The 61959-nt window shown below is 36.3% G+C and overlaps 1 protein-coding gene across 5 annotated transcripts; it reads left to right on the top strand.

Annotated features, from left to right (window-relative positions):
* The first annotated feature begins 5973 nt into the window (after positions 1–5973).
* OPA1 (OPA1 mitochondrial dynamin like GTPase) lies at positions 5974–60886 on the top strand. Of its 5 annotated transcripts, none has more exons than XM_031054927.2 (31): positions 5974–6083; positions 9850–10168; positions 10503–10599; positions 11730–11837; positions 12923–12976; positions 13589–13656; positions 18524–18634; positions 23256–23309; positions 24821–24925; positions 25871–25957; positions 26844–26957; positions 27287–27367; positions 27774–27848; positions 28150–28221; positions 28352–28451; positions 28959–29089; positions 29631–29703; positions 29795–29867; positions 30630–30745; positions 31300–31364; positions 32177–32253; positions 34968–35133; positions 35663–35815; positions 36434–36542; positions 37090–37169; positions 38296–38436; positions 39331–39447; positions 40783–40876; positions 42006–42116; positions 58291–58368; positions 58888–60886. In XM_031054927.2, the coding sequence occupies exons 3-30, from the start codon at positions 10524–10526 to the stop codon at positions 58353–58355; spliced, it is 2676 nt and encodes an 891-aa protein (XP_030910787.1). In that variant the 5' UTR covers positions 5974–6083; positions 9850–10168; positions 10503–10523; the 3' UTR covers positions 58356–58368; positions 58888–60886. The 5 variants fall into 5 exon arrangements, with proteins under 5 accessions (XP_030910787.1, XP_005141199.2, XP_005141201.2 ...); XM_005141142.3 differs by having other exon boundaries at positions 5974–6162; XM_005141144.3 differs by lacking the exon at positions 12923–12976 and having other exon boundaries at positions 5979–6162.
* The last annotated feature ends 1073 nt before the right edge of the window (positions 60887–61959 follow it).

The following is a 61959-nucleotide window of genomic DNA, read 5'->3' as shown; positions in this document are numbered from 1 at the left end:
GGACACTGGGGCAGTAATAGTCAAGCCAAGAGCAGCATCAGAAAGAACCAATATTACTCCTTACGAACCTTTCCTATTTTGTTCAGCCATGGTGCAAGGCCTCAACTCTATGTTGCAGATTCAAATTAGAGTGAGAGTTAGCTTTCAGAGATCCTCAAATGCTTCAGCTCCAAGGACAGTAGGGCTTTAAGAGGCATGCCAAGAGGAGCGTATCAAAGCACCAATATTACTCCTTTCACAACTTTATATTTGGGCCAGCCATGGTGTTGCGGATATAGGTCTCATCTCTAGGGAGCTGGATAAAATAAGGGTTAGGGTTCGGTTTAGCACTCAGAGATCCAAAAGAACTTTAGCTCCAGGGACCCTCGGGCTCTAAAAGTCACGCCAAGAGGAGTGTGGGAAAACACCAATATTACTCCTTACAAAGCATTCGTATATGGGCCAGCCATGGTGCAAGGGATGTAGGCCCCACGTCTATGTTGCCAATGCAAATTGGAGTTAGGCTTAGCATTCTGAGATCCAAAAACCCTATAGCTCCAGGGAACCTTGAGCTGTTTAAGGCATACCAAGAAGTGAGTGGCACAGGACCAGTATTACTCTTTCCACACCTTTCTCTTTTGGGGGAGCTTTGATGCTGGAGATGTAAGCCTCATCTCTAGGGAGCCGGCTAAAATTAGGGTTAAGGTTAGGGTTAGCATTCAGAGATCTGAAATGAATATAGCTGCAGGGGCACTAGTACTGTAAAAGGCATGCCAAGAGGAATGTGGCACAGCAATATTGATCCTTCCACACCTTTCTCTTTTGGTTGAGCCTTAGTGCTGGTGATGTAGGCCTCTTCTCTAGAGAGATGGCTAAAATTAGGTTTAGGGTTAGTATTCAGAGAATTGAAGTGACTATAGCTCCAGGGGCACTAGTGCTGTAAAAGGCATGAAAAGAGGAAAGTGGCACAGCACCATATAAATCCTTCCACACGTTTCTCATTTGGGCGAGCCTTGGTGCAGGTGACGTAGGCCTCATCTCTAGAGAGACAGCTAAAATTAGGGTTAGGATTGTTGTCTAATCTTGTGTCTTCAGAGAGCTTTGCGAACTCATACAGTTATATCCACATAGCAACACCTATGATTTGCAAAAGCCAAAACACTTTTATGTGTTTACCACAATTCCCCCCTTTTTCTTTTTCTCAATCTATTTGGCTTGAGCCATAATTTTCATTTCTGGCTTTTCTCATTCGTTCATTTCTTTCAAAGGTTAGTTTTGCCTCCTCAAATGGATCATCACTAGACCGAATTTTTAACATTCTAATTTTTGATTCTGTTCCCTCAGGAGTAATTATTTCAAATCACAATTGCTCTATGGTCCTACGGACCATTCTACTCATCAGGGGAACATCACAAGGTACAATGAGTGTCATGGTTTGAGCATGTTTTGAGGGTGTTTTTTGTTCAAGGTTTTTTCCAGCCAGGTGGAGGAGGGGAGTCCGGGAGGAAGGAGAGACAGGACACCTGACCCAGGCTAGTCAATGAGGTATTCCATACCATAGCACGTGATGCCCAGGATGCATACTGGGAGAGAGAAAGCTGGAGGGGTAGAGCTCTGGAGGAAAATGGAGGAGGGAACACATGGTGCTCTGCCGGGCAGGGTGGAGTGAGTTATGGGTCGGTGGCTGGTGGGGTGTTGTATTCTTTTCACTTGCTGTTTGCTGTATCATTATTTGTAGTAGTAAATGGCAGTAGGGGGTTTGTGTTATGCCTTAGCAATTAAACCGTTCTTATCTCAATCCGTGGGGGCTACATTCTTTGGATTCTCCTTCCTAACTCTCCGGGAGTTGGGGGACTTGGTTTAAACCACGACAAACGAGTAAAACAATTATTAACAAAACAAAACCCAGCAAGATTCCTCTTAATCCACCAAAGTACCACCAGTTATCATTCCACCATTTTTCCATACGCAAGTTAAACCCTTTCCAGGTTTGAACAGGAACATGTGTGACCTTTTTCATTTCAGTAATTATCTTTTCAATAGCTTTTCCTTCTTCATCTATCTGTAAACAACAGTTGGATAGATTGAATTTCCCACACACACCCCTTTCTGGGGCTAAAACATAATCCAGGGCTAAGTGATTTTGATATACCATTGTGGGAATTTTGCTATTCTGTTTGGCTAACATGGTTAATGCATCACCAGCTTCGTTAGTCACAATTTCCAGGGCTGCTTGCAACCTAATTATGTGATTTAACATACATATAGGATTCTGGGATCCCCAGGATCCATCCTCAGCTCAGGAGGCAGGATCATAATATGCAATAATTCGCTCTGGGGGCCACTGATCATCTTTCAAGTTTCCAATCTGTAGGTCCCTTTTTTGCCTGGGATATTTCAGATATATCAGAATAGACTGGCACCCCTAATCATTCCACCCCTACCTATTGGTAATAAAAAGAAACTTGGCCAGGTGGTTCCCAAAACACATGTTCCAGTTCAATTCCTGGGTAATTCAGAGTATGCATATTTACCACAGACCCAATATAGTCACTTCATACAAATAAAAATGTTTGTCCAGTGAGGGTTCAGCAAGCCCTCAGTCCCATCTGTCAACATGTCTGTTCCCACTTGTCTGCCTGCCCCAGCACCCATCCCATGCTCAAACACAGGAGCTGTGGGAGCTCCCCTCCTTTCCCCCTTGGTTCTCCCTTTTTTTTTTCTCTCACAGCTGCTTACCCTGCCCTGCAGGGGCTGCAGATGCCTACCTCTGCAACAGCACTTCTGTTTCAACCCTTTCTTAACTGTGAATGTGGATCTGCTGCTTGTTGCCAGTGACAGCAATCTCTTCCTCCTTATCAATATCAGACAGGACAGATGCAGAGGGTGCTTCTCTCAGAGGTACCTGTGATAGATAATTTTCCAACCTATCTTACTGATTACTCTGAGTTTGTTTTTTGTTTTCTTTTTTTTTGTTGTTGTTGTTTTTTCTTAACTTTAAACACCTTTCCCCAGTATCACAGGCTGAAAAACATCTCTCCAGCTTAGCTTTCTTTTTTTCCCTGTCCTTTTCCAAAGCCAAAATTAAGGGATCTAGCAGAGCTATATTTATTTCATATTCCATCTGTCATGCTGGGTGGTTTCTTAAAGTGGAAAACATATCTGCATACACCACTTCATCCCATTTTCCTTGTTAAGAACAACATCAATCGTAACAGTGTATTATAGTTCAAAAGTTTGACTAAAGGGCCATTTTTCCCCATCTTCCAATTTATATAAAGGCCACCATCAACTACAATATTTGATCAGGTTTTTCTTACTCACACTTTCTCCCGGTGGCACCCATATATCTTTCCAATGAGCTAAAATGCAACCTAACGGACTCTTTCTGAGAATTCCCCCACTCTGTTATCCTCCCATTGTAATCCTTTAAAGATATATGATATGGTTAGCCCTACAACAATAACATTTTACCCGGTGTGAAATGTACAAGAGAGTGCTGCACCCACAACGGATACACCTAAATTCCAATCAGTTCTGTAAATAACCCTGTCTCCCACCGAAACAGATAATATATTTTGAACAAACAGAACACCTAGCTTGGATATACAAACTACAGTGATGACAGATAGGGCAAGGGCTAGCTAGAGCCCCACGCCAGGGAGCTTGAAGGCTGCTTTGACATCCCCTATATTGCTCTACTGGTTCTTTAGTTCTCACAGATTTCCAGAAATTACTAATTCACCCAAACTTTCAATTTGATCCCAATTGGAGCAGTTTCCCAGGCAATTAACACACCAAAAATCCCAGTCAAATTCTCCCACACTTTAGCCTCACAAACAAAACATTCAAAGACAAAATTTGGTTTACACAGAACACTATGGTGGACAGGACACCAAAACTCTACAATAGGTTCAATTTCAAAGGACATACATGCTTCATCCATCTCCGGCAGCTCTCCTCACGGAGAACACAGAACCGCGGATCAGGACTCCACATTCGCTTCGTAGCTATGCCATGTCTTACTTACACAAAGCACTCATTCACACAAGGGCCTGTCTCTCAATCACCCACTTCACACAGAATGCTGTCTAAGCCAATAATTGGTAACACAAAAATCTCAAGCCATTGTTTACCTGCCAAAGGTTCATAAAGCCATTAGTAGAGTTACCCTTGTACCAAACCAACCCTTGGGGTGAGCACCCATGCTTTTTAACTCGCGTAGGACATCTCCTTGCGACTTATAGGTATCCTCTTTACCTGATATTCCCCAGGAGGTAGAGCCCCTGACACCCCTAGTCATGTATCTCCTCCTGTTGAATTTCTTTATCTTGTCCTTTCCTTTTGTACCTGAACCATATTCCCTGTTAGCTAACATAACCCCCAGTGGACTGTCTGGGGGTATTTCGGCTGGCATTTCCTGCTCCCTTTCTTTCCTGGGACTCTGCTTACCTGCCCCTTGTCCCATACTTATACCCTTGGGGGTCTTCCAGTCTTTCTTCAGTTACTTTTTCACTTCATCTCTTCACCGGCCAATTCCCTCGTGGGAGATTGGAACCCCAGTTAGAAAAACTCCGCACTCGCTTCACACATCTCAGCTACCCCATCCATGTCTTCACAGATCCAGGTTACCTGGTCCGTGTCTCATTCACACACCGATCACCCCCATATTCCTGCCTAACTGAAAAAAAACAGTTCGTTTTCTTGTCTGGGTCTTCGTGCACGTGAATTACAGGTGACCATGATTTCCCTGGGAGTCCTTCCCCACTTTTGCTTTATGAGTCCCCTTCTTTACTAGAATATAACCTGCAAGCACTGATGAGACCAGAAGAAACCAAGCAAACTGCCAAAACTGTCAGGGTGAGCCTTTCGCTCAAATTCCCCTAGGCCCATGGAAGCAAGGCAGGCTCTCTCCCGGATGAGACCCCAATTCTGAAATATGAGCTCACTCCTCTAACAGAGATAACAAGGTTTTATTGAGGTACAAAGTCAATAAAGCAAAAGCAACAGTGCTAGGTGCATGACCATAGCCAGAGGCACACTGATTAGCATTTGTTACAGGTTTATATACTTTCACTACTGCATTAGTCAGATACATATTCATAATTCACGCGTATAGGCGGGGAATATTATGACTAGCTCCAGGAACTTATTATCATAAGTCTCCTCCCTTTTGGCATTTGTGCACTGCTCTCTGGTGGTCGTGGGCCAGTCTTGAGGATGAAGTAAGCAGTCTTCTTCGTGTGAGTAGAGGTCGTGAAGATGTAGTAAGCAGTCTTCCTTGTGGTGTACTTTTCACCTTTGGCATAGTTGGATGCCCCAGTAATCACAAAACTAGCTGAACATACATATCTGTATTTTTTCTGGTAGCTGGCAAAGGTTTGGAACAGTGTGACCTTCCTGCAAAATTTTATTGCAGGATGGGCAGACAAGGCGTATCCAGAGCTAGCAGATGTTTGGGAGGCACTGTCTCTCAACTAACTGATAAGTAGAAGGATGGTGTGAAATCATTCATCCGTGTTTAGTGGCCCCACTAAATTCCATAGACTTACAACACAAACATTGTTATCTTCGACCAAAGTTAGGCTAGAAGTACTTTAACCTTATTTTTTTCCAGGCACTAGCTTTTCTTGTATCAAGCTCCTCCCCTTTTTCTTTTACTTTTACAAATTCTTTTGCTGTGTGACTCCACTTTGCTCAAGAGTTCTGTCCATTTTCAACTTGTTGTCTAATCTGTGTCTTTAGCGAGCTTTGCGAACTCATACAGTTATATCCACATAGCAACACCTATGATTTGCGAAAGCCAATACATTTATGTGCTTATCAATAAGAGAACACACGACCTGGATGTGAAGAAACCACAACCCTTCGGCTCCTCCGCTCCTTCTGATCAGGCAACCTCCCCGTGGTACAGCCTCAAAACCCTCCCTCGCTCCCGTCGCACCCGGAACCTTTGCGCCGGGAGGACCGATTTCCAGCCGGAGCTGTCGCCAAGGACCCTTATGCCCGGAAGCGGCGGCAGTTCTGTCAGCCTGCAGCCGCGGCGGTTTCACCTGCCCTTGGCCGGGGCAGCCCGGGGCCTCAGGCGTGGCGGCTGAGTCCCGGTAGGCGGCCGCGGAGCTTCCGGCTCCTCCTGACCCCTCCGGCCGTTAGAATGTGGCGGACGCGGGCGGCAGTGGCTTGGTGAGCGAGACGGGACGTAGCAGGGCTCGGAGCGGGCGCGGCGGGCCTCCCTGGTCCTTGGGGCGTGGCGGTCACGCCAGAGCCGTGACCCTCTTCCGACCACGGGGCCTCTGCCCCAGGTGCTTTTTCTGTTGAGACACCCGTCCCGATTAAGCGGGCCCTGGGCACCCGTGAGAAAGGGGCTGCCCGCGGGGAAGCCCGGAGCCGCACAGCGGGTCGGGGTGCGAGGTGGTGGTGGTGGTGGGGTGTGTGTGTTTGTCGTAGGGGTGAGCCGGAGGCGTGCTGCTCCCGGGCGGGGAAATTCCTCATCCTTCAGCTCCAGGGGAACCGGGGAGTGCGATATGGAAGGGAGCTGTGTTTCCTACATTCTTGCCCTAGAGAGTTCGGGTCACCCGCAGATCCAGATGTTGGTCCTCGCCGGCAGCTACTCTTCATTATTCCTGTTTCTCTTCATTCTTCCACACAGTTCTAGACAGGAGCAGTGGAACTGAGTGGCTGGTAATCTCACCATGTTCTGACAGATTTAAAAGCAGCAGTACAAAAATAAGTGTTGTCTAGTACTGAATGAGAAGGAAAATACCGCAGTGCTTTTTGTGGGGTTACATTTGAAAGGCTGCTTTGCAGTCATAATTAATAGCCATAACTTTTTAAAGTGTATATATCCTGTCTTTAAAAAAAAAAAAGTTCCAGCTGAGTGGGGATTTCTTGGGCAATATGTGTAAAATACTAAGTATGACCTACAGGTGGAACATTTGGATATCAGTAGTAAAAGGCTACTTTTTCTTGTTTTACAAGATACCTGTAATCTTAGTGCAATAAAGAGTAGTCAGGTTGCAGGCCTGGAAAATTAGGCAGATTCTGACAGCAGAACTACTCATGTCTGGAAGGCTCAGTTTTGTTATGGTTGTTACAAACAGCTTTCCAGATGCTTTATATTTGGAACTCATTAAATATTTAATAGCATTTGACACCTTCTTCAATGTAGGTGCGCTTTTCAGTGAAGATCTGAATGTGATTTTTTTTGGTCGGTATTCATGAGAAACTTTTAGCAGCAGAAGTTTTGGGTTAATGGTGTAGTGGGTTTTCTTAATTAATTATGTGGTCTTACATGTGCAATAAAAGCAGCTAGGGTTTGAAATATGTGATAGCACTCAAAAGACGTTTGTGGATGTTCTGGGTTCAGCAGTTCAGCAGGGTTCAAATTCTTGCAATAATAATTTGTGATGGAACTCAATTTTTTGAACTTGATGGAAATCAAGTTTTCCTTCAGTTTAAATTTGGAGAATGAATGTTGTAAAACACAGTTTATTTGAAAGGAATAACTATAGAGGAGAAACCTACACCACAGTCCAAATGCTTTTAACCTAAATAAGACTAGCAATAGGAAGTGGCTGCCATAGAATGTGCTACTACTTAGTCTCTGCTGTAAATGGTTAAATATCTATGTAATGGTGGTGACTGCAAAAGAAAAGAAATAATGTCCTGGTCATCAGCTTTCTTCTTACAGGCTTACCATCCCCTGATTTTAAAAACATTTTTTAAAAGTGGGAAACAAAACAGTGTGGAAGCACTGTTACATTTTATTGTTATGTAGCCACTTTGGTATTGGTACTACCTGTGGTTAATTTCTCAGGCTCTTGTTGTTCCATGTCAAAAAAAGAGGACTTTGTTACCACTTTAGGGATTAGTCTGTTCCTGCTTATTATCCTCTTTCTAGATACTGATTTTGCTATTGCAAGAGCACAGCTTTCTAGATTGTTTAATATAGCACCAAGAGGATACCCTTCAAAATTAGAGTGACTTTTATGAACATGGACTTCCATAACAGTCAGAGGAGTTCCCTTTTTTAAGCTTTCAGTTACACTAAGGGAATCTTCTAAACATAGATCATTGGCAGAATTGGTCTTTTAAGAGAGGAAAGTATCTCAATTCACAAAATTCTGTTTTTTAACTTACCTTCCAAAAGCTCAATTTCTGGCTTAAAATTGCTTTTGTAACAGTCTTCTGCTTCTTTGGACATTAAGAACGTGCCTGTCACAGGCAATGTCATCTCTAGAAAATCTCAGAGCAAAGAATTTTGTAGGTTATAGAGCATGTTATTAGAAAATTCTGTAATATTTTTCATTTCATATGATTCTCTTACTCTCTTTAAGATCTATTAATTTTAAATTATTTAGGATTCCTGAATAAATAATGTGCCTTCTCAATGGTGTGAAGCACTTTCTTCTTTTATATTTGTAAGTAAATGCACTTGATAATATTGAAAACCCTGAGAAAAACATTAAGGGACAAACATTGTTTTCAGGAACTGTAACTTCACTGATATTTTGCATCCAGTAGCCTTCCACTAGACCAGGTTGCTCAAAGCCACATCAAACATGTCCTGGAAGACTTCCAGAGTTGGTGCATCCATGTCTCTGGGCAACAGTGAAAGGAACTGAAAGATGTCATTAAATAAATGTTTCAACTCCAAAGGAGAATCTACTTTGTCAAAAAGAGCAAATGTACTTTGCAAAGGAATTTTGTCTGTGTATTGTTTTTTTTTTTAAGCTTGAAAATTCTGTACAAAATTAACGTTCTCTAGAAGCTTGTTTGAATAACAAGATAGGCCAAACTCTCAAGTTTTGTTTTATGTCTCAAGTTGGTCATAGTCTTCTGTGGACTCTTAGCTGCTGTTTTCCTAAACTGTGTTTTATCAAAGACATGTTAATAACCTTAGTGCTGTGTGGAAGTTAAATTCAATTTATAACAGACTTTATAAGTGATATTTCGGGTTTTGTTTCTGTAATCGCTAGAAATTCTATAGTCGTTAATGATGTTCATGATGAGGTGCTGGTGCTGGGTGGCTGGAGCTGTCGGCAGCCTCCTGGGAGAGGCTGAGGAGGGTTTGTGTCAACAGTTAGGAGTGCGTGGAGTACACACCAAGTGTTGTGACTCTCATGGTGCTGCTTGGAAGCAGAAGGGCCTTCAGAAAGACTTCAGAATGGCAATTTGAAAACTTAGTTTTTCTTCCTTGTGTAATTCAGTAATCATAAGATAGCAGGTTGCTGCTTTGAAGTTCTGAGTATGTCATGCTCCCAGACTTTTTTGCACCTCCCCTATGAAGACAGGCTGAGAAAGTTGGGGCTATTCAGCTGGAAGAAGAGAAGGCTGCGTGGAAACCTCATAGCAGCCTTCCAGTACCTGAAGGGGGGCTGTAAGGGTGCTGGGGAGGGACTCTTCATTAGGGGCTGTAGTGACAGGATAAGGGGTAGTGGGTTAAAACTTGAACTGGGGAAGTTTAGATTTGATATAAGGAGGAAGTTTTTTACTCTAAGGGTGGTGAGGCACTGTAATGGGCTGCCCAAGGAAGTTGTGAATCCCTGGCGATGTTCCAAGGGCAAGTTAGACAGAGCCTCGGGTGGCAAGGTTTTGTGTGAGGTGTCCCTGCCCATGGCAGGGGGCTTGGAACTAGACGATCTTAAGATCTTTTCCCACCCTAACTACTCTATGATTCTGTGGTGTAAGCATCAGCTTTTTGTTTTCCTGGTAGCATACCAGTAGTAGCTGGAAGTTGTACATTCATAATGATGCTCTAATGTATCTGTAACCAGCTAAAATGTAATATGAATTGCTTCTAAAGAGGTTATTGTGTTAAGGGTGTTTTGAGGAAATCTGTTACTTAGAATTTTTGTTTCTTTCTTGTAGTGTCATCTGCCGAAGTCTTGCAAATAGCAGCTATGGAATAAAAAGAAAATCACCACTTCAAAACTTGCATGTTGTTTCCCGAAGTATACACCATCCCTACTATCCAAGTTCAAAATTTCAAAGACCTCCATTAAGGATATCCATTAAGCTGTTCTCTTCTCTTAATCGTCTTCCCCTACGAAAAACAAAACTTTTAAATGTAAAACATGGATACCAGTTCCACAGGAACTTTTGGCTAGCTAGACTAGCGTCAAGGCTTCTCAAAGTCCGCTATCTTATATTAGGATCTGCTGTAGGTGGTGGCTACACAGCTAAGAAGGTATTTACCTGTTACACTATTTTATGTGTTTTGTCTTTGTTCTTATTATATGCTTCGAAGCAATAGCTCTTGGTATATACCCAAAAATACAAAATCTCGTTTGGTTAACTATTGACAGTAAAGATGAGTGAATTTGGGGAGTAGTAAAAATATTAAAGGTTGTATAGAGAACTAGTATAGATTTTAAAAGATCCAAGTAGCAGTATTCATAGCTGAAAGATGGTGGGTTAGTATGTTCTATATGTAGGTATTACGTTTCAATAGACTTCTTATATGCTTCTCTATACATTTATTTTTCTGTTTCTTCTATGTTCTCTTTTCTTTCTTGTATTAGACATATGATCAGTGGAAGGACATGATGCCAGATCTCAACGAATATAAGTGGATTGTTCCTGACTTCGTTTGGGAGCTTGATGAACATGTTGACTTTGGTATCAGAAAACTAAAATGTTACTCTATATAAAGACTAGCACATACAAACTTAAGGGTGAAGTTCTTCAGTGCCTCTCTCCAGTAGCTATCTTTATAGCTCTGAGTGAACTTGGTAAAATACACACCAAACTCTAACAAGGTATTTGTGTCAGTGTGTTTGTAGGAAGAAATTAAGTGTTTTTTTAGCACTGATAATCCATAATTCACCCTTTTATTTGAGAATGTTCTTGGTCCTCTCATAGGGCCATATAATCCCATTATTGAAAGAAGAGATGCAGCACAATCAAGGGGACTTGCACAGGTTTTAGTAGTATGCGTAAAGTTTGTTCTTCCTATACCTATGGCACAAGTATTAAATATAAATAGATAAGTAAAAGATATGTGTGAGTAAAAGATCAATTAAAAATGCACAATAGTGAACCTACCTATCTACAAAATTATCTTGAGATGCAGGAGAAAAAAACCCTGTAAATATAGACTTTTTCTGAACCTTCTGGTTGCAGTGGGTTTATTGGTATTTTGGAGTCAAAGATAGAAATCTGAAAAACAAGGACTGACTTACTTATATATGCAGGGTTGTAAGGTGGTGGTCTTCAAAAAAAAAAGCATAAGATTTTACTTCATGTATGACCATTGTATAGATAAATGCAGAGATTGAATAACTGACAAGTATTTTCTTTTTTTTATTGCTAGGGAACACTACATTTTTACAGTACTTTTAAGCTAATAAGTTTTGGGGCTTTTTTAAGGATTACAAAATAGGCTTATTTATGAAATTGAAAAATAAGCTTTTGTTAAAATATATAAGAGGTGAGCTTAATTACAGTTTTGTGTAATTTTAAAACATCCTCTACAAAATGTGTGAGAGAGTAACATGGAATGTGGTGGTGAAATGCAGCAGTAAGTTTTAGGCAGTTTTAAACTACCTGAGGCAACCAACTTATCAGGAAGTTCAAAGTCTAAAAAAAGCAGTTTTTTTGATCTGATAATCTTTCCCAACACTTAGGGGGGGAGGTGCATTACTTAAAAAATAAATTAAAAATCAGCTAGGTTTTATAGCATAAACCATTTTTCTTCACAGTAGTATGGGAAAAAACCTTACTCATTAACTGTTTTACTGTTTTCCTAGAAAAACTTATCAAAGCCCTTCCTGATGCAGATGACCTTGCCAAACTTCTGCCTGACTTTGACAAGATTGGAGAGAGCTTCACTTCCCTGAAAGGATTTTTTTCTCCTGGTGAGAACATTTTTTTCCGCTTAGTTTTAATTTTGGAAACATAAGCTGTTACAAGATGAGGTTACAGATATGTCCTTAGACACTAAAAGCGGATCCTGAAAGTGCATGACTTTTCATTGAATATCTCTTGTGAAAGTGTTGTGGACACAGGTAAGTGTAATGTATTTTTAAAAGAAGAATTCTAGTAGCAAAGAGAACAAAAATGCGAAAATTGAATAGAAAATTAAAATTCTTGTACAACTCTAAACAAACAGATTGAAATCTAGATTGCTTTAGTGAGTCATAAAAATGAGCTGGGCACATCCAGTTGGAAATTGGAGAAGGTAAGAGTGGCACTGATGGTAACATTACCACAGCTGTTACAGAAGAAAAGAGCTAGATTATTAAGAATGATGGTTCTTAAGGTTACAAGCATGTAAAATAAGAGATTTGTAACAGGGGTGTTCTTTTGGATTGAATGATATTTTCCATCAGGCTTAATGGCTGCTAGGTTTTGGAGGACTTCAGTAGGACATTTCTGATTGATGGGGCATTTAGGAATGTCTATACCTGTGTCTAACATACCTTAGAAATGTAATCATCATCTCTATCTTCCTAATGGCCCCAACTCAAAACTTCACCCAGCCATCTTGTAATAAAAAACAAGATTATTCCTTAGTATATATTTTTACAACCTTGATTATTAAGAATTACTGTATTTGTGAAAGATTATATCTGTGAGGTGTTACAGTCACTGCTCTTAGTGTCTTCCCTATCAGTGTGCATTAGAAGTATATTTTCATTTTCTTAAAATACTGTCAATGGTGGAACTAGTTTATTAATTTTACAAACTCAGCAAGCGCCTAAGTAGGGATCAAATTCAACAAGTACGTTACAAACTTCTATGTATTTTGGTTGTTTAAAATCATGGTGTTACTGACTGGTGTTGTGAGATGTCACCTATTATTTGTTACTGTTCTCCCACAGGCATAGTTGCCATTTATGATTGTGTGGTCCTCCAAATAAAACAAAGATCCCTCATCTTTATTTGCATTTTGTTTTGTATTTATAATTTTTATTTCCCCTCTTCTGCTGATTTTTCACAGGTTACAATTTGGTTAGTGAAGTCATAGGAGCTTCTGATCTACTTCTGTTGTTAGGTGTGTAAAAGCCCTTTTTACTGCCCTTAACCTGCCTCTCTAAAGCAAACTTAAAACCCTACTATACTAAGAGGAGTGAATATAAACAGAAATATTTACATCAGTTCAATATTGATTTACAAATACTTTCCAGCTGTTCTAGAAATACTTAGATCCTTCTCTGTGAGAATAAATAAATTAATAGTTATTACTTCTCTGTCACAGTCATTAGCAGGGGCTTTTTATTTCAGGCATTTTCCAGAAGCTTGTTTCGAAAATCTCTGTCACTACAATAAAAAGAATATTACTTTTTTTCTTGTTACAGTAATGCCAAGAGAATTTGTATTATCCTTTCATGTTTATCGGAACTAATTAATTTTGAAATTATTTCAGAACTTAGAGTCTAACTGAAGCTGCCTTGTGATGTAACTAATCTGAGTCACAAACATGATATAATACTTTCACGAGTTTTAAACAGAATTTCTTTTGCAGTTTTTTAAGATGAATTTTTTTTAATAGGAACTTCGAACATTATTGAATTAATAATACGTAGGGGTTGAGACTTCAATATTATCATAGGTGTAGTTTGAGAATTTTTAAGTATTATAATGAGTTTCTGTAATTATGTCCTAGGTTCTCCAGGGGAAACAGCATTCAGAGCTACTGACCAGGGATATGACAATGACAAACAGTTCAAGAAGGTAATTACTCTCTTTCAAAACTAAAAATGTCTTGACTAAGAGTAATTTTTTTTTAAAGTGCTTCAGTAGCTAGTTGTGGATGTTTATTTGAAGCAGCTTAAATAGCATTTATCATTCAAAATTACTTGAGTATGCATTGTTGGTTTTAGTATATAGAGAGTACAATGATTATGAATGTTTTGGTGTAAGTAAAATAAAAAGCAGTCATAAAAATCTGTAGAAATTACATTCTTAAGAAAAATAGTTTGTAGTAAGAATGGTATTTTGTGTATTTTGTGTGCATCTGCAATTTTTCAGGGCATGTTCTCAGTGGCACTTGATATTATAGCTTATTACTGAAGTTGGTGTAGGCTTCTATAGTTATTTTCAAGCATCTCTGCTTGCAGCCTTGTTGACATTTTCACAGTTGTGGTTCTTGAGGATTTCTGCCTTTATAAGGAATTTCGATTTCTTAAAGCAGTTTGTCTTTTTACTTTCTTTAGTTAGGTAGAGCATACATCACATTTTTGTTACTATATTTTGGAAAAATATGCTACTGTATTTTGATAAGAAGATGAAGTTTAATTTTTTTTAATTGATCCTATTTCTGTTAAATTCCTAAATTGTAATGTTGCTCTTTGCTTAATGGCCTTTAGTTTTTCCTGTGTATATTTTTAAAATTTCTATTTACAAACTGAAGAAAATATATACTGAGGAATTTGTAATTATTTTTGCAACCAAAATGTCTCAACTATAACTCAGGCTCTTAGGTAAAAGACATTTTTGTATATGCAGGCATGTATACATTTATTCTACATTAATTCTGCATGGCATTATATAGTGAAACCTCTATAATGCTCACTTGTAACTGCTTTTTTCCTTTTAGAACAGTGATGAGAATTAACTTGACTTTTTTTTCCCCTTTGTCAGTAAACTGTCTATATATATTATTTTATTGTCCCCTGAGTGATTGCTTAGTACAGGTTTCAGAGTTTAAAACATAAAAAAATGCTTTACTGTTGATTTGTGAAGAATTGGCCATCTTAGTTTATTGTCTTTGAAAACTAAATTAAATGAGATTTTTACTGAATACCAGTAATATCACTATTACTTATTATGGGCTGGTTTTGATGCAGTGACAGCTGCATTTGAATGTTGCCAACAAAACTTTGGCTGTGGTATGGAAAATATCAGCACAATAAGGCAGTATGATTTAGAAAATTTTGTCTGATGTATTAATTTTTGCTATTCCAATTATATCCCGTATGTTATGGTTGGAAGTGCTGATTTGCTAATTGATATGATCGATTTTGGTCATAACATTTCACATAAGACACATATGAGTACCTAACAAAGCATAATCACTCAGTTTATTGGCAAGCAAAATTATTATTTTCAAGACAATGGGTTAGATGGCCTTTTTTCATTCAATGCTTTCCACTGCCAACTAATGCTAGTTTAAGAGTTGTGACTGTATGGATATATAAAGTGCTGTAGCAGGGTATTAAATGTGTCTGATGAGCTGGTTTTCTTTGTTCAGTTGTGGAGAAGTTGAGTAACTGGTAAAGGAATCTAGGAATTCCTCTTTGGAGGAACGTTCTATAGAACCGTTATTTGGTGTGGCCCTCAGATGGGACTCTAAAAACTTCCTGTAGAATGAGTGAGAAACCAGTAAGTTGGGAAGATAACTTTGAGAGAGTGAATGTTGTCCCAGACACCAAATCAGGCTGTACTGCTTCTTGCCAGCTAATGTATTTATCTTATAATCTCTTCTTGAATTAAAAAGGCACAATTTTTAGAAAATAATTAAATTTAAATGGCTAATTATAAAAGCTATAGTGTTGTATTTTGTTGTATGGGTTGGACTACTTCAGGCTTGCACATCAAATGGCAATGTTAACTTCTTAGAAAATTATCTTGCAGTATTGTCTGTCTCCAAAACAATTTCCTCAACAATTTTGGCTTCCTATTAAAGCAAACAAATTCCAAAGTTTAGCCCAATTAAAATATATATTTTATGTATGCATATATATATATATATATATATATATAAAATAGTGGTTATTAGCTGTGATGAAGTGCATGTGAAAAATATGACTCGAATATTGATTTGGGAATATATTCTAATTTGGGAATTAGAATATATTGGGAATATATTCCAATTTGGGAATTAGAAGTCAGATAAATAAATAATTAAAAACCAACCACACAGTCCTTTCTCTGCCTTTGGTGCTTTGAGATAAAATTTCATGCTGTGAACCTGAATCTACTGTGGAGGATTTGGCAGTGTGTAGACAACCTCGCTCAGCCAGCAGAGTCACCTTCACTCAGTGTAAGCAGCACAGTAATTCTGCAGTTCTTCACTGCAGCTACTGCTAGAGGATGAAAAAGAAACTTTTGAAGGTTTTTTTTTTGAAGAATTTCTTGACTTGGGTTTTTTATTTGTTTTTTTAAGATTCTCGTTTGATTCATTCTTTTTGCATATTATGCAATAAAGTTTCTTTCTTCTATTCATAGCACTGTTGTATTCCCAACTTAATTCCCAGTTTTGTAGGTACTCTGGATAAAATTGTGACATTTATTCACATTCTTAGAAATTGATCTCTTTACCCTCCTCATCATTTTCACTCCTTTATATCCCTCAAAATTTAATTATTTTTCCTGCAAGAACTTATTGTGGCTTAGCTTTTCTTATGAATAGTCACACTGCAGCTACTGGGGAAAAAGTGGAAACAGTCACCATATGCAAAAAGAAAGGGCTTTGGTTGCTTGTGAAAGTGCAACACAAATGCTTTAGTCATGTTTTAAATTAAAGATACTCATACTCATACTCAACTGAAATACAGCCTATTAACTTTTAATGTAAGAGAATGATTTGGGTTTTTTGTGGGATTTATGGGTCGGTTTGTTTTTGGTTTTTGTTCTGTTTCTGTGGGGGTTTAAGCATATGCAGTAACAATATCAGCACTTGTTTTGCCTTTATTGTGCAATGACTTTCAGGATTTATGCCATTGTGTTTTGTCAGCTGGTGTTACATTCTTCACATTGTTTCTTTGGTATCAAAAATTATAATATGAAGTTTGTGAATAACTGGGGGTTTGGAATCACATTAATTTATTTGTCTAGGTAAAATTCTTTAAAGTAAATGCAGTTTTACACTGGAGTGATTACTTTTCTGGGAGAGGAAACAGTGGTAGTGTCCAGTGAGAGACAGCAGAGAAAAACCCAAACATTTTTGTTTGTGTCTTGGTTCATACCAGCCTGGTTGTTGTGTGTATAGTTCTGTGTTATTTAAGGTTCTTTATATTTCTTCAATTTTTTTTTAAATTTTTTGGTTTTTTAATTCTAATCTGTAAAGTAAGAAATAGAAAACAGAGTGAATAAGATTATTGACTGATATACGCAAAGAAGAAAGTTACTGAGAAGCCTCTTAAATTACTGTATTTCTTACTTTAGTATTTAGTAATTGCACATTAGATAGTCAGATTTGGTGACTTCAAACATTTGTTACAGTTCCTGTTTAAATGCTAAGAGGCCTTCATGGAAGGCTTTGTTCAGTGTGTTTTCTTCTATTTTCTTGACCCATAACATAGTTTTTAAAGGGACTCAGGTCATATTGAAAGTTTCCTTGTGTGCAAAATGGAAATAATACTGAATGTAACAGTGAGCTCTCCTTGCTGCTGTATAGGAATTAAATCTTTTGGCCGAGTTCTTGGCACGTCTCTAATGCGTTTGCCTAGACTGGCAGTATAGAAATTTATTAAATCTTAAAGTGGTTCAGTGAAATACAAATGTGAAGATTTTTCTATTTTTGAAAAATTACATGAAATCACTTTTTGACAGGTGTTTATATTTATTCATTTGATTGTCACTCTTCTTTTATCTATTCTCTGTGTTGCTTATCCTTATGTGTACATGCCTGTGTATTCCATGCAACAGATGCATAACTTGATGGCAGGTGTCTTGAATTCTTACACCAAAGTTCTATTTCAGGGTTTATTTTGATTCGTGAAGCGCATTTTTGAAACCTTGCATTTCCCCAAGTGTTTTCTTAGAAGATGATTGATTTTTTTTTAAATAGCTTTATTTAAATAATAATTTAAATAATTTATCTACATTCTCTGATATAAATTGTACATAAAGTTCTGGTAGCTGCTGGCATAGTATCTCTAAACTAATTTTGAAAGACAGCTTACCATTACAAGAGTATTTGGTGTGGATGGAGAAGAGGACAAAACTAAGCTTGATAGAAAGGCTGAAGTACATGTGTAAGCATTATGTTTCAGGGACATTGAAATGATAAGGAAATACTACAACGGCATGAATTTAAACTGCAGTGTTACAAAAGTAGAGGGGGAGCTTTTTCTTTATGCTCTAGAAACTACTTTGCTTTTCTATAAACTGCCTATGTTGCTGGGAATAAGAATAAAATACAAATTTTTATGTTGCTGACAAAGTTGAGCCTATTAGCTGTTGTGCACAGCTTTGTGTGGAATATCCAAACCACATTGTTTATATACATATATTAAGTTGTGAAAAATTGCTGAGAATTTTTGGTATGAATAATTGAAATAAAATTCTGAAACCTCAGAGAATAGCTTAAAACCAGGATAGTTAAATTTAAGATTTAGCTGCTTAGTTAAAGTTGAATATAATTATAAAATATAGCTAAATGTTTATTGTTCTGTTCTACCTGGATTTCCAAAATGCATGGTTTCACTGACTATATCCACACCCAGCTGGCTAGCAAGCTAACAAAATTTCACTTTTATTTGAACTGACCCGTTCATACCTGATTTTCATTTGTCTTTGTCATGTCCTTTGGTTTCACTTTGTTCTCCTTACACCCCAAATTTTTCCTCTCCTTTTTATTGTAAACTCATGGCAGGGCCTGCTTGGTGAACTCATACTGTTACAACAACAAATCCAGCAGCACGAAGAGGAAGCGCGCAGAGCCGGTGGCCAATATAACATGGGCTCTTCCCAGCAGAAGCGAAAGGTGATGGCTTAAGGGAAAATATGTACTGTATTCACAATAATCAGATACTTCAGACTCCTGCATTTGAGCTAGAAAAATCTAATTAATTAAATCATGGGCTCAAATAATTATTACCGCCAACTTCACTACAGACGTATAGGCTTGGTTCAGTTTAACCAAGTTGTATTTAAAGCAAGTTGTTAAAAGTAGAACAGGTACTTTGTGTCACTTTGAACTTGTGTGTTCTCTTCCTCTATAAAAACTGTTAAAGTACATGCATTAAAAATGCATTTAAGGAAAGTATGTGAATAAATGTCAAATGTCTTCTTTATTGTTGCTTACTTAACAGTAGCTGTTTATAAGAGTATAGTTATTTACAGACAATATATTTCTGGGAATGTTTTTTCCTGCTTTGTACTGTTACCAGCTTGAAAATTACGGCCGCTCCTTAGAAACACTTTTGCATGGACAGTTAAATACTACTGTTATTAACAGTCTTCACTATATATTTATCAAAGGTATTCCTCTGTCTGATTTCCCTCTTAAAGGACAGTTTATACTGATATGCTGTAGTTGTTAAACATACAGGGATGCTGGAGAGGGACTATTCATTAGGGACTGTAGTGATAGGACAAGGGGTAACGGGTTGAAACTTAAACAGCAGAGGTTTAGACTGGATATAAGGAAGAAATTCTTTACTGTTAGGGTGGTGAGGTACTGGAATGGGTTGCCCAGGGAGGTAGTGAATGCTCCATCCCTGGTGGTGTTCAAGACCAGGTTGGATGAAGCCTTGGGTGATATGGTTTAGTGTGAGGTGTCCCTGCGGTTGGAACTGGATGACCTTGAGGTCCTTTCCGGCCCTAACTATTCTATGATTCTATGATCTGCATGTAATTTTACTTAGTTTAAGCTCTGATCAGTTTATTCGTTATTATACAACTCAAATGAATTGGAAGAACTTCCAAAATTGGGATATTTTTTTAATCTTTTTGATTACGCATAGTTTTCAACAGCTTTGGAATTGAACACTGCATACAAAGCTTTATCTTCTGTGGATCTCAAGATAACTCCCACAGAAGGAGGAGCACAGATGTGAATTAAACTTTTAGACACAGTTGCATAGCTGCAATTGTCATGTTTTGTAGTCTGTCAGCAAAAAAAGGAAATCACAGTTCTCTGAAACTACAGTAGCATTCATAAATTCAAATATTTTACTTTCTTGATCTGTTACTTTTTTATGGCTTAGAGTTACAAACCCTGGCCACTCTAATCTGTTAATCTTCCTTTTAATTAGAACAAACAAACAAGAAAAAAAGTAAAAGGCAATTTTTCCGCTTATTTAATTTGTAAAATTTATTAATTAATATTCTATCTGGATTTAAAAGAGCAGTGATGTATTCTGTCCTCAGTTATGGATCTAGGCATTGTATTACAAAGATTGTAAGCAGTTCATTGAGAGATCGGAAGTATGGAATAGTAGCTTGAAGTTTATAATAAAATATGTGAAGACGTAAAAAATACTGGAAATGCAGTAGAATATTCGATACATAAAAATGTATCAGCCTAATAAATACAATCTGGAAAAAATGAGCTTGATATTACATTTGGTTCTGAGTGAAATTCTACCTTGTGAGTGCTTTCATGCAACTAATTCTGCAATTCCTAAGCTGTGACATAACTGTAAGTGCTATCTTTGTAAATGTCCTCCAGGGCAGGTACTCTGTGTTTTCTGGGTGTTGGAAGTCTAACTGTCCTTGTATACAGAAAGTTTTAATTTAGCATTCAAATGTGCTGTTTGGCATACATGCCTGATGACAAGTAATATGTCTTGTTTGTCACATTAATAATTTTGCTTGAAACAAATTGAAAGAGATTTCAGTTTTGTTTGAAAACTATTTTGTTTAATATCTTGATATGAGAGTGTAACTTCAAGATTCCAGTCATTGATCCAAATTGCCTATGGAGGAAGAAATTGTTAGTGTCATTGAAATAAGTAATCGCATGCCCTTTTGACAGGACATAAATTAACCTTGTTATTTTTTAACTGAGTTGGCTTGCTTGCTTGTCTGCTGGAGAACACGATAATTTCATTTCTGTTCTTGGAAGTTCTGTTGCCCAATTTACTTGAATTTTTTCCATTTTTAATTTACTTAATATTAAATCTGCTTCAGTTGTAAATTAAATAATGGTAAGAACAGCCTCACAGTCAGGAGAGGTTCTTAAGAATAAAAATGTAACTGTTTGCTTTTGATTTTTTTTGGGTTGTTTTTTTTTCCCCAACCTTTTGATAAATATTTAGCACTATAATTGATTAGCCTTGTATAGCTGCTCTGTGCATTGCTGCTTACTATATGCATTTTGTCTGGGCCTAGATACTTTAATTTGTATTACTGGAAATCATTGTGGTTTTTTGTAGATGATCAATTTAGAATTTTTATAGTCTGCTTAGAAAATATACAAAACCAATAACTGGGGTATTAGAGGCACTTAGCTTTCAGGGGCACATAATCATTTTATACAATGTGTGATAAAGGTTGTTGGAAAGCAGCCATTGCAAAATGTGCATAAGGAGCTTCGGTAATCTTAGTAAAGAGGTACCTACATCTCTGTGCAGGAACCCTTGATTAATAAAGGGCCCTAGAGTTTTCTTTTCTTGTAAGTCTTTATGGTGACAATGGGGAAAGAAGGAGGAATCTTGATGTACAAACCAAACTGAACTGAATTAAACAATTATTGGTGTGCCTATATAGAGACATTTTGATATTTTATTTTTTTTTATTTTTTGTGAATAGAAATTATAGATTAGTCGTGTGATTTAGCACTTCAGGCTGTTACGATAGTTTAGCTTTTATTGGCAACGTAAAAATTTTTAGCAGTAGTATGAATTGCACGTTCAAATTACTGCATGTCCTAGCATGCAAAGCACACCTGAACCAAATGCTGGAGCATATACTTAATTCTAGAGCTATTTGTTGTTTTTGACAGAACTTACCTAGTTGTCCTTGTTAGAATTAATCATCTAATGCTAAATAATTCTAGATAATACTTCAGATCTTGCAACATGTAGCTCTGCAATATTTTTGCTAACTGTATTTAACAAAGGTATACTGTACATAGAAGAGGTAACATGTCTATAATCTGTACTTCTAAGATGCATCAAGGCCTCAGTCGTGCTTTGAGGAACAGCTCGCTTAAGAGCAGAGAGCAAGAAAATGCTGACTGCTTTGAAATTTTGTATCCTGTTTTTTCCTTTATTTTCTTGCTTCTGACTCTCCACCCCATCCTTTTTGCCCTTCTGTTTTTATTTTACCCTTATGTGTCTGGGGTGTTTAAGGTGTGTGTATATGTAAATGCTTCTTTACATATACCACATTTTTGCTGCATGCATGAAGTTGTCCGTGTGCTAAACTAACCCTGTTTCTGATGCATTTTTGCTATCACTGAACTAATTAACAGAAATGGACAGGAAGTCAGTTTACAGCACTTCCCTTTGTTGTTTGTGAATAAGAAAATAATTTATATATATGGGAGTGTCAGCTTGGTTTGATTCTTTGTGTATTCATGAATATACAATCCTACGTATTACCGATGTAATAACTAAATATAAATCACTGTGAATAACTGTGGATTTTTTTTTCTTGTTTAATGCGTAACAATTGGTGTGAAATTACAGTATCTAAACTGATTTGTGTCTAAATGACAGCTGTCCTCTGCATGGTAGATAATATGCTTTCTGATGTGAAGCTAACTTGAGCTGTAAATGTCAATGAGCTTTATTTAAATACTGAAGCTTTTACCTATATTGTTCTTTCAGATTATTAGTTTTCTAAATTTAATATTTAATTAGTCAACCATCAGAATTTATGCTGCTTGTAAATACTTACATCATACGACATTGTATTGTACCATTTATGCTTTTGCCTCTGAGTTATTAAAAGAAGCTTTGAACAACTTACTACATCATGATGAACCTATTTTGTGAATATTTGACTAAGAATGGCTCTTACCTTACTACACTTACGCAATGAACCTCAAAATGTTTGTATTATAATATCCTAATTTTTCCAGTTTTTAGTATAATTTAAATATTTTAAAATAACCCTTCAAGACTGTCCTAACTACAGTTTATGAAGTTGTGCATGCATGTTTAATATTATAATTCAGAAAAACAAATACAAAATAAGAATCTGTTGAAGATTCAGAAATAATGAATACTTACCTGGAAGTATTCTGTAGCAAGCAGGTGTTTTAGTGATTATATCCTATTCAGATTTTGCTGACTCAGGAAATGAATGTATAAGATCCTCCGAGTTTGAAAATAAAAGTTAAATTTAGGGTAGTGGTCAGAAAACTGTGAGCACCATGTAGAGTTTATTTTTCCCTAAGTTTGCTTTTCTTGTTTTAAGTCTTGAAGGGTTAATTTTTGCATTTGCGTGTATTGATTTCAGGCTTCTTGTTCTTAATATGAACTTCCTGTTGCAGATGGAACTTCCCATCAGAGTTAAATCTCAAATGCTAATTGAAGAATTTTTTCTGCTTTTAAAGTCAATTTTCTTATGTGGAATTAAGCCTCTAGTTTGTGATTTGGTTTCTTGCAGTGGATAAGCAATGAGTTAGTAGACATGATTATTTTTCTTTGTAGGTTTCTGACAAAGAGAAGATTGATCAACTTCAAGAAGAACTTTTACGTACTCAGGTAATTTTTCTGAGTTACTGATGTCTTAAGAAGAGATTTGTGTGCAGCAGACTGAGATTTACTAGAGAAAAGCACACCTGAAGAGATCTGGTAAAAATGCAGTGCTTTTTTCAAACTTTGAGCTTATCAGTATGGAGTTGACTGCTAGTACAAACCAAAGGTCAGTCCAGTCTGTTCTTTCTCTGACAATGACTGTCAGAATGCAAGGAGGGAGTGTAAGAATAGGGCAAATGTGTAATCTTACTTTCTCTAAATACCTTCTTCGCCTTCAGTGCTATGTATTCCTGAAATGTAAAGTTAGCCCAAGGGTGTTACGTAAATAGAGTGGTGAGATTCCAGTTTGTAAGTTGCTACGCGTGCTGATTTTACTTGCAACATTCTACTACTCTCGTTTTCATAATTTCAGTGCTACTGAATATAACTGTGATAGCTTATATGTCTCAATGGCACATTTTTTGCAGAAAGGGAATTAGTTTACTTTTTAAGTTTAATCTTAGAAAATGTCATTTCTAGTAAAGAAGCTTTTAAGTGCATTTACTGACTCATCAGAGGTCCAGGTGAAAAAACAGACATCATATAGGATATGTGGGGTAAGACATTCAGTGGCATTCAGGGATAGCAAAGTATTGGTTTTGTTTTCTTCCATGAAAATCTAATGAATATCTGTATTATGAAGCAGCGAGTAGTTCTTTCAATTACAGCTGGATTGGACTATTTAGCATGAAAATTTATGTGGGTAGTTTGAAAGCTCTTTCTCTGCCCTCTGTCTGGGATTTAAGAGAACATTTAATCCCTTTAAGAAGCTAAAGAGGATGGTGCTGTTCAAAGTGATGTCCTTTCAAGTAAATCAAAACCTAGACAATTTGAACAGCAATTGGTAGGAATTTTTAATATTGTCATTACATTTTTATATATTATTTTTAAGGCATTTATTTTTTAATGTAACATTTTTATATACTATTTTTAAGGCATTTTTTTTGTAACAGCATGAAACTTGATGTGTTTTATAAAGTACACTCATGCCAAATACATTGTTACGTTATAGAAAACAGTTTTCAGAGTAGGTATCGGAACTACATTAATGTCTCATCTTCATATATATATATATATATATATATATATATATATATATTAAAGAAAGTATCTAAACTAAGCTTGCATATTCAAAGCCCTGCAATCTTTTTGGTTGAACATCCAGTTCCCACTGACACTCATTTCTGTCTGAGTGCAGATCTGTAGCTCCTTTGAAAATGGTACTTGTTTAAGATGGTTAAAGATTGACTTATGTATCCTTAGATCTGAACATTGTGGTCTTATTAAAACGTTTTAAGCAAAGGTGTTGTGTTGCTGGAAAAAAGCCCAACATTCTTCTCTTAATGATCTTGTTTTTTTAATAAACTGTAGTGGTAACAAAGTTTTCTATATCTTTGAAAGACTTGCCTGAAGAACTTGCTCATGTGAATGTACTGTTTCTGTAATTACAAGAGTATATTTGTACCATTGTTTTCTAGCTCAAATATCAAAGAATGCTTGAGCGATTAGAGAAGGAGAACAAAGAACTAAGAAAATTGGTACTGCAAAGAGATGACAAGGGAATTCATCAGAGGAAGTTAAAGGTACTTATGAGTCACAGATCACCACTGAAATATAATTATGCCACATTTTTCATGATGCTGTTCTAAATTGTAGCTAATTCATAGATTAACTTTTAACATTTTTTCTATCTTTGCTAACTTTTTGACATGTTAAGGTTTTTATGCTTTTTTTTGTCTATTGGAAATGGCTTCAGTTGAAGAGCACAATGAGGTTACCACGTCTAACTAAATAAGTTACCTGAGTGGAAATGTGGATTGAATTTTTGATGTAGCTTCATTGTATATTGTAATAGATAAACTTCCAACTCTTCTCACACACAGTGTTTTGTCATAGGTCTTGATGTGTTCAGTAGGAATATAGTTAAGAGGGTTAGGAAACATCTTTTAACAGCCCTTTATAAATCCAGGGAGGTTGAACTAAGTATTCTTTTGCTTTTGTCTGCCAGCATCTTGAGCATTTTAAAAATTGATGCTTTCTGCCTCAATCTGCATCACTGACCAACATGGATTTTCCTCTTTCCTCTGGGAACTGAAAGCTAAGGTGCTCTTGTTTGTACAGAATGAGGTCGATAGTTTTATACCCTTATTAACACTTACTATTCAAGCTGAAAATGCAGGTGTAGATGTTTAATGTAAGAAATTCAATTTAGCTTCTTAACTTGGAAACTGAAGTCTTAGTGGTTTTGTTCTCTTACACTGTACATAAGACCTCACATTTTGCTTATGCAGCAAGGTGCATCTGCAGTATTTTCATCCAGAGAAGGGAAAGGGATGGCTTTGCTTGGTACTGTACTTCATCCAATAGAGATCTCTGCTGCAGTATAGACAGTTTAGGTTTCAAGACATCAAGAGAAAATAAATACATTTTAGCGAATGAGTTTATAGAACATACACATGAAGTGGACTGAAAAAGTCTTTGTTCTGTTAATTGGTTGTGTTTTCTCTCCATACATTTTTTTTTCCTAGAAATCCTTGATTGATATGTATTCTGAGGTACTCGACATCCTGTCTGATTATGATGCCAGTTACAACACTCAAGATCACCTACCTCGTGTAAGTAGATAAAAAAATTCAGTGTTTTTTTAGTGAAAAACCAGTCTTATAATTGAGCCTAACAATTATATTCCAGAATAATCCAGAGCTAGTTCTAGGCTATTTTCTTGTAACTCCGGAGATTTTGCATAAGATAGACTCTCAATTTTAAATGTAGCAAGAGAATTTTGAGAATAACCAATGTAATTATTTTATTGTGTTTTGGCTTATAGATAGAAACCTATCTAGTTACGGATATTGCTGCTGTGCTTAGCTTTTATTTTTAAATGGTTTCGGACCTGGCACCCCAGCCTTTTCAGCATTGTAAAATGACTGTTGTTTCCCACACGTGGAGCAGAGGAAGCAAGGTGCCTTGCTAACCTTCCCACAGTAGTGCTGCTGTTGGAGGGATGAGTGTGAGAAGGGATTTGGCTAGCCACATTGCTGGTATAAGGGAGAGCCAGGAATTCTTCCTGCTTGCACAACCACCTGTAACACTGGTGGCTTCTGTAGAAGGCCAGTAAGATGGTTACATCACAGCAACTACATCAGAATTCAGCCTTCTCCATGTAAAAGTGCATGAGTAGTCTTCAGTGTTTCACCTGCTGAAAAGATTTTGTATAAGAAGAGATGCCTGCCAAGAAAACAGCAAGCCCTTCCTCTCTTCATCAGGTGGCCTGGCAGGTTAGGTCTGTAGGGCAGTAGACTTCTGTCTTAAGAGCAAATCAATTTTTTTGCATGACTAAAAGTTAGTATTTCTTAAGGATTTCATGTTTAAACCAGTATATTTATTGTCAAACACAATACAGCCTGTGTTGCTACAGATTAACATCTTTTTAGTCAGCTTTTGTCTAAGCTTCTGAATTGTCCTGCTGAAAGCCAATGGCTGTTTAAACTTTCACTTAAGGTGGTGGTGGTTGGAGATCAAAGTGCAGGAAAAACCAGTGTGTTAGAAATGATCGCCCAAGCTCGCATATTCCCTCGAGGGTCTGGGGAGATGATGACACGTTCCCCTGTTAAGGTAAGAAATAAGATCTCTGAATCAGTATTTGCTGATATTGTTCTCCCTCTGATTAAGCCATTAACGGAAATATATGTAAACATTAATTTATAAAATGGCTTCTAAGCAAGTGAGTTGATGCAGTCAAAGCCAAAACTGCTTCAGACCTGTATATACTATCAGACCCATATATACTATCAGTGTAGTAGTTTCCGCTGTAAGTAGTAGCGTGCTGAATAAACATGATATATAGTAGTCTGACTCCAGTGGGGAGTGTGCATATGCTTTCTATATCTCATATTCTGTGTTCGATTTGCCATACTTTCTCATATAAGGCTTTTACTGTTTAGGTAACCCTTAGTGAAGGTCCCCACCATGTGGCTTTATTCAAAGATAGCTCTCGAGAATTTGATCTGACCAAGGAAGAGGATGTAAGTATAAAGAAGTGACTGGAAGTTAATGTGATTTTTATTAATTCTCTGAAAAAAAATTATGTCTTTGTGAGATGTTAGCCCATGTTTAATTAGAGTGAAATATGTTTAGTGGGGCAAGGCATTATATTAATTATTAAATTATCTCTTACTGTGGTTTTTGGCTGGCACTAAAGTGGTTAAAATACAGAAGGAGCTCTTGTGCCAAGACATTTTTGGATTATGTGATAGTCTGCAGGTAATCTCTCATTTAGCAACCTGTTTACCCGACTTAAAACGTGCATTTGAGATAGTTATTTATAAAGAGAGATCTTAATTCAAAGTAAGTTTGTTAAATTATCTTTATTTTTCTTCTGTCATGATTATAAAGACTTCTGTATTTGATATTTTTCTTTTCTCAAAACAGCTTGCAGCTTTGAGAAATGAAATAGAAATCAGAATGAGAAACAGTGTGAAGGAAGGATGCACTGTTAGCACTGAGGTAAGACTTGCAAATATTTAGCAGCAAATACCTGTACATGTGCATCTTTTGTAAGTATTCTTCAAATAAACCACTGGTGAATCCAGTTTGTGTATACGTAATATTTTGCAGTAGACAAAGTGTATTTTGACTGTTAAAATCAATTTTGTATCACAGTTCTGTGCATGTAAAATTGCAGAATGTTACTGGTTTAAAGCATATGTGTATAAATGTGCACTTAGAGAGTTTTATATATTTGTATAAGTAATTAGATACAAAGGAGGTGAGTGTATGAACCCTTAATTTCAATTTTACTTCACAGACCATCTCCTTAAGTGTGAAAGGTCCTGGTTTGCAGAGAATGGTATTGGTTGATTTACCTGGAGTCATTAGTGTAAGTATGGAATAGATTTAAAAAAAAAATCTTGAAGACAAGGTGAGAACATTAACTGTTGTTCTTCTTTGTTTACATACTTCTGTTTTCTTTTTTCCTTCAAACATGTATCTCCATATACATATTAAAGACTGTGACATCAGGTATGGCTCCAGATACTAAGGAAACTATCTTTAGCATCAGCAAGGCCTACATGCAGAATCCTAATGCCATCATCCTTTGTATTCAAGGTAATAGGAGTCTAGATGCTTATGGACTGACATGGTTTTTTTTATTTTTTAATTGTAATTCTTAGTTTACTCTGGGGACTGTCCTGATTTGTTTTGGGTTTTTTTTCCCCATTTTTGATAATTTGTATAGTGAACAAAACAGAGTGTTTATAAATTAAGGCACCTTTGATATCCATTGCAAAAAGCAACTTTATGACGAGAGTTTTTTATCATTTGAAAAAACAGTGGTGATAATAAAATTCACTATTTCTTCAAAAGTGTTTTGGAGGCAGCAGACAATAATAAAGTTTTTGAGTGAGCTGGTACTTGTTCAAAACTTGTACAGCTACAAATATTTTTTCTTAATAATACTGGGAACAGAGCAGATTTTCACTTTGTGTGTCCAAAAATTGAATGTAAGTGTAATTTCACTGTTTGTAAGTTGCAGCATGAGACTTACTATGTATTTAGTACTGCATGTTAGATTGTATAGTCTCTAAAATACAGCACTGGTTTTGTTTGGTTTAGATGGATCAGTGGATGCAGAACGCAGTATTGTCACAGACTTAGTCAGCCAAATGGATCCTCAAGGAAAAAGGACAATTTTTGTGTTGACTAAAGTTGATCTTGCTGAGAAAAATGTGGCTAGTCCTAGCAGGGTGAGTTGAAGCTTTTTTTCTTATATTGTGATGGCTTAAGTCACACGTGGAAAAATACTTGAGATACTGTCAGAAATATTGGACCTCACCCGCCTGTTCTGGATGGTGTTGAGTGCTTGTTTTTGTGTTCAGCACTGTTTGTTTATTTATTGTGGTGGTTGTTTTAGTCTCAGGCTTTGCTTTTAGTGATCAGTTACATTACTTCAATCACAGCTTGGCTATAACTTGCTATAATAATGGTTCCGTTCATGCAGGTGACGGGAGCAAGTTCCATTTTCTGAGAATGCTTTATGGTATTCTGGGATAGGCTTTTTCACTTTATTTTGTGTTTTGCGGTGTTAATGCTTTATTTGGTTTATGCCCCTGATTTATTTTATTTTATTTATTTTATATACCTGTAGGAATCAAAGTCCCATGACAGACTGATTCTTATTGCACTGTATGCATAGATAAAACTAGATCTGGCTTTGAAACTATGATGAAGGAAAGAATGTCTTTGTGCATAGTTAACCACAATTTTTTTAATCCTTTATTTTCATAGATCCAGCAAATAATTGAAGGCAAACTCTTCCCAATGAAAGCTTTGGGTTATTTTGCAGTTGTTACTGGAAAAGGTAAAGAGAGCTCTGGCTCTCCTTATTTTCTCCTTTATAGTAGAGAAAACTGTCCAAATGGAACTGTTGCAGCACTCTTCTCTTTCTCCAGGAAACAGCAGTGAAAGCATTGAATCTATTAAAGAGTATGAAGAGGAATTTTTTCAAAATTCAAAGCTGTTGAAGTATGTTGCTATTTATTCCTTTTACTAAAATAAGCCTCTGTTGGTAAATACTAGCATCAGTTTTTCTTGCTGAAATTAAAGGACTGCACTGTGGACACTATTTGTGATTTAGTCTGCTTAAGTGAAGTATCTTGCTGCGGTGAACAGGTGAGCCTGGTTTCCTAATGCTTTCTGTAAGTCAATGGAGAGACACAGACATTTTCAGGCAGCAATTGATTCTGCTGGAGTTTTGCACCTCTCTTCAGAGGTTTCTGCATCTTTCTGTTGGATTTAGAACTAAGTTCCCAGCAAGGTCTAGGCACTTGAATACAGCTGGGAAGAGTGAATCCTGCCCAGAAATTAGTTGTAGTCCCTCTAAATATCAGTCATCTTGGTCTGACAACAGTGTTGTATTCAAAGGTTTAGCATGTGTGTTCTGCCATTTGATCAAAGGTTTGATTTCACAGGCTTGTATTTCTCAGGAAAGTAAGCTGCATGGTCTTTGGGACTGCGGTACCTGCACTACACCCTTTAGAATAAAAATTTGTGGTGGGTGTTCTGGGATTCTGGGGGTTTGGGTTTGCTTATGTGTTGTTCCCTCCCTTTCCTCCCCCATTTACTCACTGAATAATTTGGAGAAAGAGACTGGATTTTGGGTTAAGTGCACATTGACATACTATTGACTGCTGTATAAAGCAAAGCTTTATTCTTGTTAGGAGAAAATGTGGGACAGAAAGCATAGTAATGAATGGAAGAATTTCCTCTAGCTGTCTTCCTTTACAGGACATGTATGCTGAAGGCACACCAGGTAACAACAAAGAACTTAAGTCTCGCTGTGTCAGACTGCTTTTGGAAAATGGTGAGAGAGTCTGTGGAGCAGCAAGCAGATGCTTTTAAAGGTAAACATCTTTTCAAAACCTGAGTGAAATAACAGCTTGCTGTTAAACAGGGTTTCCGTATATATGTTATACTATTCTGCCATCATGCTTGGGCAGTTGTATTTTATATGTTAATCTTTACAAAACCACAGAAAAAAAATAATTCATGGAATGGAGGACCCACTTGCTCTAAAAGCTAAAGGAGTAAATAAGTGTGAAGAAAAAAATTCAGTGTTTTTTATGTGGGCAAAAGATAATTCTTTCACTAGATTCAGAAATGGCTTCCCATATAAAGACAACATCTGATAAGCCAGGGCAGGACTGCCTTGTGCAGGGGTGTAAGTTGCACGGTTCTATTTCCACTACATTTATTCAGTGCATGAATCCTGCAATTTCTAGACAGAATATCTGAACATAGACAGCAAAAAAATTTGCTCATTTGCAGAGGCACTTAATGTTCTTGGAGGGTTTGTCATAAGCAAGATTTTTGGCAGTTTTAGGAGCTGAACTTCTAAGATAGTCAGGAAGTGCATATAGACAAAAAAAATATTAAAGTGTTGTTTCTGATTTTGCAGCCACACGTTTCAATCTGGAGACTGAATGGAAGAACAATTATCCCCGGTTGAGAGAGCTCGACAGGGTAAATTACTGCTTTATGTGCTACAAAGTGTTGAAAATTATGGATTAAAATTTGTCATTTAATCTCATTTGTAAATGTTTCTTAAAGTAAATATAAAGTACTGACATTTTAAAATGTGAGGATAATGTAGGGTAAAGAAATACTGAGCTCTCTGTTTTATGAAATAGTGTGTAAACTGGAGCATAGGAGGTTCCATATGAACATCAGGAAGAAGTCTTTACTGTGAGAGTGACAGAGCACTGGAACAGGTTGTCCAGAGGGGTTGTGGAGTCTCCTACATTGGAGATATTCAAGGCCCCCCTAACAAGTTCCTGTGTGATGTACTCTAGGTTACCCTGCTCTTGCAGGGGGGTTGGACTAGATGATCTTTCGAGGTCCCTTCCAAACCTTGGGATTCTGTGTGCTTCAAAATTGTGATACTTCAATGCTTAGAAGTCCTTCATGCTTCTGTGTGCTGTTCACTGACCTAAGTTGCCCACAGGATTAAGTCAGTGTTTCTTTGTGATCATGACAGAACTGGCAAAGAGAAGTTAGATTTCCTGATCTTTCAGTCAGACAGAATATCAAAACAATTATGATCCCATTCTCTACTTCCTTTATAGAGACTCTGAATATTCAAATGCCATGCTTGGCCAGAGGCATGCAAGAGATGGGTAGGAAGATGTAAGTTATCCTGGTTTACCATACAAGAAACACATAAATTGTCCAGAACATGACTGGAAGGTGTAAGGTTTTGGTTTTTACTTTCTGTATGAAAACATGATTGAACTATACTTAAAATCTCTTTATTCCATATTTTGCCTTTTGCACAGAATGAACTGTTTGAAAAAGCGAAGAATGAGATTCTTGATGAAGTCATAAGCTTGACGCAGGTCACACCAAAGCACTGGTATGACAATTTTTTCTTTCCTGTGTCTCTCTCTGCCCCCTGCTTCCCCCCCCCTTTTTTTTTATTAACTAGCAAAAGTTCACCTTTAAAATATAAAGTTTACTAAACAAATATGAATAGGAACTGTTTTTCCTAGGTCAGTGTGATTTGTCTTTTATCCCTATGGAAGCAGTCTGTTTGTTGTTCTGAATCAGCAAACACTTGTGTAATCCCTTGACAAAAATCACATTATGTCAGTGTTTTGCTCTGGTTTTATACGATATAATGAAAAATAGATATTCCTCAAAAATGAAAAGGAACAGTGATAATAAAATCTCTTTAACTTGATATTTGGGGTTTATCACTGTGTATATCAAAATAATATATATGACCTTGGAAAAAAGAAGTTTTGTATCCCTGTGAATCAGAGATTTGGAAATTGAAAGGTTATGTAATTCCTGGTTGTAAAGAAAGCTGATCTGGATGCTTGAAAATTTCACCCTACATGTAGATCTTTTTGGTAGCCTCAACCAAGTAGCACCATGTTGTGCTGCCCCACATCTTTGTAAGGCAGACATAGCTGTGAGAGAGACCCAGCTTAGCTGAAGTATTTTAACAACATACCATTACTGCATAGTAAAGCCTCTGCATGCTGAGAGGAAAATATAAGGAATTACTTTGATGGCAGCCTGTACAACTAAGAACCTTCAGTCACCTGAATTGAACTGTTACTGGGTCATAGATTAAAAACCAAGGTAAAATGTCTGAGTCTTAATGACATTAGAATAATTATGGGCATGTGGGTGCATTCAGAGCAAGTTTTATAGACAGTGTATTAGGCTGAATTTGTTTTCTAGTCCAGGTTTGCCATTTTGGTGCTTGTTCCTGTTCACTGTATGATAGATGCTGAAGTACCTTGGTCCATGTCTAGTCTACTTAATTTTATTGTTGATGGGGTGGGTGGATTTCTTTCTGAAAGTTAAAATGTAGCGATGATTCTAGTTTTGCAGCAGTTAATGAACTATAAAGTAGAACTGGAAACCTAAGTTATGAAAAAATGCTTCCATTAGCCATCATATGCAGCCTAAAATCAGCAGTGCATTTGATGAATGCTAATGTTTCCATCCTGTTAAAATTTCCATTCCTTCCAATTAAGTTTGATTTCATTAAGCAAAGTAAAAGGGTATTTTTATTGACATGTCAGTAAAGAAGGAATGAGACTGCATTTGTTCTTAATAGCAGGACTACCCTTCTACTGTGAATTTGTAAGTGGTGAAATCCGTAACAGCCAGTTTCCAGCACACCCTGTAAGTGAAATTAATTTGCCATGTCCACAGTTCTAATGATGATCAGGAATGATCAATAATTGATCTTTGTTTGAGCACTGTCCGAGTCATCCTGTTCTGAGCAAAGCTTTTTAAGGATTTACTTTTTTTTTTACTGGTGGCAATATTAATTTTTATTTAGAGTGAATTCTTTCAACGTTTAAATGTTTGAGTTCCTTTTTGTTTTGTGTAAATACTTTTACTATCCTAAATATGCCAAAAATCTGTTCCGATAGTAGGAAAACTACTGGCTTTGATTCACATTTAAGCTGGTGTGTCAGAAGGACAGCTTCAAAGCTTTTGAATCTCAAAATGAGGATGCTTTAAGCACAAAAGGAATTTTCAATTATGCCATTGTTGAAGGGGGTGGAGAAGTGGTATTTACAAGAAGTTCTTCAATCATTGTCTGCAAATCTGGTTAGAGTAGGGGCATTGTCAGGGTTGAAATGTGTTCTGAACTTAGGAACATTTGGAAGAAAAGGACTTGAGTGAATCTGATAGTCTTGTACCACTAAAAAAAGGTAGTTTTTAGTCTTCAGGTCTTAGCTTTTGCTATGCTACCAAATCTGGCATTCGTATGACGTGATGGTAAGCTGATTTAGCTAGGATAAAATTAACCTGCAAGAAACCCAAAACCTGTACTGGAGACTGGGACAGGAGCAGAAGGAGCATGACTGGCTCTGTGAGTACCAGCTGCATATTATACTGGCTCAGATGGGTTTTCTCACTGCAGCTGCGAAGTTTCCTGAGAAAGTTTATTGTCATTTTAAAAGATTAAATTGTTTCCATTGTTACTTCTTGAAACACATCATATATAGTAAAGTGGTGCTTAGTTTTACAGTGTCATGTGACAACGTTTGTAAATTAATGTCAACATATATTTTAGCAAAAGGTTAGGCTTCTCAGCTTGCTTCACTGCTTATCAGATCTGTGAACAATCAATGAAAATCCCAGATGGGAAACTACAGCATGTTCTAACAAACAAATCAAGAGTAGTACAGAAACAAAACCCACGTGGAATTTGTTTCTCCATGTGTGAGACATCAGTCAAGTAATTTCAGTGCTTTACAGTCTGCCCCCTTGTCTTCCCCTTATCTGCCATGCATATGCACACGCAACTCTATATGGTTATACAGATATAATTAAGGACTGCAAGGAACTGTTGTGCAGGGCAGTGGCAACCATAAGAGTAGTAGAGGTCAACTTGTGAAGTTGTCTCTGCTGCTGAAAACATTATGCATTTGTGTCCTTAGTTCCAAGCAGATTTTGTTTGAAGTAGTGTCCTGATGTTAAGGAAATATTTCATTGTTCTATAGCCTTGTTTCTTCAGTGTTTCTAACAAATGGAGTGCATGCTTGTTAGACACTTATGTACTGGAAGTTATTACATGTGTTACAACTTGCATTTTAGGGAGGAGATTCTTCAGAAAACTTTATGGGAAAGGGTATCTACTCATGTGATTGAGAATATATACCTTCCAGCTGCACAGACTATGAACTCGGGGACATTTAATACCACTGTGGACATCAAACTGAAGCAGTGGACTGACAAGCAGCTACCTAATAAAGCAGTAGAGGTAAGAACTTATCTATTTAAATAAAGGCAAAAATAAAAAAATCTGTGCAAAACCTGATGAAATTAAAGCATACCTCCAGAGAAGGTGATGATTTGAAGGGCTCACTGCAGTTCTTCTAACTAGCTTACATGTAAAAGAAGGCTAACAAGATTTTGATGTTGAGAAGCATTTACATCAGGAACATTGTGTTTTGGTCTTGTGGTGAATTTTCCATACTAAAGACCAAAAGAAAAAACCCTCTTAAAAGGTTAAACAAACCCTTCAAGCTAGGTATATTTATTTAATAGATTTATGCAAGTTTAACAGAATTCAACATGCTGCAACATACCAAATTGAAATTTAGTCTTGACTTCATTAGTAATGGGTAGGTAAGGCAGCAAAAGAAAGGTCAATGACTTACTCTTTTGCTTGTACATTTTTTTTTGAAAATATGCAGATTTTCATACTTGCAAGAATTGTCATGAATGTTCTATGAATGCTTCATGGTATAATGGTCTGTATCAGTAGGCATTGTTTGCTAACTTTCTAGGTGGCATGGGAGACTTTGCAAGAAGAATTTTCCCGTTTCATGACTGAACCAAAAGGAAAAGAGCATGATGATATCTTTGATAAACTGAAACAAGCTGTCAAAGAAGAAAGTATTAAGCGACATAAATGGAATGAGAGAGCGGAGGATAGCCTGGTATAATGTAGTGGAATTTTTTTTTTTTTTGCATTGTTGGATAAGTGCTGTTGAAATTTTTTTACTTAAGTGGCATATTCAGTACTTTTGCATTCTTTTAATGTAATCATTAAATGATAAAGAGATGTGTTTATCTCTCATTTTCTATATGTTTCTAGATAATGTTCTCAATTCATTTTACTGCTACCTTATGTTAACTATTGCCCTAAATATCAGCTAATAAAATTATTTTGGTTGGTTCAGGAAAAAGTCCTCCATAATCTTTTGGCTGCCCAAGGACAATTTTGTGAGAATTGTTTAGCATCAGCTCATTTGCTAAGTATAGCCATATAAAATGACAGCATTTCATTACCATCTTTACAGATTCTGTAATCCAGAGGGATTTCATGCTGTTTGTTGCATTTTTTGCATCAGTTATGGTAGGATATAGAAGAAAGTCAAAGGCACAAGATAATAATTTTGGCACTGCTTTGAGAAGCCTCTTGAATAGATCCTGTGTGCCCAAGACATGCTGGTTTTTACAGGAATCATAAAACAAGGAGAATATCAATAATCTTTGTTTTACTGAATTCTGGATAAATTATTTATTTTACGCTAAAAAGATGTTCTGTGTTTCAGCGAGTGATCCAGCATAATGCCTTAGAAGATCGGTCAATATCTGATAAACAGCAGTGGGATGCAGCTATTCATTTTATGGAAGAGACACTCCAAAGTCGTCTCAAAGACAGTGAGTTGTGTGATGTATTCCACTCTTGTATACCAATTTTTGGATCTTGTTCACTTTACTACAGGGCAACTTTTGTTTTATCACAGCTGAGATAGTGGTGACAGTTCAAAATGGTACCAACAGTCACAGAAATGTTTAGCAAAATGTTGCCTCAAAAGGTAGGTCTTTTGCGATGAGGAACCTGAAAGACGAGTAATAGAGATCTGCAGAGTCAAAAAAGGTATTAACACACGTGTAGAAGAGTAAGATAAATTCAGGGAAAGTAGTTGGCCCATCTGTGGTTATCAAGCATAATTATTTTTGATGCCAGTTGTAACAAGGTAAGATTATTTATTTTTTTGTACCTATAGGTTGCAGTCATTTTTATATTTTAATAAAAGAAATCAACTTTTGCTTTAAGCAAAAAACCTCTGACTTGGTTCAGTATGGCATATCTTATGTTCTTAAACATAAAATGTCCGTTCTTGATCTACCTAATTTTAGAACTATAAATTTGGCTGGTTACAGGTATTTTGAGTGATACTTAATATCACGTTTTCTTTTTTAGCTGAATCTGTTATTGAAGATATGGTGGGTCCAGACTGGAAAAAAAGATGGTTATACTGGATAGGCCGCACCAAAGAACAGGTAAAAGGAAAAGATAATTCATTACCTTTTGAAAACTTTGATTATTAGTTAGCAAATTTTTAAAAATACCGATCCTCTTCACTCTATATTTAGATGATTAAAAAAAAGTTTAAAATAACTTTGAAATGTTTTGCAATTAGGTTTAGTATTCATCTATTTAAATAGAGCACCACAGAGAATTCCATGTACTTTGTTAATATTGCAGATACATACTGGTTTATGAACTGTTCTCCATTCTTCAGCTGGATTGCATCTTTACTGCTATATCATTGACATGAATATTAAAGTCTTTCATTAGAAAGAAACAGGGTGGAAACTGCCCTGTTCTTTTCTGTACTTTCCAAGGGTGCCTTTTAAGCAGAAGTTGCTGCAGTTTTCTGTCATGCTCCATTTGGATTTGATTAGTATGTAATGACATAGTCACAGAGTTGTATCTTCTGATTAAGTTTGTTCACCATGACCTCTCTTCTTGTTTGCTTATAGCTTTTGGAAATTTCTTTTAAATCTAAAATACCATGTTCTGCTCAGTGCCTGGAGATTATGGGCTTTTCATTTTGCTTTTTCTAGATATTTCTCAAACTCAATCATACTTTAAAGATGTAAGTAGAGTTTAAAATAATTGTTTCAGAGGAAAGAGTTTTACAGTCAACTGTATGGAGCCAGGTATGCGAGAAAGGTGGTGACTTCAAGCTATCTTATTTGAATATAACAAACAGCAAATTAAAGGGATGAATCCATGGAGAGTTCTTCTAGCTATTGGGGAAAAGTGACAATTCTCATGAGTATCACAGGTGATTATGTGAATATGAACTCTGCTAGAGGATGTTCATGAAACAGAAAGGAGGCTAACACCTCTGGCTTATTTTTTTCCACCTATCTCTTCCTCTTCTGCATTTCTGTGCACAGTGAGAAGAAAAAAAATGTGAAAAACTGACTGAATTATCCACTTAAAAGCACTGTATTTTAGATGTCTTTGTGCAAGTACCCTTTTGAGTCACTTTAATAGTTAAAAGTGTCAAAGTAACTTTCAATTCTGGCTTATCATGCAGGTAGACTGTTTATTGAGGAGGTGCTGATGATCTTTGAGTCTGTAAGAATTACTTCTAACTAAACATTTTTATTCTAGAATATTCGTAATGAAACAAAAAATGAACTTGAGAAATTAATCAAATGCAGTGAAGAACATGCAGCTTATCTGGCAAATGATGAAGTGACAACTGTCAGAAAGAATCTTGAAGCAAGAGGCGTAACAGTGGATCCATGTCTGGTAAAATGTGAATTCGTAACAAAACATATGAAAGCCCCCTGTGAACATTTGAATATTCTTTCTAGATAGTATGCAAAAGACTCCCATCTAAATACTGAATTTGTAATCCAGATGTTTCCAAATTAATTACTAAATGACTGCTTGCACACAATTCACACATTTCTGTTGGCTGCTAGACAAATGCAATGCAACGCATTTATATTCTACAGTAATTGGCTACCTTCTCTTAACATGAATACGTGTACTTATTCAAGGTAGAAGAGTTATTTAAATACTTGCTGCCTCTTTCCTATACAGCACTTACCATACCTTTTTGTAAAGGTCTGAGTAATGATCCATGTCTGCTACATGAGGAGACTGAGTGCAAATATTTTTTTTTGTAAGAGACGTACCTATATGCATATTTGGTTGTGAAGAACTGGAGCATAAATAACCCTAATCAAGAAAAATTGCAAATGCTTGTTTACATAAGACCATTAAATGTGTCTCTATGCTCAATTAGGTTTAATTGATAAACTAATGGGTAGTACTCAGAAATGTAGTCTCTGTCTTAAAGACTGTGTCATGCCAAGAGCAGAACAATTTGTCCTGTTTTGTAGTATATAATTTAAATGTATTTCAGCTGCAGACAGTATTTTTAAGCATTCAGTTATGTTACAAGCATGGAATAGGAGATTTTAAAATTGACAATCAACTGTAGTGTTTGCCAAATGTAGCTAAGACATTAATCATATCCCAGTTGCAGACAAATTGCTGAGAAATATTTAAATATATACTACATGACAGGAATAGTGGAAATTGGAATTACATTTTGAAATTAAATGTGACCATTAAACTATGCACGATAGTGTATGTATGTATTTATTTAGTAAAAATTAACCACTGTTTTCCTAGATTAAAGACACATGGCACCAAATTTATAGAAGATATTTTCTGAAGACTGCTTTGAACCACTGCAATCTATGTCGAAGAGGCTTTTATTATTACCAGAGGCATTTTGTGGACTCGGAGGTAAATTGAAATGCAGGTACACACTGGTTGTTTGGAGTAATATTTCCATCTCGGTTGAAAAAAAAAAATCTACAAATACTTTAAACTAGCCTGACCTTTCTTTTATATCCTTTACCTTAAGATAGCTGGTGTTCTTAGATATGTTTTACATGAGGCTTGTAATTGATAAAATGCCATCCTAGTGGTAATTATATAAAATGACCAGCCGTGGTCATGGTATCAGCCATGACCTAAACATTTGTTACTTACTGATGTGTATTGAAAATATACTATTAAAAGTATTGTACAGATATTTGTATCTTGTTGGTATCCCCTTCTCCTATTTTCCCATTGATAATTATTTACCTCACTGATACCAAAAATTCGGAAAACATTAAAAACATTAATTAATGGGGTTTTATGAGGTAAGTATGATAAATAAGTGTTTAGAACATGGAACCACATGCGATCAATGGGAAAAAAATAAGCCAAACCAAAACCAAATAAAAACCCACAAATAAAACAAAGAATACCCTAGCAAACAACTGTGGAGCTTACAGACAGGTCTTTTAAATGACTTTCCAGTTTTGTAAACCTAAATGCAACAAATGACAGTATGCACAGAGTTGCACAAGCAACACTATATTTTAAATCAAAAAAAATATTGGAAAGGTAGAGCTCCTCATATTCTGTGGAGCTTGCTTTTCTTTTTAATGAGAAAAAGTGATCCACTTGGAGCCAGAAATCTTTACTACTGTAGAAATATCTTTGCCTGTAAGAGCTGAAAGAATGAGATCAGAGAGCTACCTCTCTGTGACACTTAACCTCCTGTATTTGTTACTGTCTTTATAAGATGTCATAATGGGAAGTTAGTACCTGCCATCCTTGCAGATGTAGAAACTCTCTCCTGTTAACAAATACACTCTTGACACAGCACTGTATTCAGAAGTGTTGGTCAGACAGGGAGTCATGACAGTCAGACAGGGAGTTCAGCTGTTTGTCTTTTAATGTGTTTGCTATGAACAAGTATGATTCTTCAGTGAGCATCAGATATACTCACCAGCTTGCATTTGGTGTGTGTAAATTGTTTTTCTGTGATATTCCTTGATGTGGCTCTTTCTGAAAATAGTCTATGTAAAGGTGATGGGGTATACTAAGTAAGGGACATGGTTCTTGAGAAGTGGTTTTGGTGTGTTTCCTTGTTCTCTGCACCAGTTATTTTGTGGTATTTTTGTGCAAGATCAGGATGTGTATACATGGGCTTACAGTTGCCATTAAAAATGTCAAGAGATTCTTGTAAGTGTAGGATGTTCACCATATATCAGAGGTCTGACAGTACAATTTCCCTCGTTTCAGCTTGAATGTAACGATATTGTCCTCTTCTGGCGAATACAGCGAATGCTGGCAATTACAGCAAATACGCTGAGGCAGCAGCTTACTAACACTGAAGGTAAGGCTTATAGTGAGTTGAGGTGTTTGAAACAAAAAAAAAATAGTTAGAAGTTTTCTGGTGTTCGTCTAGCTATGTGTTCTTTCCATGCTTAGCATGGCTGCCTGAGTTTTGTGTCCTGACTAGGATGATTTAAAGATGTAGAGTAAATAAATTTTGACATTCTATTTGCATTGAAGGATTGAGTGTAAATAGAGTGCCAAATAATTAAGATACTTGCCAGTTTAAAATATTTTTAGCTTATGTGATGTCAGTTGTCAGTATCTTTTTCCAGGCAGAAAGAATTTCAACAAATAGTGACTATTTTCCTATTTTCCTTTTTTTTTTTCCCTCAGGTCAATCTGTCTGTAGATTTTAATTTAAAAATGTTTGATATAAGAAATAGTTTTAATGATTTGGGTTTTTTTTTAAGCCATGCAAAATCTGCCATTTAGTATCTGGAAAAGCTTATACAACAGCAGCTTCCTTATAAATCATCATTATGTAGCAATTGGCTAGTGCTATAGTACAACTACTAAAAACAACCTTTGATCTGTAAAATAGTTTTCAGCCTCTTGAAGACAGTACAAGTAAAAGGTTTGAGCTTTATCATGTGATGCACATTACCTTCCATGTTACCCTAAATATGGAAAGCTAGGTTCTGTGTCTTCGAACCACCTGCCTCATTGACAACTGCTGGGGTGAAATTAGGAAGTTTTGTTAGGAGGTATTCCCTCAAAGTATGAAAGGCAAGGATGTGAATGTTATGATGGACATAATGCTGCTTTAAAGAGCTTTTGGTTCCTCCTAGCCTTGTATATACAGCAGCACCCCTCTGTGTGTCACCAGTCCTTCAATACCACATTCTGCTAGTATTAGTAACTTACTTTTCCATGCTTCACCTTTTAATTGACTTGGCCTTGGCTCATCTGATGAGGGTGACATTGATAGTAAATACGTAACTTAATGATCCAAACAAGGGGTTTGTGTATTCAGAAATTTGCCTTTTCTCTAATCACATTAGTTTCTCTGGTAACATACACTACTTCTCCCACAGACCTTCCAAAAATTTTGGCCTTAGGTCATGACAGGTGCAAGTGTTACCACTCACTTTTTTTTTGGTTGGTTTGTTGTTTTGGTCTTTTTACAGTAAGGCGCTTAGAGAAGAATGTAAAAGAAGTGCTTGAAGATTTTGCTGAGGATAATGAAAAAAAGGTGAAGCTCCTAACTGGCAAGAGGGTCCAGCTTGCAGAGGATCTCAGTAAGTACCTACTCTATAGTGTTTTGGAACTAGTTTGAAATGAAGCAAATTCTGACCACTGTCCTTAGAACATTTATTGTGATACAGGTTGTTCATGTGCAAGCATTTTATTGATATCACAAATGGAATTTTTCTTAAATACAGTGATATCTTACTGATTCAGATGTAGAGATGGTAGTATAATGTAATAAAACAACATAATTTACACTGAATATACAATGTAAAGGAGCACTAGCAAATACATAATGTTCAAGTTAAGCTCTTACTATTTTGCACTGGAATCAACTTAGATTTTTTTGCATTGTCAATTTTGCTTCTCACCAGCATCAGAAATAACATCCCATCTCAAAGCAATAACATCTGGGGTCATTATTTTGTAGACTAAGATTAGAACTGTAAGAGCAGCCTGTCTGTATATTTATAACCGTAGGTGCCTGCATTTTAGCATATATGCTTCAGGTTTGTAGTATTCATTTCATAAATCACTGTGTAGAGAAAACACCATCACTGCACCATGTTTCTTTAGATTTGGGAGATCATACATGGCCACATGTATTATTCTAAGGACATAATTACTATTCAGCATAAAACTGTGTATAATGACATGTTCTGTTTTATTGTACCTATGGGAATATTTTAAACTGCCACTGCTTAGCTTTGTAGTCAGATCCGCAATGTTCTCTCTACTTTCTGCATGCTTTTATTGCTAAATGGTTATAACTTTTATGGCAGGGATTTATTTGCCTTTCCCTTAGTGAATAGAGTGCTTTTCTGTGGTGCATTTTCCTTACACTCCTGAGACAGTTTTTGGTAGCATAGAGCATTGAACTCTCAGGTGGCTGTACAAGTAACTTCCTTCTTCCAGCATTTAGTGGTGATCAGGACTGTGATTAAGGAAAAAACAAAAATCACAACTCCCACAGCATGCATTCATAAAGTATTTGTATTTTAATTAGGAGTGGAATGGAAGGGATCTCCTGAGTCATGAATTCCAGTCTCTCTCTGTTTCAGGCAGCTGTGTTTATATTATTCAGCTCATTCATGTATCCTGAGCTCCATTTTTAAATAGGTAACTTCTTGGGACTCACTGTTCATGCTGGAAACAGCTTTCAGGATATCATTTCTCTGATGGTTACAAACAGTCTTTTAATTTCCAGTCTAAATTTGTAAATATAAGGCTGGGATTCACTTCCTGATTAGAAACTACTTGCATATCTAAATTATTTAGTTATACGGGAAGCTTCCTCCTGTTGCTGATGATATGGCAACACATCTTGCTTCTGTTCCAGTGCTTCAGCATTAAAAGACTAATGTAAGTGTTTTGTTTGCTCATGGTACTGGTTAATATCAAGTGGTTTCTAACATGGGTGGCCCAGTCCCCTAATGAGAGCTCATATAAGACTTAAAACTTATTTGAACAAGTTTTGTTGTCTGTGTTCTATAACCTTGATTGATATTTTAACCCTATATATAAATTTTCTGTTACAGTTCCTTAGGCTCTGATTCTGGCAGCTTCCTGGTGTATACTTTCCAGGTTTCATTATAGGTATCTTAAAGAGTTTAAACAGATTTTTAGAATAGTTTCTAACAAATTACATATTTTATAATGTACTGAATGTTCTTTTTTCTCAAAAAAAGGCTTTAAATATGATGTAAATGTGCTCCTTATCATAAATATAATCATGATACTTCTACCAGTGAAAAATTACGAAGTTTATGGAAATAAAGAAGCCCTAGGACCAGAGACCACCTGGAAGACAGGATCATAGCATGCAAAAGTGGGCAGAGCAGAGGTTGAATAGCTGAGTTGGAAAAAGTTACTTTAAAAATGTCCTAAAATATAATCAACCCGTAAGCATTCCTGTGTTGAAAGAGGCTTGTGATTGGTGTATCCCAGTCCTACCTCTGGCAATGATCCGGGTGTGAGTACTTAGAGAACACTATAAGAACAGCTTAAACATACAATAGTACTTGCCTAGTGTGCTCTTTCAGCATCTGACAGTCTGTGGCTCCAAGATTTCCTAATCCTCTGGTAATATCTTTGTTTTGTAACAGCCTTTCATGGATGTGTTTTCCCCCTCCGGTGAATTTCTCTAATTGCTTTTTGAACTCATGTAAACTTTGGCATCTGCAACATCCTGTGGCAATTAGTTCCAGAGTTTAACTACACATTGTGTGAAAAAGTACTTCCTTTTGTTTGTTTTTGAGCCACCTGACAGTTTCATTTGCTTCTCCTCAGTTCTTGCACTGGGAAAAATACTCAGTAATCTTTCTCTGTTAATTTTTCTGTGCCACTCATGACTTCATAGATGTTTATGCTACCTGCACTCCCTCTTTCTTTTTCCTGACTTGAAAAGTTATCATCTTTGTAGTTGCTTCCTTGCATAGACTGTTTCATAGCTTCAGTCAGCCTTGCCACTCTTCTTTTTTAGTTCTGCTAAACTCTTTGAGATGAAAGAGCAGAACTTCATGCAGTATTCAAAATGTATCTGCATTATGAATTTATACAGTTGCATTGTGATGCTTCCTGGTTTTTAATCGAATGGTTGGTTTTTTTACAGTAATTCCTTGTAGTGCATTCCCTTCTACAATGGTTTAGTGCAATTTTTTACAGCTTCCCTCAGAACTTTGGTGCATTATTTATATTGAAGTTCCTCACAAAAGTTGTCTGCCAGTTGAAGAACATACCCAGGTCTTTCACCCTATCTTCGATAGCATCAGCAGCAACAGGAAGAATTACGTTTACTTTCCAGTTTGCACATGCATCTTGATTGTGTTAATTGCTGAAGAGCAAAATATTTTTATTTGAAACGTATTCCACACAACTTATGTTTTACTATATGCTTAGTTAAATCAATATTTTAAATATACTATGTGCTAGATTCTGTAAGAAGTAAAATGGGGTAGAGGGAACCAAAAGTACAATGGTAAATGGTTTTATTTTAAAAGAATTTCCACCCATAAATATTTCCACTTTCTTGTCAGTACTGCCCTGTTTGTACTGCAGGCTTTAAGGTGCTGATTGTGGCTGGAGGGAGAATATAGTATCTAATGGTGGCAAGTCAGTTCTTTCAGATGCCTATGGCTGTGTTATACACAAGTGTGTGTAGCTCTATGCAAAGCTTTCCTATTTTCATTTTTTAAACATTAATTACCCTTTGTTTCTACAATACCTTATGTCGTGGTTTGAGTGAGCCCAGGATACCATAGAAGATTGATTAGTCAGAATATATCCTTTAATTCTGTCAATCTTTTATAGTATTTAGTAGTTCATACTGGTTTATCCTGTATTCAGTATTTAACTTTTCTGAAGCAACTGGTAGAACATTCGTGTGGGCTGCCTCTGAAGTTAATGAAAGTTTTTAAATTGTAAATGTACGTCGGAATTTTTTTCTGCAGAATTTGTTAAAATATTAAAACTGCAGGCATTTGCTTACTTTCAGGATCTTTTTGATGGCATTGCTGAAGTGGGTTGGTTATTTGCAAAAGATAATTCTTTGAAGTCACACCTTACCTAGAACTAAATATTTTAGTTACATTTTTCAGTATTGGGTAAGAAATATATTTTTCTGGGGGGAAAAAAATGACAATGTAAGTGAAAAAATGTGGTTTTTGAGATAAATAATGCATGATTTCTGCTGGTTTATTTTAACACAAATGATAAGAGTATTTCTGCTGAAATTACTACTCTGTAGCTCTATGCAAAATTGATAGCATATGCAGATAACTTTCTGTGGACTGTTTTTTAACATGGCTTTTTTCTGTTGGATGTTGAGCTCCCAGTGAAAGGATTCCCGGAACTACTGAATTGTTTCCAGAATTGCACTCTGCTAGACTTTCTCGTTCTATATAAAAGGCAAACTTCCTTAATTAGTGTGAGCTTAATAGTTGCTGTACAACTTTCCAACACAAGATGGCAATGAAGGGCCTTTATAGGAGGAGGAGGGAGGATGAGTGTGCAGAGAGCTGGTGCCAAGCCTCCCATCTCTGGTTATTTTTTGTTGCGTTTTGAAGCATGACCACGGCTTAGGCAGTTGGCATTAGTTTCTTGGATGTTAGGGTTTTTTTATCTGAGAGGAAGATTCACTTGCCTAGCCTTGTCACTCTTGTTTTCCACTTTTTGGGGCTGTTTGTATGGCACACAGTTCATGAAGATAGCAAGGTATGGTCATTTTTTCTGTTACACATTTCTCGTTAGCAAATACAGGAAAAGTAGTAGATTGCTAAGCTTTGTTATCAAAAAACTGTTATGAACTAATGCTTTAATAATTTCTTCCAGTGTCTTATCCTAAACCTAGGCTACATATATTCATATTGCAGTAACATTTAAAACATGGTAGGTGGTGCACATGTACATTGAATACCTAAGAGGAATCGGCAGTAGACAGTTTTGCCGTTGACTTCACTAGAGATGAAATTTTACAGACCCCAAAGAAATACACATGCTGTATCTTCAGTTATTTCTTCTCATTTCTTCCTTTTAAACAGCTAAACTATGAATTTTGCAAAGTTATCTTTCATGTGCACATGATAAACACATAGAACACATATAAGGATAGTACATACAGAGCATCTTTTCCTAGGTCAGCATACTACTCCAATACCCTGTTTCCTCACAATTAAAAAAGGAACAGAAAACCCAAAACTCCACCAAATGGTAAGTATAATAATGTGCATTTACATAGGGAGAGTCGCTGGCAGGAGGAGGGAAAGGACTTGCAGGGTGCTTGTGGAAACTTGATCCTGAAATTACTAGGTATGAATGTGAAGGGGTCAGCCTCCAAATTCATCTGTCAGGAATACTGACATTTGTACAGGTGTCATGGGCTAGCTGAGACTTCGTTCTGCACAAAAGCTGTTTGAAACTTTTGAGAAGTGAGCACTCACATGAAGAAAAGATAGCTTAGGGGCATTTTTTTAATTGTATCATACATTTGTAAGGTATGAAATGTAACAGTTTGCAGAACTTTTTTCTTTTTTGTAAAGACTAAAACATATAAAAATTTAACTAGTGTTACAGTAAAATACTCTGAAGTTGTATATCTAAAGTCATTGCTTTCATGTCACTGCATTAACTTTTTAACAGTTCTCTTGTATTGAATCCATTAGTGTTGAATGTAAACCTTTTGCAAACTTTGAGCATGAATGATTTAATACCATATATGCATATAATAAACTTGCCATTTTAATGGAGTTAGAAAGCTAATGTTAGATGAACTTGGTACTTCTATGTGCAAGTTGCTGACTCAGGATCTGGAAATCTTGTGATGTATTTGACTAAGCCAAGCGTGTCTGTTGTATGTAACAGACAGATATAAATCCAAGCAAATCTTTTTTGTTACACATTTGGGCAAAGTTGGCGATGAAGTTTGTGAGCAGTGCTTTGCAGATAATGATTTGCTTTGTGGTTACATTAATTTTTTCTTTCATTGCTCTTAGCTGCACAATATAAGTGTTGTGTGAAATTAACCCTATATGTAGTAAACATTGCTGTAGCCTGATTAAATTTCAGTCCCTTGAGATGGCTGTCAGCAATATTTTGATTTGGCCTGTGTCCTACATGACGTTATTGATTACATGTACTCCTTAAGATTATGCTCTGAATTGGCTTTGTAAAGCTTTTGGTTCCATTTTCTATTATGAGCTTCAACTTTTTTGAAAGGTCACAGCATTTCATAAGGGGCAAAGCTCAGCTGTAAGGGGAAAGATTCTTTCTTAAATAAGCATATCTTGGGTAATTTTCCCCTAGAAACCAGAGGCAGACATAGCAGCTCAAAAGGCAGGGTTAGTAGTCCTTAAATTGAGCATGGGTTTCAGTGTTTACAAGATGTAGAAAAAAAAAAAAGGTATAATTTTGAAGATATTGTAATGTAGAACCTAGATTTTTCTCCCACTGCTCAAAAATAGACACAGGAAAGAGGAAAGCATCCTAGAAATCCAAATGGAGGAGTCATTTTATTAGAATCTGCAAAACTACAGTTATTTTGTGCTTTCATTTCTTTTACAGTGCCAAAATATTGGGAGTTTCAGAATCTACATAAGTAAAAACATGGTCACTTCCTATTTGTGAAACAACTTGCAGAATTGGCAGCAGTCTTGCTTTGCTCCTTTCAGCTGATCGTAGCAGTGAGGAACACTCAGTTATAGTCAGATCCTGAGCTGCAGAACATTACACTAGGAGATGTTGTGGCCTTCTAACCAGGCATACGCATAGTGGCCATTTTCCTCTGGGAATCACCAAACAGATATCTAACTTCTGATAAGCATGTGCAGGGCAGCAGCTATCTTCACAGTCCTCTGCCCTCAGCTTCCCCCAGGATGTTAATATGTCCTGCATCTTATCAGAGTCTGGTTTCAGTTACAGCACATTAATTCTTCATACAGAAAAAAATTACTTCACTATGAGGGTGCTGAGGCGCTGGCACAGATTGCTCAGAGAAGCTGTGGCTGCCCCATCCCTGGCAGCATTCAAGGCCAGGTTGGACGGGGCTTTGAACGACCTGGTCTAGTGGCAGGTGTCCCTGCCCATAGCACAAGGTTAGACCTAGATGAGCTTTAATGTCTCTTCCAACCAAACCATTCTTTGATTCTATGATTTTTGACAAAATCGCAGCCAAAGTGTGGGCTGTCTGTGCCTAAGAGTTCAAACTTATGCTGGTGTCAACAATGTGCTGGTGGCAGTATGACTCCTGTGCTCCCTTTGAGCTCTGTAGATGTCTTGGTGCTCTGTGGTGCCGGAAGTCAAGGGGCAATGTGCTTGGAATCGTCTGTGCAGTTGTGTCTTCGGTTTTCCCTGCCTTTCAACATAAGCAAGTCAACAGTGCATCCCATTATTTTTAGTTACTTGCTAACTTTTTGGTACTCTGTTAGAATGCAAATTAATTGGTTTTTTTTGTGATTATTGTATTTTTAATTCCATGTAAATAATTTACAAAATTAACCCAAGCAAGTGTGCTTTGACATGAAGGACACTGGTTAAATGTTTAAAGTTCATTGGGGTTTTTTGTTTGGTTTGTTTTTTTTCTTTTTATCCTTTGAATTTTGGGGCAGCTGCAAAAACTAATGAATTAAAACCAGAAGAATGTGTAGGATGGTCTGTGTCAGAGTGCAGATAGGGTAGTTCCTGCTTTGTGTCATGGCAGAAAGTGTTTTAAAAAGCTGCATCTTCTCAGAGAGGGAAGTAATCCTCAAGGGAGAACATAGATCACTTTTAAACCTCCTGTGATGGAGTGATGGTTTACTTAACTTAAGAATCCCAGATGACCAAAGTCTGTCTGCTGTGACTTCCTAAAGTTACTGATGAAGAGTTAGGCAGTGATATCCAGGTTCTAAAACGGATCCTTCCAAAGTTCAGCACATTTGTCACTGACTAAGTGAAGCCTATCACTTAAAGCTGACATTGAAAAATAATGATAAACTGTTACGTAATGACATATTTAATGACTGCTAATCTTACCCAGGTCTCTTGTACTTAAGGATTCAAAAATTTCTTTTATGATGCAAGGATCAAAACACCTAGGTGGATGCTCTTTTCCTTTTTAGTACTGGTTGCTTATGAGAGTACCTGTTAATCAAAATTTAAATATGTACTTATCATGGATAGTTTACTGTTTGTATAAATGCAAACTGTTAAACTGACCAGTGTATGTATTTGTTTTTAACTAATATGGAACTGTGGTGTGTAACTTTCCCATTTCCAAAAGCTGGAGAAGTCAATGTCATGTATGTTGCACATTGTTAATGTTGTAGTGAAGCCCACTTTGGTTCTAATTTGGAAGTCAATATAAAAACAAAAGGGAAGGGAATAGTTTATTATCAGTCCTAGCTAAAAATAAGGAAAGAAAACACAGAGCAACCTGTTTTTCTTCAGGGTATGATGGCTTAAGTTTCTGACTACTGAAAAACTAAGTTTATTATTATGATCCAAAAATTACTTAGCATCATTTTGTTTTCCAACATTGTATTTTAGAGAGACTTTCATGTAAATAGTCCCAATATTTTATTATCTGGCTAACTAAAAAGTATTATTTATTTTGTGTTGAGAACCAACAAATATCAGTTACTTCTTACCTTAAAGTCTGTTTACAGTTTTATAGCCTTAAGGTTACAGTAGCCTTTACAGAAGTAATTTGCCTTTATAGCTGTATATGTTCCTTCTGCATAAGAAAAAATTAGGGGGTTTTGTTTGCTTTTTTTTTATTTACTGGATGAATCATTGGGTAATATTTCTAGTGTGGTTTTATACTTTTAACTACTTCCACCCAAAAAACTAGCATCATCATGTTCTGATTCATTCTATCTTAACAGTTTTGATTTTGAAATTCAGTCTTTCTGTGTCCATAAGTCTTATTGAATTCAGGATGTGAGTGTGTTTTATGAGGTTGGTTGCCTTGTCATTCTGCTACTAAGCTGCTTCTAGCTGTCCAGTCAACAGGACAACTAAATTCTGTTGAAAGATTGTTATTAGAACAGTTTCAATTAAAAATCTAAGGCAGAGACAGAAGACTGAAAGGTGCCCCAAGTCCTGCCTTGCTATTGCAGACATTGAGACTCTCATAAACTCTCATAATGACTCTCATCTTTGTATAGATTAGTAATCATTTGTACGTTAATTTGACAATATAGAAATGTGTACTAGCTTGTGATCTCACCCCACAGTTCAATAATAGTTTCTTTTCTGTAGACAAGCAAGACTGATGTGTAGTAGCCCTAGAAACATATCTTGTATAAAGTTAGTAGTCTGCATAACTGTCATTTTGCTTCAGCCCCCGTACCTCAGTTCTCATATGCTCTGTCAGAGACAGAAAGACTTCATGCTTGGCAGCCTGAGGAGCCATGGGGACTGCTCCAAGAAACACAGCTTCTGTTCTGTTATGTTGAGGAGGGTTGAAGTGTGTTGTGGAAGCTGTTTCATTAAGATGCAGAGGTCTTGGTTGCGAATCTGGGCAGCTATAGATTAAGATACTGATTGATTATTAATTTACAGGTTCATCAGCCCAGTGCCCAATTCCCCTTTCTGGTGCTAAAAAGCATTATTATAATTCTGAATAACATTCCAGTGCTCAATACCTTGTGAAAGTAGCTGAAGTGCTTTCAGACAAGCTCTCTTCTGCTGCTCAGTTATCTTTAGTCTGAAATAAAGGTGGTACTGTTTTGCACAGGCAGCTGATAGCTTTCTTCAAATATGATATGCAGGGATTAAGTAATATGATATTGATACTTGCAATGAAAGTGATGTCAACTGTAATATTTCCCCCCCATACCCCTTGTCTAAAATGACTTCTTAAGACTAAGATCTTACTATTTTTCTATGAAAGGTTAAATATAGAATCTGGAGGTGATATTTTCCTATTTTAGTGGTGGATTTACCTACAACAGGAAAAAGGAGAAATGTACGCTATGTGTCTGTCTTTGTACAAAATAGGCTTTTTGTTTTTTGTCTCTTGTTAATGCCATACAAAAGGAGATTTTCAACCAGATCACCAGCTCTAGCAGGCAGTTGTTGATGTATTCACGTCCATGAAATCAGTATGTTGACTGACTCTTGGAAATGTTAATAGTGATATTAAAATACTATGTTTAGCACTAGGTCTTGTTCTAGGGTTTAAAAAATATTTTTGAAAAGCCACTGAAATCTTATCTCCATCTGTTTAATAATGAAAGCATCTCACCTGATGCATTTGGATAGTTAAAGCATGTCCCTGTCCTCAGCGTCTTTTTGGAACTGACAGCCTGGAGTCCAGGTATTCTAGATGTTGCTCAGTTTAAAATACCTTTTATCTCAGGATGGCAAAGGGGTTTAAAGCAAGCAGAAAAGTCAGTAATTTAATGGTGGATGTCTAGCTTTGTCTGTCAGACAGGGGAAGCCTGATTTATAAATCTCTTTACAGTATTTTTGTATCATCATTATCAGATTCCAGTGAGCATACTTTTGAAGTCAGGATTTATAGAAGCAACTCCATTAAATGGCTGCAAATTCAAATCTAATTGCAGATTGCTGTACATAGAAGAAACATTTTGTAACAATACAGGAAAGCTATTACTATGTAGCATCAGTTAGCATCTTTGTTTAGTCTTAACTAGTAGTAACTACAGAGTATGCTAGCTGTTTTCTGCAAGCTTGCATTTTAAAGGCTGTATATTTTTAATGATTCATGGATTGACTACATGGACTATTATAAATTCCATTTAAACTTTTCAGGCTTCTACTGTGCTTTTATTACACTAATGAGCTAATTAAGAACCGTTCACATGATTCATCCTCCTGCTCAGCCTTTTTAAAAATCTTTTAGCTGCTGAAACTCTCTTGACAAACCAATATTTATAGCCGTTTGACAGCAGGATGACGAACAGCATTTGTCTTTGTAAAAGCTTAAAGAAAAGGCCTTTCCAGCACCCAGCCATGCAGTTACAATCTTGACCTTTTTCTTATGCTGGGAACATACATACAGCAGACAAGCAGCACCTCCCATGTGTTTTCTTGACCCTTTGGCTGTCCATTCACTTCCCATCTGTTTTGCAGCCTTAAAGGAACAGAGGGGCCCTCTACTTATAAATCTGTCTTTGCAGCTGATAAATGATGTTCTGTCTCTTTAAGTGCAGCCTGGGTGGTTTTACACACCACACCCTCCCACCCCCCCTTAAAATTTTAGCTTTCCTCTTGGCCTCATCCAGAGGAGAGTATGGCATGTGAACAAGAGGAAACTGGCAAAAAATGTGATGGCTAGTTTCAGAGGATTTTCTAAAATTCAGCGGGACATGACCTTGCCATGATCAGTAAACTACAGTAAGCTGTGAGGCTGTGGTTGAGTGAGACATGAGGAAGCATGTTAACACAGGTCATGTAAAACTCTGGGTGGAAAGTCTGCTTTCTGGGGTGTTATTTGGAAGTAGCTGTGAACATGCTGTCTTGTACTATTTCAACAAGAAGTAAAGCTTTTACATGGCCCTTAGAAAATCCAGGAATGTGGTACAAAAGGCTGAACTCTGAAGAGTTGATTTTCCCCCTCTTCCCCTTCTCCACCTGACTATTCATAGGGTTTGTGTACAGCTGGAGGGTTTGTGTCTTAGGTAGCCATAAGCTAAAATTCGACTTTCAATAAGAAACTGTGGATCAACATTTCACGTTTTAATGAATTACTTCTGGGCATTCTGATGAAATCTGTTTACAGACCAGGCTTTCCTTTTTATTAGAGGAAAGATGATGCATTCAGGGCAGTAAATTCAACATTTCTGCTTCTATGGTTAATTAACCGTAGTATAGATGTGACACAGCAAGCAGTGAGAATGTTTATAGGCAAAGAAGGGATTAAGGAAAGGAAGGAAGATTTAAAAAAAAAAAAAAAAAACAGGGGGCATGCAGCAGGAAGGGGTCACAACTAAAATCTAAACACAATCCAGGGTAAAAGGAGTAACAATCATGAGCTTTCAAAGCCATGTAAAGATTATTTGGAGGTAGAAATCATTTTAACATAGAACAGGAGAATATGAGGTATTAACACATTCTAATCATGATGGTTTTATGCTGTTTCATCAGAGTATAAAATAAAGATTGATCTGTGTTCAGAAAGATTTGACTTAATTTTTTCTTGATGCTGCAACTGAAATTTGATTTCATATGGGCAAACTTGTAAGCAGGGAAAGGGAGAGCTTTTTCATTTGCTTACAGTATGCATGTAGTCTTCCTGTTCTGGCACAGACAGACATGAACATCTTTAAAATCCTGTGCTAAAACCACTGGTAAGTATGTATGATTTCAATGTGTCAAAATTCACTTATCTTCAGAAGCATAAGCAAGACAGGTTTTGTGGGCAGAGACTGCCCCTTTTATTAAACCAATTAATGCAATTGGAAAGCATCTATCAATATTTTGTTGCTACTTAAAGCATGGTTGTTTGGGGGGGGTTGGGTTTTTGTTTTTTCTTATTCTGTGTTCAGTACCATTTCAAGATTATTTGGCCTTACCTCAGGAGGTTCATTTGACAACTTACTTGAGCTGTTTCATTTTAGCAGTAATTCCCTAGCTTCTGCACTGTCAGTAGGTAACCTCAACAACCTAAGCAATTGTAAGACTGAATATTTATGGGATTTCCCTCCTGACCATCTTATGATATGAGGAAAAGCAAATTTTATCTGTAGCTGCATCTGTCTGTGTTCACACTGTATCAAAATTCTCATTACAGGTCAATTAGTTTGGGTTTGAGCCTTTTGGATTTAGGACCATAGGATTAATGAAAAGAAAATGAGCAGGTAGCAATATCATTTCATATGGAGATAAAGAGAGACTGAGCATGAATAAGGATCTCAAGACATCTGAGTAAAGAATTTTCTTGTTCTGTCAGTGAAGTTTTTTGGGATATGGAAGGAGGATTATAGGAATATTCATGACCAGATCAAGAGGCATAATGAGTTGAAGTATGAACCAGCTTATCTTTTAGGTAAACAAGGGGTAAATGGAAAGTAGAATAGCCATTCATTGCCCCTAGGCCTGTGAATTTTACTCTTCTAAAGATGGAAACAAGGGGTTAGTTACAGTTATTCTTCATTGATTTAATTTGATTTTTAATCATGGTCTAACGGGTGCTGGAAGAATTATGTATTTGTGACTTCAGGTCTGCATCAAAACTACCAAAGACCATATCATCTTTCTAGAATCCAGTGTGTAAGCCATAGTATATATTTAACTTCTGCAGTGCCATATAAAAAGAGCATAGTACTTCAACAGCCTTCCTTGATACTGGAACATTGTATAATGGTGCTGCGGTAGTTCAACCTGTTACAAAAATAATTTGCCAGCAAGCTAAATGCTTTTATTCCATGGCTGGCTTATTCCATAGCTGGCTTCTTCCATGGCTGGCTTGTTCATGGAAAAGCACAGTATCGCAAAACTTAGACAATGGTGACCTGTTGCTTTATCCCTTAATATACTTACATAGTAAGTGTTCTTATCTGAAACCTAAGTAATGTTCTGGGTTTGGCATATTGATAAATCTTCCTCAGAACAACAGGTGCTATAATTTACAAGGGTAAGTCACTAATATTTTGATCTAGTGTCAATCAAAACCCTGCAAATATGGGGACACAGCTTATGAATTTCACAAAGAATTTGCCTAAATAAAGATGGGTAACATCTTCCTCTTGAATTGTAACAATCAATTGTTGTTCCAAATGCAGTGTCATGTGATGCTGATGAAACTATGGGCAGTTACCCTAAATTTGCAGACCCTGCACTTGCACTCATTAGAAAAGTTCTGTCTAAACTTTTGTATTTACTGGCTTATTAAGATTAGTGTTGTGTAAATGCATAACTCTGGCATTAGCCTGTTGAAAAAGTAAACCCAATTTATCAAACTTCTCTGGGCTACAGAATGGACTTGTAGGAAAATGTAACAACTTGGCTGGGGTCTGCTGCTGCAAAAGGCTTTACTACTGCTAAGAATACAAAGCATAGCATGAATCATTGCAGCTACTTGGCAGTCATTGTAACTTTTCTTTTTTAAGAATGGCCAGCATGTTTTTTCAAAGCATTAAATTACCTCAAGGTCTCATACAGTTAAGCAATCGTTTCCATTCAGTCCAAGTATAAAAACTAATAAAATGCTCATAATATTGAGTCAATTTTAGTATGTCTGTTCTCTGAGCAAACACAGCTGATTGAGTATATTCTGGTGGAATACATATTTGATATCCTGTTATTTTAATATGCCCTAATCAGAAAATTGAAATAGATATTGTTGGCACAGACCCTTTTTTTTTAAGGGTGAAATAATAATTACAGATTTTTCCTGATGCTCTTAATTTTCAGGACTGGAATATTTCATTAGCAAGAGGTTAAGAAGGGAAAATACTTGCATTTAATACTGCTAAATCTGTCTGCTTTCACTGAGTAATGACTTGATCAATACAAAGAACATACTTGGGGAAAGCATGTAGCAATTAAAAAAAAAGTAAAAAATAAAGCTATTGAAAGGACAACATGAGGAGATCTTTTGGGTTGTGAGATCTAATCTCCGATTATTACTGGCAGTTCGGCAGTTTTGGAGAGCGAGGACCAGGATTAATAATTTCAAAAAATAATGTCAAATTTTTCCAAGATACAAGGATGTTATTTCAGAGGCTAATTTTGTAAACATAATTAGAGCATCAGTATTGGAAGCCAAGCTAAGTAGTTAACTAAATAAATGCCATGTAATTAATGTTTTCATTACACAAGATACTTATATACTGACATACCAACAGTACTTTTTTTATGCATTTAAAAAGTAATGAAAACACTTTGAATGTGCTTAGTAAGGAGAAGTGATCATGGGGCTACTTTTTTTTCATTGGCAGCTTTCAAATATTCTCTCTTCTCAACTGTATCAAGGACTTTTTATTTTAATTTTTTTTTCTGGTAAAAGGCAATTACTGCTGTTTCTGAACTTCCAAGATACTGCTTTTGTCCTCACACTGACTGTAATCTTAATTGAATATCCAAGTACTTAAAAAAAAAAAAAACAACACAAAATCAGTTGGAATTCGAGAAAGTTCCTTGATGCTTTCTTTAGGACCTAGAGTGTGATTCAACCTCACTGTATGCCTGTGTTTGTTCAGGGGACACTGAAGTATTGAAAGGATAAGTGGGCTTGCCCTTCATCATCTAAGAATTGCATGATAAAGAAGCTTGAGATTTCTTCATCTTCATACAGGCTATTTTCTGTATTTTATTTAACATGCTAGCTAAAATTCTCTACTTCTGTTAGAACAGGGCTAGAGTTTTGTTGAGTTATTATCATCATTACTATTGTTAATTATTCTAAAATTATTTCATAGAATAATTTCATAAACTGTGGGGTAGTAATTTTTTACTAGATGGATCTTTTAGTTCCCTTGGCTACATTCTTAGACCATTCTCTTTGGAGGTAATTTTTTTGTTCCTCTCATGCTTATTTAAGGCTGTTTTATTTTTCTTTCTGCTTTACTCGTGTTTCAGCTCAGCACAGCATGTTTATAACACGTGGTATTGCTAAAGAGAATAAACCATTAATAAAAGACAAAACCCTCAAACCTTGCATCTCGTACACTGGAACATACGACATTAATCCAATAGTATTTTCAATTGAGAGGGGGGAATGATCTGTGTTTATGTTCATCTAGCTTATTTTTGTCTGTCCTACTGCTCGCTCCCTGTTCCTTCATGTTTCTGAAGTGTGTTTTCTATGGCTATAATCACACGCAGAAGAAACTTCAAATGAGAATGTGATGAGAGAGAAGCAGGAAATCTTCAGGCATTGGATTCCAGCTATGTTCTAAATTTTGCTTCATAAGCAATTCAATAAATCAGATAGGTTGTATGATGACAAGTGTTATATGGAATTGGGAAAAAAGTGGAAAAAATGCCTAAACCTCTGAATTTTTCCCAATGTCGCCTTTTCAGTCTTAGTAACTATTTGTAATTGTGTTCAGATTGTATTTTTGTAGAGAAATAAACTCCCAGCTGTAGTATTTATATAAAATAAGATTCTGCCCACATCTATCTGGTTACCATTGAAATGGAAGAAAATAAAATGGGAGTTTAAAACATTCTTAATGTTGTGCATGCCCTTTTGAATAGGTGTCTTTTGAATACTGACATTTGGTTCCCTGAAGTTCTCTGCTCAAAAGGAACTAGCTTTCAGCTCTTTTTAGAATGGTTAGTGGTGTTTGCAATGCTTGCTGTGGAGAATAAGGATATTTGGTTAAAAGAGAAAGGGATTAGTAGGCATTATTCAAAAGACCAACTCCGTACATGAAGCAGGTGTACAGTACTTCTGCTGTGCATGATCTAATGAAAATTACAGGTTTACAAAGTAGAACATTTCTAGCATTGGATTGCTTTGGTAAAGTTTTGATTTATTAAATTAGCATGGTAATGATAATGTTTTTCAAATGGGACAAGATTTTTTTTTTATTCTAGTGTAGAAAAATGTTCTATATCTTAGTAATTCAGAAACTGAATACATAGGGTAATATTGACAACAGCATTGATTTTTGTTCATGTTTGCAAGTTTGAGGGTTTTTTTTAATGGGGTGGGGTATTTGCTAGGGGATTTTTGTTTGGGATTGGTTTTGTTTGGTTTTGGGGTTTATTTTCTTTCTGGGCGTGTCCTCTATTAAGTAATAGGTATTTGAAAAAGGACCTCTTTAATTCCTTCAGAAAAAGTTCGGGAAATCCAGGAAAAGCTTGAAGCCTTCATAGAAGCTCTCCATCAAGAAAAGTAGATTGTTCAAGCAGGTAATTCTGTGTCAATCATAAAAAGATTGCCACAATTTTCTCAGTGCTCAGTATAAAATGATTATCCATTTCTGTTAGTTGCACATGTTTTCATACAGACTTTGTGAAAATTTCATTTTTAATTATTCCAGTGCCTGACTGCTGCTGCTGCTTTTCACTTTATATCTGCAGAACTCTACTTTCATCTCTTACACAGATTTTCTACACTTAATAGAAATACAATTACTGTCTAGTTATTCAGATATTGCAAAATACCATAAGCTATTTGATTACTCTCAGTTCATTATTTTTAAATGTGTTAAGAGAAAGAGGCATAACCAGCTGGAATAAAAAATTAGGGAACACTTGTCAATAAAAGCGTTTTGATTTTTTTTTTTCCTTAAAGGCAGTGTGTATTATTAGCAAAAATATTTGCATTATTTCCAAGCTTTTCTTCTATATTAATTCTCCAAAACATAAGCCTAAATGCTGTCATACATTTGCACACATTTTAAAATAATCTCCTTTCTATTTCAACAGCCACTTTACACAGGAATGCAGCCTTTTCCAGGTTATCTTGCACAAAGAAGACTGAATAGAAATGGCTTTTGTGTCCCATTCTCTTTCCTGTCTTTTGGAGATATCATGAGATATTGGAGGAGAAAGAAAATAAAGTCTCATGGGATTGAGAAGTTCTGTAAAAATCCACCCGCTCTTTTAATTTTTGAAGCTATGTGCACATGACAGATGAACCTGGCTTGTGTGTCAATGAGATGGCTTGGGAGCTTGAAATTGTATAATGAAGGGGGTTTTTTGACCTGAAAGTTAAAACCTTTTATTTTAGACATCTGTTTTGTATGGTTGAGCTGGATCACATTCGTAAAATTACTTTACCTGTTGTCATTTTCTTGCCTGCAAATGATCCTGGGAGTTTGACATCAAGGTTTAGTATTTGTATGTACATTAAAACACCCTTCTAAGTGATGCCATTTGTATTTGTTGTATGCTCTCTGTTGAAGAATTCTCTGATCAACCTGGTACAGATTTAAAAAGCATGGAATAGAGATCTTGAGAGGAAGTTGTGGATTTTGTTAAACTCCTAAACTCTTGAGAAAGACACATCATCCAAGGAATACTTGTGCTTTCAAGTGAAAGTATAGACTGCTATTCACTGACACCTTAAAAGGTTTGGCTCAGGAAACAAATGTCAATAGCTGCTTCTTTTACCCTTCCCAAGGTATGTTGTTACTCTGGAATCATAGCTGATTACATTTCATTTCTGTGATTGCAGACTCTTAATTTCCTTGTTAACTCCCTTCACCATAGATAGAAAGTAATCTGACTGAGTACATGTTAAATGTAGAAAGATACTTTGTAGAATTCCAAGCCATTCAACCTTCTTAACTCAAAAAGGAAGAATGCAGTTAAACTCATTTTTGTAATAGCTACTCTTAAGACCAAAATCACTTCTGTAAGAATGTTACGCACAAGGTCCTTCCACACCAATTTGATTTCTGTCATTCGGTATAGTAAAAACAGTAAGTAGTCTTTCTTTTACTGCCTTTCAGTTTTGCTGAAGAAATGTCACTCCTGACGAATTTAGCATGATACAGGTTCTGTATCATAGGTGCCTGGTGAATAATCACCACCATTTTTTTTCTGTCCACACTTTGCCACAAATGATCTGGATACACTTCTGAGGAAGAAGATACTAGATCTGAAACAGTTTGTTTTGCAGTTGATTGATTATGTATATAGGGAAATGTACCTAGTTTTATTTTTCTCTTTTGAAAAGCTATTGATTCTAATGTGTGCAATTAAAAGAGAGAAATGTGAACATTTTCCAACATATATTCTTTCCGTTTGCTCTCAGAAGAGACAGTACAAAATTTGGTGAGATGTTCCCCAAATGTTCAGAAATAAAATCTTTAGTCACGTGGACAAACATTCAGTGTAGAGCTATTAATAAAATGCTGTTGAAAGGTTAAATATTTCAGAGTGATCTAACAATGTTTGGGATCTTCTGTTTAAAATTACTTCCTGAAAATGAGTGCTTGAGAACAGAAAAATGAAAAAATGGCTTGTGTTATCATCATTCTCTGAAGATAACTTCAGAAATGTAAGTTTGCAAAATTATGAAGGCAGAGTCCTTAGGTTGTATAGCAAATGGAAAAATCTGTATTTCTGTTAAATCATTCTTTGTTTAAAAAATAAAACAAAACCAAAAAACAAACAAAAAAACAAACATACAAAAAAACCCACAACCCAACAAAAACAAAAAGCCACCCAACCCAAAACCAACAAAAAAGAACTATTGTATTTGCCTAAAGATCACTGTAATTTGTGTAATGTAAATAATGCAGAATGTCTCATACAGTGGTCAATTGTTCATCTCTTAGTGTGATGTTCCTACAGTTTTACTTCTGACTTCTCTGTGCTTCTCATGTAAGACTTAGCATGATGTATTCCATTAAAACTAGGTATTTATTGAATAAAAATGTAACTGAAGGAATAATAAAAATGTGGGATTTGAACACAATGATATTGCACCAGATTCAGAAATTACTTTTTTTTTTTGTTAAATTGTGACAAAATATGCTATTAGTGATATTAAAATGCCGGAATCAGAAATGCTGTGTCAGCACCAAGTTAGTGGTAACTTTGCTGTGTTTTACTATATAAATTAGTGCTTGCCTTACCATTTATGTGATACATTTAGTCAAAGGGATCTTATGAAAATCATTATGTTGAAAGCTATGTCTCTGGAAGTTCAGACATGCCTCTGGAGGTTTAGACAATTAATTAAAAGTATAAATGAAGGCTGGTTATGGAGTGTTAGTTTTAGAAGCATTTAAAACAAACATGCTTACTGGGACAATTGGTTTGAGAACTATAGAGCAATCAGCTTACCAACCCATGAGGTCAGTGTATCTTTTAGTTGAAGAAAAATTTTACAAAATTAGTGAAAAAAAAAAAAGAATTCTCTGCAAAGCTTCAGTACTGAAGGTGCTGCATATGTGCACCACAAAGTTTAAAATGCAGACTTGGACATGTTAGGATCAGTGAAGGGCTGTAATGGCATTAACTTCATTAAACATGATTAAACTAAACAAAAATGGTCTCAATAAATAAGTAAGGTAATTTTCTGCTTTTTTTTTTTTACACAGGAAGAGTTACAGGAAGCTGTGCTTATCTCACTAGTAAGTTAGCATCACTTAAGAAATGTAAGAATGGGCTTAATGCATGCTATTAGTTGGTGGCTTCAGAATTGGTCCTTCTAAGGAGTTTCTCACTAGTTAGACATAGTTACATTAAACAGCATAAGAAGGATTTGCTGACTATTACAGTAAATTTTAGATGGTAAAAAGTTACTTGAACTGTCTAAAATTTATGTGATACTGAAAAGTATGTAATTTCAAACTGGTTTGCATCATTTTTCTGCTTTACATATCCTACTTTCAGATTCAGCATTAAGCAGTTTATTGTAAGGAACAAAGACTAATCTGTAACTTCTGTGGCTTTATGAGATTAGAGAGGGGATCAGCAAAGGCAAATATAATTATTCCAGAAATAGGTATTTCATTTCCGAAGCATGTTCTTTACTATCATGTA

The sequence above is a fragment of the Melopsittacus undulatus genome, chromosome 6 (genome assembly GCF_012275295.1).
Source record: "Melopsittacus undulatus isolate bMelUnd1 chromosome 6, bMelUnd1.mat.Z, whole genome shotgun sequence".
NCBI classification, from domain to species: Eukaryota; Metazoa; Chordata; class Aves; order Psittaciformes; family Psittaculidae; genus Melopsittacus; species Melopsittacus undulatus.
This window is presented reverse-complemented; position numbering and strand designations above follow the sequence as displayed.

Coding starts and splice junctions, on each gene's coding strand:
- OPA1 (XM_005141142.3), top strand. CDS start 6,134: ATGTGGCGGACGCGGGCGGCAGTGGCTTG. Junction 6,163..9,849: donor ACGCGGGCGGCAGTGGCTTG/GTGAGCGAGACG, acceptor TCTTTCTTGTAG/TGTCATCTGCCGAAGTCTTG. Junction 29,868..30,629: donor CAAAATTCAAAGCTGTTGAA/GTATGTTGCTAT, acceptor CTTCCTTTACAG/GACATGTATGCTGAAGGCAC.